The sequence below is a fragment of the Meriones unguiculatus genome, chromosome 4, assembly GCF_030254825.1.
Source record: "Meriones unguiculatus strain TT.TT164.6M chromosome 4, Bangor_MerUng_6.1, whole genome shotgun sequence".
NCBI classification, from domain to species: domain Eukaryota; kingdom Metazoa; phylum Chordata; class Mammalia; order Rodentia; family Muridae; genus Meriones; species Meriones unguiculatus.
Window position 1 is genome coordinate 26,878,942 of NC_083352.1, and position 72,089 is coordinate 26,951,030.

General features: G+C 42.4%; 1 protein-coding gene across 1 annotated transcript; it reads right to left on the bottom strand.

The window, feature by feature from the left end:
- Positions 1 to 26,590: 26,590 nt before the first annotated feature.
- On the bottom strand, positions 26,591 to 47,206 carry Eri1 (exoribonuclease 1). The gene is made up of 7 exons (XM_060381614.1): positions 46,985 to 47,206; positions 43,693 to 43,871; positions 40,529 to 40,739; positions 38,683 to 38,766; positions 36,552 to 36,661; positions 31,559 to 31,673; positions 26,591 to 28,366 (listed from the first exon to the last, which is right to left on the bottom strand). The coding sequence occupies exons 1-7, from the start codon at positions 47,087 to 47,089 to the stop codon at positions 28,124 to 28,126; spliced, it is 1,047 nt and encodes a 348-aa protein (XP_060237597.1). The 5' UTR covers positions 47,090 to 47,206; the 3' UTR covers positions 26,591 to 28,123.
- Positions 47,207 to 72,089: the final 24,883 nt, after the last annotated feature.

Sequence of the window (72,089 nt, forward strand, 5' to 3'; positions counted from 1 at the left end):
AATTAAAACACATGACAAAGAAATATAAATGAAAATAAGAAGCGGTTTTTAAATTTGTTATTGTAAGATTTTTTTTAATTAATTGATTTTTATGGATATGGGTGTTTTGCTTGTGCCATATGCATGCATGCCTGGCACCCATGGAAGCCAGGAGAGGGCATCAGATCCCCTGGAATTGGAGTTACAAAAAGTTGTTAGACTCCATGTGGGTGTTGAGAATCAAACCTCTGGAAGCACAGCCAGCATTTTTTCTTAATCAGTGACCCATCTCTCCAGTTACATAACAAAATATTTGAAATTAATTTCTTATACCCAGGTTCAGAAAAGATGTACATGGCATTCTGACATTTGGAGAAGCAAATTTTTAATTTTTTGTTTTAATTTTTTGTTGTTGTCTAGTCAGTCCTTTACTTTCACCATTTGGGTCCCAAGGATCAAACTCATCAAAGGTCATCAGACTTAGCAGGAAGAGCCTTACCACTAAGCCATCACACAGGCCCATGGTTGCCAAACTTTCTCTTGTAGGGACTGGGCACAACTCTTCTACGAGGCCTACAGTGTATGCCAAGGTAGCAAACATGTGCTTGAACCAATAAGTAAACCTTAACAGGAATGAAGATTGTAGGAGGATAGAAGAAATGCCATAATTGATTGCTTTTATTTGTCACTTCTTAAAAATGGATGAAAGGTCTGCCTTTGCGTGTTGGTTTTGGTATGTGTGTTGTATGTAGCATATGTTGGGGTATGTGCTTGGGCTCTGTCTTTGGGCTTCTACTGGTGTGAAGAGACACCATGAATGACCATAGCAACTCTTAGACAGGACAGCATTAATAGGGGCAGGCCTACAGTTTCAGTGGTTTCGTCCATTATCCCCATGGTGGGAAGCATGGTGGCGTCCAGGCAGGCGTGGTGCTGGAGATGCTGAGGGTTCTATATTTTGACCTGCAGGCAGCAGCAGGAGACTGTGTGACACACTGAGCTTGAGGCCTCAAAGCCCACACCTACAGTTACACCCTTCTTCCAACAGGGCCACACCTCCTAACTGTGGCAGTCCCTATGGGCAAGCATTCAAACACATTCTACGGGCCATTCCTGTTCAAATGACCGCAGGCTTCAACCCAGGGCCTGCACAGCAGCTAAGTTCTCTATCCCTGAGCTACACCCGCAGTCTGATACCCCTTCTGCCTTCTCATGGGTACCGTTGATTCTAATTTTTAAGTCTAGAGACGTTCATAAACACCCATCAGAGACCTTTGTGTATGAGTGAGCCCTGAGATCTTAAGAAGAAACTGATCCTTCCACACCAAGGACAGGTTAACATGGATGGGGAAGGGGCGCTCACCAGGCCTCAAAACCGACAGAAAACTACAGGCAACTAAGGAAGGCTGAGAACAGAAATAGTCCTCCCCAGGGACAAGCATACCAACCAGTTACCCAAATGCCAAGCTGTCATTCCTGGAAACGTACATTTGAGGAGCAACATAGATACTGAGAATGTTCTATATAGACATAATAGATTGAAAGAGAGCAAGAAGGGATATGCAGAAGGGTTTGGAGGAAGGAAAGGGAAGGGGGAGTTGTGTAATTATATAATCTAAAACAAGTTATTAAAATACAATTCAAAACCTGAAAAAAAAAAAAGAAACAAAGAGGAAAAAGAAAGGTAGAAAGGAGGAAAGAAATTGCCCCGAGCCTTCCTCTCTCCTGTCTCACCCACTCGCCCTCCGGAACACTGGGTTTTTTCACTCACCACCTCTAACAGCGAGGGCTGTGAGCATTTGCGGCATTCTGTTTACCCTGTCCACTCTGTGCTTGACCCCTCTGTGCTCTCTCTCCGATGCAGCAGGAGTCTCATTACACCGGAGCTATCTCCACCTCACTTTGAGGAATTCCTACTGTCCCTCCAGGGACCCTACACAGTCACCCATCTGCCCTCTCTGGGAGCAACTCTTCTTCCAGTGTCTGTGTCTGCCACTCTGGCTTCATTCTCTCCCCGCCCCTCAGAAATTTCACCCTGGCCAGTATCTCTGCTGGAACCATCCATCCAGGCCTCACCCGGCACATCTTTCATATCTCTGCTCAAATGTCCTCTTCTCACCAAGAGGCCCTCTGTCCTCCGCATTTAAATCTGCAGCCTCTTTACTCCCTGGGGCCCTCTGGCCTCCTTACTCAGCTCTCGCCTTTCCCTCAAGACCTACATCTCTTAATTTACTAGATCGCAGGCGCACTGTGTTCTCGTTATTCTTCTCCTCACTAGATGGAACGCCTCGTAAAGGGAACATGTTTTGTGTGTTGTTTTTCCTTTTTCCTGAAACAGCACCTAGGACACAGAGGGCCAGTAGGAAGGGATTGTTAAGCGGATGAGTAAAAACAGATGTCAGAAAGCAGCTGACAAGTCTGATTCTCTTCCCACTTCATCCCGTCACTTTTTTTTTTCCTGGCTGTCCTGGAAGTCAATTTGTAGACCAGGCTGACCTCAAACTCACGGAGATCCACCTGCCTCTGCCACCCACAAGTCCTGGGATTAAAGGCATGAGCCACTGAGCCCAGTGACAAGTCTGAACTTTAAGTCTAGATACCAAGTTACTGTATTTCCAACATATATGTAAGGTGTTATGTGACTCTAAGTTTTTTTTCAAATATATTGCTCAGTACAATGTAGGCCTCCTCTGCAGTGAGGAGAGTCAAGAGAATAAAGAAACGTTTCAATGAGGATGTGGGCACAAAGTGCTTCTCTTGGAGAGTGAATCTGTGAAATGGGTGTCAAAGTGGCATGACCTTCAACCATGATGGTAGCAAAGGTTTTACACAATTATAACACTCAATATTGATAAAGGAGCAAAGAAAATTACACAGTCAGCAAATGCAACCCTTCCAGAAAATTACTTCGCCAACAGGTCGAAACCCTTAAAATACTCAAGAATTAATTTGTGGAAATGTACCTTATATGTGAAAAAAAAATAAAAGAAAAAGCTAAATGAACAAACATTTCATCCATTAGTGCTCATAAGAGCAAAACTTGGAGTCAGGGGTGATGTCAAACAAGTGTAATGACAGCACTTCTGAGGCAGAGTTCAAGGCCACCCTTGACTACCTAGGAGGCCAGCCTGGGCTACATGTTCTACAAAAACAAATTCCACAAGACAAACAAACAAACATAGAAGACAGTGCAAGACTTGAGAACAACTTGAGAAATTGACAATAAGAATACAATTAACCAGATGATGCTTCATCAACTTGACCTGTTTAAATGACTCACTGATAGTTTAACAACTTGGAGAGTTTTAATGTGATACTGTATAATAATTCCCTGCCTTTTGCTTAAGGGGGAAGGATGGGAATGAAAACAGACACACCAGGCCAGAGCTGAGACCACACACTCTTAGCTTTCTCACTAAAAGAAGTACATCCCTCTGATGCCAAATCCCCAGCCAGGAACCCCAAGTATAGGTCACTTGAGACCCCAAACTGGACACGTAAGTGACCCTCACTTCAATCACCTAAAACATGAATAGAGACTGGGAGAGAAGGGCAGCCACTTGAAGAAGGGGCGGAGTCATAAGAAGATACCATAGGCATCACAGCAGTGTGTAAAACCCACAACACCCAGGCACCACGACGCCCTGAGCCTAAGCTGGAAGTTGGGCAGACTTGCCAGATGAGCTGCAGCAGAAGCTATCAAAGTCAAGGTCAGGAAAGAGAGCTAAGAGAGCCACGGGAGAAAAGGAAGGCCAGTGAAAGCACCAAGGAAACAACCCACAGCAGATGAGTCCAGCTGGCACACACTGGCTAAGCCACCATGATGTTGTACCATAGAGATCAAGGAAACAGCGGGGGGCGGGGGGAGGCAGTGAGATGGCTCAGTGGCTAAAGGCACTTGCCTTGCACAGCAGGAAACGTGAGTTCAAAAGTCATATAAAGGCGGAAGGAGAAAACCAACTCCACAAGATGTTGTGCTCTGACCTACACACACACACACGCACACACACACTTTGGTTTTAAAAGGAACAGCAAGAATTCTTCCAAAGACTGGTCTGTGACCAAGAAAACCGAAGTACTTTGTCAATGTAAATGACCTAACATATGTCTGCTCTGAGTTCTGATTTAGTGTCTGCCCAGTCAAATTCAGACATGATAATAACAAATAATATAAATAATAAATGCAGGGGCATTTTATGGGTCTCAAAGATCTTCATACGAGTACAAGTCTGTTAAAGCACAAAGCCGGGAAAGCATTTCTCTCCGCGCAGACGTGCAGTCCCCTGCCCCAGCTCTTTCTGTGTACTGAAGTGGAACATGAGGGCTCACACATTGCAAAGCCAGCCATCTACTGCTGGCCGCATGTCACAGTCCAGCCCAATGCACACTTATCAACTCTATGGTAAAACATGTTTCCCTGGCTCCTGAGACTTGTCAAGGAATAAAATCATTCAATTTAAAAATCTTGTAAGCGCACCAAGGCATAGTGTGCGAACATGGAGATTTCAAAACCAACAATGGCCCAAACTCTCAGGTTTCCAGCTAAGTGTTTCCGGGAGGGGAGATGTTGAATCTTTTCATGTATCCCTTTGTAGTCACTTATGCATGTGTGCTTGTTCATGATAGACAGCCCAGGCTGTTCTCACACCGAGGATCTTCTTGCTTCAGTCTTCCGAGTACTCAGCTTACAGGTATGAACCACTGCCCAACCTGTCACATTCTCTTCTTTAAATCAAATAGAACTCCACAGTTTGATCTGTGTTCAGGTGAAGGTTTGGTCTTCGCTGAGTCTAAGAAGATAAAAAGCTTATTTCTGTGTTTTACTTCCATAGCATTTCAGGGAAATAGGGTGACCTGCGTTTTTGGTTATAAAATTGTGGGAAGTTAGCACGGGGGTATCCAACGGGGCTGTCTGTCTTATTTACTTAATAGTTTAAAAATAGAATCACGCAGGCGTCTGCCCTTGGGTCTCTCTAATGAGCTCTGATTTTTTTTTTTCTTGTCTTGACCATCAAGGGGAATTTTCTGGTTTTGTTTTTAACTTTTCAATGGTGAAATCAATCGAGCACACACAGAAGGGAATGTACAGAAGAAAAAGCTCACAGCGTGGTAACGAACTTGGGAAGTTATATAATCATCACAAAGGCCAATAAATAGGAGTTACCAGCCCCCTAAAAGTCTCCTCACCCCCCGAACACCGCACATCTCTTCTCCCTACGATCTCCCGAGCTGTGTGAGTTTCAGACCAGTCACCGCTTTCTTCCCCTACATTATCACTTCCTGGAGTCATCTTCCAAAATCACGGCTTATCATTGATGCCGTTATCGGTGACGTCACTGGAAATGTGTAATGTATAGTCTTTGGTAACTGGTTAGTTTCACAAGAGCACATTTAAGACATGTACAATCCACATGGCTGCCTGTGAAGTTCAAGGGTAATTTCGATAGTTGATCTGTGACTACACTGCACTCTGGCAATTCTTTTCTCCTAGGGTACTGAGGAGGCTTTCTATTTTATTATTTTCTGCATTTAAAAATGTGGTGATGTGTCTTTTCATATACTGTAGGTCATCTAGAAATCTTTTGGAACCTTGTTTTTGTTTTATTTATTTTTGGTTTGTTGCTGTTCTTTAATCTTTAGTTCTTTAATCTTGTTGTTCTTTAGTCTCACTGTGTAGCCCAGGCTATTCTTAAACCCATTAGCCTCCCACTTCTACCTCCCAAGTGCTGGGAACCCATGCTTATGCCAAGCAGAAATATTTTAAAACCATTGGTTTTTCTTTTTCCTTTTTAAAACATAAAGTCTCACTCTATAGCCTGAGTGCTGGAGCTGCACAGCTGTGCCACACCATAACCAACCCAAAATATTCTGAATAGTCTTTAAATCTTTTTGAAATTTTATTTTATTTGTTTTTACTTTGTCTGTATAAGTGTTTTGTCTGCATGTTTCTTTGTGCACCACGTGAAAGCAGTGTCCAAGGAAGCCAGAGCAGAAGAGTTTATCCTCTGGAACTGGAGTTATAGACAGTTGTGAGCCATGCCGTGTAGGTGCTGGGAATTGAATGTGGGTCCTCTAGAAGACAGCCAGTGGTCTTAACAGCTGAGCTGCCTTTCCAGCCCTTAGCCAAGACTCCTAGCAGCACGGATTAAGGAGCCTGAAGTTGCCACCTCCTGTAGCCAGGTAGGACTTCCAGTGGAGGGAAGAGGACAACAACCCACCCATACAACCAAAATTTGTCTTGCCTAGAAGTGCAGGTATAAATATGGAGCAAAGACTGAGGGGATGGAAAACCAATGGCTAGCCCAACTTGAGACCCACTCCAAGGGAGAGAGCTAACCCCTGTCACTATTAATGATACTCTGCTCTGCCTTGCTTGTAGACAGGAACCTGCCATAACTGTCTTCTGAGAGGCTTCATCCAGAAGCTGAAGGAAGCAGATGCAGAGACCCACAGCCAAACAACAGGTCGAACTCAAAGAGTTTTATGGAAGAGTGGGAGGAAGGATAGGGGGAGACAAAAGGGTAAGGACACCACAAGAAGACCTACAGAGTGTAACCTGAGCCCCCCCCTCTCTGCCCCCCCCAAAAAAAAGAAAGAAAAGAAAACTTGTCTGGTTTCTAGGGTCAGACATTTGTTTTGGCTCTTGGGAGACTTCAAATAAAAGATTCACACAGCACCCACCCTGTGCTTGACAAGAACGTCAAACTTAAATTTAAATTTAGGACACCAACTTTGAGCTTCCAACTCACCAAACTTTGAGCTTCCCAAAGGGTCAGCCTTGCAGAGACTACCCCACTACCATGTCACAAAGATCACAGATGAAAAACAAACAAATAAACAAAAAAAAAAAAAACAACCCCATTTTGTTATTTTTGAAATGGTGTCTGTACAACCTACAAACACTAATTTCCAACTCAAAACAGAAATCAGAAGCTGTAGTCTTTGGGCAATGAGATAATGGGTGGTCCTTCATTTCAAAACACGTTTCTGTTTCCCACATTTATCCATTAACATCAGAGTTTCTAAAAGAGAGAGCTTTTCAGAGTAAATCAGTTCAGGAGCATTTTTTTCAACTCCTATTTTATGTCATGTTTTCCAGCTTTCCTGGGGTATAATGAAAACTGCACATATTTAGAGTGTGCAGCGTGATGTTTTCATTTACAGCACAAAGTTGCCAGGACCAAGCTCCTTAGCATATGCCACCTCACATTGCTGCTACTCTCCCTCCGTGTATGTGAACATTCACAATCCGCCCCCACCAAATTTCAAGCGCACATGCAGTTATTAAGGACTGCTACCACGCAATAAGCTGGCTCTGCAAAATGGTCTCCAACTAACACTGCTCATTCTCCCGTCCCCCTGCTCACTCACCATCATCATTCTGCTTCCACGGCTGTGGCTGCTTTAGATTGCACACGGACGTGAGCTTTTGTCTTATACCACGTAGCACAGTAGTTTCCACTCCCATCCATCCTCTTGCAGCTTGTGGATTTTTGTTCCATTGTCTTGTTTTCAATTTGGGAAGGGTCTTGCTATTATCTGAGGCCAGACTGGCCTCAAACTCAAGACCTTAATACTCCAGGTGATGAGCTATGGGCAACAATTTCTTCTTGCCTTTTAAGGATGAACAAGTCCTTTTCTTCTATTAGAACTTTAGATGAAATAATTGTATATTTAATATTTTTTTCAGTTAACAATTTCAAATATGAATTTGTGCAAACTGTGGATAGAATTATGCTCATTTCAATTCTACAGGAGAAACTACAAAAAGGGGATCTTGGACTATTGTTTTGTTTGTTTGTTTGTTTCTTTGTTTGGTGGGTTTTTTCTTTTTTGGGTGGTGGTGTTTGTTTTTTCAAGACAGAGTTTCTCTGTGTAGCCCTGGCTGTTCTAGACTAGTTTTGTAGACCAGGCTGGCTTTGAACTCACAGATATCTGCCTGCCTCTGCCTCCCTGCGTGCTCAGATTAAAAACATGCACCACCACACGTGGCTAGACTATTGTTTTGTAATTGTGAGTTTTTTAGGTTGTTTTATATGGATGAGCATTTTACCTCCATGTTTGTGTGTGCACGTGTGCCTGGTGCTGGCAGAAGTCAGAAGAGGATGTCATATTCTCTGGAACTAGAATTAAGAATGGTTGTAAAACTACCATGTGGGTGCTCTTAACCACTGAGACATCTCTCCAGCTCCTTATCTTGTCACTTGATAAGGAGTAACTAAACTGGGATGAAAGTGTTGCTCCTATAATGCTATATAAGAATAAGCCTTACTTCCAGGTCCAGGACATCAAACTGTTCACAGTAAAAATCAAGGGTAAGGTCCATGGTCCTCTTGTTTATATTCCTGAGAGTCTTTCCACATGGGTCACAATGTCACACACCTCTGACTTATCATCCTGAATCAACGAGCCCTTCAAATCCACATTCTGATGGTGAAGAACTTCACAACCTCCTCTAACTGCTCTGCTAAATAAATACCACTTAGAACTGTCTTTATGGACCTGAGCCTAGGGGTGCTCACTTATAATCCTACCACTCAAAAGGCTGAGGGAGGAAGCTTATTAGTTCAAGGGCAGCCTGGGCTCATGATAAGACCCTGTCTAAAAGTGAGCAAACAAACCAAACAGACTTTTTAAAATGACGGAAGTAGTTATCATTTAATCTTATGAAAATAATTTGTCTTAAATAAATAGCAAAAATAGCTGGACGTTGGTGATACCAATCAAACAGTAACTACGTAATGAAAACTTCACTCTGTGATTTATGGAGTGTGATTGCTGGCCATCCATCACACACTCGGCACTAAACAATGGCAGAGCTGTCTGCAGCAAGAGGAGGGCTGCATGGAGAGAGCAAGAAGGGAGACTCTTTGTATGATGAACCAAGAGGAAAAGACTTCCTGGAAGGGGGCTGTCTATAGTCTTCATCTCCCCATCTGAAAAAGGAAGACAGCATGGCACCAGAAGCCAGACAGAGACAAATCGTTGCCAAGAAGTGTAGTAGCAGTAGTTCAAACCCTTAAGAGACTGTACCCCAGGGAAGCTCCAGGTCTGCTCTCCGGACAGAGGTCAGTTCAGTGAAAACCAGCACTAATGGGGGTTGATGCAGTGGTGAACACATACTGGGTGGTCACTACTCACTAGCCACTGTGTTAAGCCCCTCATAAACATTGATCTTTCATTTCTCATTCTAACCGTATCAGATGAAAGCCATTGCATCCTTATCTAACAGAGGGCCATTTATTTAGTGAGCCTGAACTCTCAATCATTGCAGCATTCTCTCTCTTTTAATTTTATATTAGTTTATTGACATTATATCCTAAGGGTGCCTCCTCCATCCCCTCCTACCAGTCCCCCCACCTCTCTTCCTTCCTCTTTTCCCTCTCCCTTTCCCCCCAGAAAAGGGGACCCCCTCCCCTCATATTAACCTTCCCCAGCACATCAAGTCACATCAGGACTGAGCATATCCCCTGAGGCCAGGTAAGGCAGCCCTGCCAAAAGCAGGCAATAGCATCCATGTTAAAAACAGACCCCGCCGTATCCATTCGTCAGGTGCCCCATGTGAAGACCAAGCAGTCTGTAGGCTACATGTGTGCAGGGGCCTAGGTCCAGATCATGCATGCTCCTTAGTGGATGTCTCAGACTCTGAAAGCCCCTATGGGATTAGGTTAGTTGTCTCTATTGGTCTTCTTGTAGGTTCCTGGTCCTTCCATCTTTCTTCCAGCACTTCCACTGGACCCCCAAAGCTCCACCTCATGCTTGGCTGCAAGTCCCAGAATCTGTCTCGATCAGCTGCTGGCTGGAGCCTCCCAGATGACATTGAAGTTAGGCTCCTGTCTGAAAGCATAGCAGAGTATCATTATTAGTATAAGGGGCTGGCTCTCTACCGTGGTGTGGGTGTCAGGTTGGGCCAATTATTGCTTGGACTTTCCTCATATCTTTGTTCCCTCATTACCCCTGTACGTCTTGTTGGTAGGGTAGTTTTTGGATCACAGGTTTTGTAGGTGGGTTGTTGCTCCCCTCCTTCCACTAGTCCTGCCTGGATAGGAGATGGTCACCTCAGTCTTCATGCCTCCCCCCACCACTAGGAGTCTCAGCTGGAGTCACACCCAAATCCTCCCAGGAGCCTATCCTGTCGAAGGCTTCCAGCTTGACAAAGAGATGCTCTCCTCAGTTTTCCTTCTTGTTCCCAGTCCTCTCACCTCCCCCCTCCATTCTCCCCACATCTGATCTCCACTCTTTTTCCCTCCCTATTCCATCTCCTGCCCAGTTTCCTCTCTTCATCCACTTCTGATGTTTGTTCTATTTCCCCTTCTGAGTGACATTCTGGCACCCTCCCTCGAACCCTTCTTGTCACTTAGCTTCTTTAGATCTGTGGATTGTAGTATGGTTATCCTATATTATAGGTCTAATATCCACTTATAAGTGAGCACATACCATGTGCACCTTTCTGGGTCTGGGATACCTCACTCAGGATGAACTTTTCTAGTTCCATCCGTGATTTCTTTGTTTCTAATTGCTTAGCAGTATTCCATTGTGTAAATGTATCACAATTTCTGTATCCATTCTTCAGTTGAGAAACATCTAGGTTGTTTCCAGTTTCTGACTATTAAGAAAAAAAGCTGCTATGAACATGGTTGAGCATAGTTGTATGGTGAAGAACCTTTTGGGTATATGCCCAGGAGTGGTACAGCTGGGTCTTGAGGTAGAAGTATTCCCAATTTTCTGAGAAAGCGCCAGGTTGATTTTCAGAGAGGTTGTACAAGTTTGCACTCCCACCAGCAATGGAGGAGTGTTCCCCTTTCTCCACATTCTCTCCAAAACTCAAGTCCAAGTGGATCAAAGACCTTGACATAAAACCAAAGACTCTAAGCCTATTAGAAGACAAAGGAGGGCAAAATCTGGAACTCATTGGCATAGAAGACAACTTCCTGAACAGAACATCAACAGCACAGGCTCTGAGACCTACAATTAATAAATGGGATCTCATGACTCTGAGAAGCTCCTGTAAATCAAAGGACACTGTCAATAGAACAAAATGGCAGCTGACAGATTGGGAAAAGATCTTCACCAACCCTGCATCAGACAGAGGGCTGGTATCTAAGATATACAAAGAACTTAAGAAATTAAACACCAACAAATCATATAATCCCATTAAAAAATGGGGCATAAAGCTAAACCTAGAATTCACAACAGAAACATTCTCCCTTTCAATGGCCAGAAAATGACTGTATTCACAGCTGGAATGCTGAGCAATTACAGTTAAAAAAAAAAAAAGGTTGAAAATTCTCATGATTTACTACATCACTCTTGAGAGAAAGAAGTAATCACTCAAACACAGAGCATGTGTGGTTGAACAGAACACTTATGAGAATCTAAATCAGGCATACAGACTGAAGGGCTCTAGGCAGAACTACGGGAGAGGCTTGCCCTAGTCAGTAAGGTCACAGTACTCCCGTTCTCTATGGAAGGCGATACAGTTCACACGACAACCACCATTTAGCTGCACTGTGCACCGAAAGTAACAATTTATCTAGAAATATGTAGTTCCTTACACAGCCCTGGTAGGTGAGAATTAGCTGAAAGCTCTGCCATTCTAAAGCCCCAAGAAAAGAAGCCGCAGCCAAAGATTATTAAAGTGCCGTGCCAGACCCAAGTGAACCAGCCCAGACAGGGAAGTGAGGCCAGTGAAAAATTACACCTTCACCTGCCTCCTATTGCTTTGCACCGCTGCTCTGTAGATCCCAACAGGGAGCCATGACTCTCATTTGAGGAGGGAGAAGCTCAGACGTGGTGAAGGACAATACCTGAACGCACATAGCAACGAGTCCTAGAGCTGAGATTCCAGGCTTCCCTTCCTCCCGGAACTCTGACCTGCTGGAATGGCAATTGCTCATATGTGCTATAAGCAACATAACTGACTGGTTTGCCCTACCCTCTGTGGGGTCACACGTTTTCATGGTCAGGTTCCAAGCACACACAAAACAGACAAGGCTTTTAGAAATTAGAAAGTGTTACAATAGCATGAGAAAAAATACTCAGTCTATAGCATGAATATATATATATATATATATATATATATATTGAGTACTCAGTCTATCCCAGGCATACACAAATCTATACACTTACTTATGTCTTAATTCATTGTCTATTATTTACCAACACAGTATCTATCATCTATTGCTTATCTGTCTTTACCTTTTTATTGTCTGTCTTTACTTCCTGGCTCATTCATCCTTAAAACATCCCTGTGAGGGACACATTGTGAGCTCTATTTTACTAATGAGAACCATGGGAGGTGAAGCAGGTTACCAAGGTAACAGTGAGGGAACCTGTATGAAAGCAGGTCCAGGGCCCACCCCAGCAGCATGAATCAGCCGGCACTGGCATTTCAGAGGCTGTGTTTGGTGACACATGCTGAAGATGGTTACCTCTCTTCCTCTCTTCTCGTGCCAACTCTCAACACCTAGGTTATCTCTCTGTTGAAATCTTCCTTTTGATCCAGGGAATCCAATAGGCCTTTGTGAAGCTTTGGATTCTGCCTCTTTATAAAGGGCTTGCTTTCAGTATTTCAGTATTTCCCTCCTTCAGTTAAGAAGGATCAGCAAACAAACAAATAAAAAAGGTATCTCCTGGGGCTCAGGTAGGGCACAGAATTTAAGAAAAATCAAACATCTTGCTGGCCAAGGTGTGTGTGTGGGGGGGGCTCAGCAGGTAAAGAGACTAGCCACATAGGCCAGACAGCCTGAGTTCCATTCCCAGAGCCCATGGAAAAAGCCAGATGTGGTGGTGCACATCTGCAATTCCAGCAGCACTCCTGCGGCAGGATGGTAGGTAGAGTCAGGAGAATCATCAGGAAGCACGGGAGCCAGCAAGCCTGGAATACGCAGCTCAGCAGCAGAGGCAAGATCCTGCCTCAGCAGGGCAGAGGACAAAGATCTCAGGGTTTAACCACTGACCTCCACTCCCAGGATGTGGTATGTGAGTGCTCTCTTTCTCTCTCCTTCCCTAACTTCCCCCTACCCCCCACCCCACACACATAAGAAAAAGAATATTTCAACAAACTATTTTTAGGAATCAAAAATAGTATGGATGGGCCTGAATTCCATCCATAGTACTGTAAACAAATAAAACAAAAATCCGTCTTGAAAGGTTATGTGCCTTAAAAATGGAGCCCAACCCTACATTTGCACACTTCTCTCCCACTGTGATCCCTGTTCTGATGATGCTAGCCATATTTTAAACTTTTATATATTATTTAACATGTAGATCTCACATCATTTTCCCCAAAACATTATTTGTTTGTCATTGCATTTATTTCTTGAATGTGTATGTGCACATACTTGTGTGTATGTACAAGTGTCATGACATAAAAGTAGCGGTCAGAGGACATCTTGCACGATTAGCTCTCTTCTTCCACTATGTGGGTGCTAGGCCTTGAACTCGGGTTTTTGGGCTTGGCTGTAAAAGCTTTTACTCTCTGAGCCATCTTGCTGGCCCTAATTTCACTTTTCTTAAACTATATCACACATCTGGCTGACCTTAGGCTTGCATCCTCTAACGTTATGTTCAAGGTAGGCCTCACCTTGCCACAGTCCAGATTGGGTATGTGCAGGGCAGAATTGCACACAGTGGGCCTGGTTTAACTGTGCTACTTTTGCATGTCCTGTCCTCCCACCTCCTCTAGTGGACTACTGTTCTGTTCCATCAACCAAAAAGGTGCATGCCAGTTCATAACTGAGTGGCCCTTGACAGGAAGGTAAAAAAAAAAAAAGAACCGTCCTCCACTTCCCATCAGCCATTAGGAGGGAATACTTCTGGAATGCCTTCTTTCTTTCTTTTTTTTTTTTTCTTTCTTTCTTTCTTTTTTTTATTTTTGTTTTTCAAGACAGGGTTTGTGTAGCCTTGGCTGTCCTGGATCTCATGCTAGGCTGGCCTTGAACTCACAGAGAGCCACCTGCCTTTGTCTCCCTGAATGCTGGGATTATAAAGGTATGTGCTACTGATGCCTGCCTATGCTTTTTTTTTTTTCTTAAAGGATTATTTATATACAAACAGTTGGACACTTTGCCAAGAGGGAAATTCCCTAGCATAGAACATCCTGCATTCAGCCCTGATCTGTATTTGCAATTCTTGTGGCTGCTCTTCCAATGCACAGCTTCCCAGAATTCATAGAACAAGCCCCTGTTCCTCCTGGGATCAATAGAACCAACGTTCCTAACAGGTTACATCTGTCCAGGTCACAGCTTCCTGGGTGACTCTAGTGTGCAGGTGAGGCTGAAACAGTCGCTTCTGAGAAAGGCTAACCTTTGTGTTTCCATGCTGGTATCAGTTTCCTTGTGGCCCTTCTTGGAGGACCCTTCCATTTGGTGCCCCAGATCCAAAGGGATCTCAGTTCAATCCCCAGCTGCTTTGTGAGCTTAAAGACCATGCTTGTCTTTGTTTTTTATTTTTTGTTTTTCCTGACTGTGCTGGTGTTGACAACAGACTCTCCTCTTGGACTCATTTGAAGCACACAGCAGGCTTCGAGGTGAACCTGTGCATACACGCACTCATACACCCCCTCCACCACACACCATTTAAACCTCAAGCATCAGTTATTATGAATGTATTCTTCAAACGGAAAGATGAGGAGCCCAGTTATTACACTTTGAAGCCAAATGATGGAGAAAGATACAGACCAACTCCCCTTTCTTTGAGTGTTTTCCAGGACCACCACAGTTCCTGGAGAACAATTTTGAAGACCTGTGACCTGGGATGCAAGGACACGATAAAGCCAACATGGCTGTCAGGGTTGCTTTTTCTGTCTCGGAACTGCTCTGTTCGTTTCCCATCTCTCTTCAGGCATCTGCCAGCCAGCTGTCTGCCTGGGCTCAGGGCCATCATGTTGCCACCGTAACAAGCAAGGCAGGGCTAGTTGATCCAAGTGCTATTTCTGGCCTCCAGGTTGTAAGAGGAATAAGCAGCCACCACCTGTGCTCACCTGGAAGACCGTCGTACAAATTCCCAGCCCTCTGGCTGGATGAGCTTGGGTTTTAGGTGTGTGGCAGTGGCTGGAAGTTTGCACACAGCATGCCTTCTTTCCAAGAGTAGACTATTAAAGTGCCCCGTGCAGGAAGACCCTAGGGCATCCACGTCTGACAAAGATTGCCCTCTATGGGGCAGTGAGTTTCCGGTTTCCACCTGGGAACAGATGTGGTTTATCTTTTCTTATGCAGTGTTGATTGTTTTTGCCATAAGCTAAACCCAACTAATCAAAAACCCCAGCTCAGCTATGAGACCCCTGCCAGGCCCGAGCTGATTTAGAGGGGGCGGCAGCAGGTACATACTGAGATCAGCATGAGTCAAGCTGGCTCTGCCTCTGAACTCATCAGCGCCACAGAACTGGCTCTGTTTGTTTCCTGTGGGAAGGCTGATTTGAGCTTTGCTTATGTGTATGTAGCCTCCATTGCCTCTTTTCATTTCTTCCCAATTCAGCACCTTTAATTCCCTTTTCCACAATGGACCACTCTTTATACCAAGCTAATGAACTACTCAACAGTGGGAGTATTTTGGTTTTGCTTCTCCTGAGCAGGAGCCGTTTCCAGGCTTGTTTGTGAGGAGAGCGGTTATTTCCTACCATGGAGTGTTTAAAGAGTTTGCTGCGACTGCTCTTCGTCTTTAGTAAAGCTTGGAGTAGTCGGGTATTCAACCACAAGTAACAGAAACCAGCTTGTGCTGGTTGTAGCTACGGAGGGGATTTGTCACAGGATAAAGGAACATGTCGTGGAAGCCAGGAGAGGAATATGGCCAACTCTGGGAAGGCACCAGGCCCTGTGTGCTGTCCAGGCCTCTTTGCCACAGCCTGTCTTCTTCCCTTTTGCCCATGCACTGCTTTTTTTTTTTTTTCTCCCTGTGTGTTCACTGGCATTTACTGCCTGTCTGCAAGGAGAAATGTCACTGTCGCTCAGAGAGCAGCACTCATCACTTCCACTCAGGATGTGTTGTGCATGCCTAGAATCTTTCAGTACTGACTGTGGTGGGTGGGGGTGGGGTGGGAATCTGACTGGCTAGATCTTATAAGCAATGGGTAATGGTGGTGGGCAGTGGCTCAGACACAACCCACAAAAAACCACGCATTCCAGATCTGACTCTAAAATTCAGACCTAGTCCCCACCCTGCCTGGAACTCTGAACTACAATTCCACAAGAGGTTCTCATGGTAAACTAGATAAAAGCCACTGAATGGTATCAGTGAATCTTTCCATTAAGACCCAAGAGACTGTCCATTAAGTCGTCCACTGCTTGTAGAGGATACTTATTGTTATAAGGCCATGAATAACTCATTTCATTGCAAATGCGCATTAGTGGGAACCCATTCCTCAGAGCCCTGGCTGTAGAACCAGTCTAGTAGGTGTGTGGGCAGTCAGCTCAGAGTTGGAGCTAAGGTTCTGAACTCAGAAAGGCTTCCTGGTTCAGACTCTGAGGTCAGAGTTCAAGTACAGGTCTCACCGAGTGGATTTGGCCAAGCGGACGATGCAGGTGCGGGTCAGCCTAAGAGTCCTGACAGGTTCAGAATCTCTGCCCTCACATGGAAGAAAGGCAGGCCTCCCCCCGGGAAAATACTGTAATAGAGAAACCGCTGGTGTTCACATTCCCATGTTTCAGTTTGCTCAAAATGCTATTTTAGCCGCATGGTGAATTATTATCTTTTCTTTTTCTAGGGTTTATTGGCTTGGTCTTCAAGATTCCGTTTGTATTTTCACTCAGAAGTTGCCCTGCTGACAACCTGGCCCATGAATCATTGCTTCTATCCCTCTCCTGTCCCCCGAGTACTTAACACCACCACGGCTGCAATCACCTTACCTCAGCAGTGCCACTTGGTGGTGGCTATTTTGCAACTCAATCTGCTTGGAAAGGGGCCAGCAGGGCCTTTGCTTCTGCTGAATAGATAATAGACACAGCAGATGTGTCCGCTAACCCGCCTACTAGCTTCCTTCCTGTCCCTTACCTTCCCCTTATTCTCACAGTCACACTCACGTGGATGTTGACAACAAGCCTGACTCCATTTCGGAATCCAGGATTATCCACTCTCACAGAGAGCTCAGGAAACTCTAGACTCGTAGCCCTGAATCTGGTGTGCCATGCTTCTTGGGACAGCCTTTAGTACTATTGGTGAATTCTGAAGCTGTCTGCTCACGTCCTACTCTGAGATACTCTCGTTCAATCAGCAACCATTCCCTGGGCATGATTCAGATGTTAGCTCACTCAGCTCCCACAATGACCCTATTAAGTTTTGTAGGAAAACTGGGAGTTCAGAGAGATTAAGTAACTTGCTGAGGTCACATTGCTGGTGTCAGAATCAAGATCAAGAGGTAGCCTTGACCCCACCGCCATGCTCTTAACCAGTATGCTGCTCTTTAGTTGCCTCTGGAAACCTGCTTCCATTGCACGCTTTCCTGCCTTACTCTCTCAACTAGAATAAGATATTCACTAAGTATTTTCTAGTTGAATATAAGCAATACAATTATTACTGCATGTTACTGGACTGAATACTGGTAAAGTCAAAAAACAAAACAACAACAAAAAACAACTCCCCCAAAACAACAACTAATCAGAATTTTGCACCCCTTCATATTCAAGATCGCTTAAGAACTAGAAGCCTAGAGAGGTGACTCATACTTGGAGGAACAGGGCAGGAGACTCAGCATGAAGTCACAGTGTGTTTAAGCAAACCTAGGCTACACAGCAAGCCCTTGTTTCAAAAGCAAAAAAAAAAAAAAAAAAAAAAAAACAAAAACAAAAACAAAGAAAAGCATCACACACTACAACAGAAAACAGCACCCAAGCATTTTCCTGCAGACTGGTCGCGATTATGCACCAGGGCAAAGACGAGCCAGCACTCCAGCACAGGATAATTTAAGCAGGTTCGGGTATAGCTCTTGGAAACAAACACTTGCCTTCAGCTTCAGGAGTTAACATGCCTTCATTCTAGGTACAAAGTGGAATCACACTGAGGCTTGAGGCTTCCTGCCCTTACATGTCCACGGTGTGGAAAGGGAAGCACCGGCACTCAAAAAGAGCAGGGACCTGGCAGGTTGGAGCAGGAGTGATGGGAGCCAACCCTGCCTTAGCTCGGCGTGTTGCTGGGGGAAGAGGCTAGAGGGTGAGAGAATAAGCATGAATCGTTCCTTTATGTCCTGGCTGCAAGCTGCTGGTGACACCAGTGAACCAACCGTCCAGGAAACTAATGGAGAAATTTCCAGAACGTCAGAGGCTGGGGCAATGGATTTTAGAAAGCCTTTGCCAAGAGGTGCAAGATCGATCTTGAGAACCACCAGGGGAGAGGAGTAAGGCGAGGACATGAGCTTGTGGAACATCCCGCACACAGGAAGCACTCTGCTTCTCCCTCCGCTGTGGTGATCTCTCTGCCTTGAGAAGGTCCTAGTGCAATAGTTCTCAACCTGTAGGTCACGAGCCCTCTGCGGGGGGTGGGGGTGGGGGGGGGTGAACGACCTTTTCACGGGGCCTAAGACCATTAGAAAGCATGAAAGTTACTCTTCGAGAACAACGACCACAATAGTAGCTTTGGACCATCAAAACTATATTTGGGTGGTTTATTATTTTTATTGTAGTATGGAATATTTTTTTCTAGACTATTAAACTTTTCATGAACTGAATAAAATCTATACAAAAAAATGTTTCTGAATCATACTGTAAAATATTTTCCCTCACTACAAATACCAGTTTATCTTATAAAATCATTATTACCGTCTACTAGCAGAAAACAAATTAGACAGCAGCTGTCAGATCAGTTCACTTTTAGCAGCAAATAGCATCTGATTATATTAGTAAAACTGCTTTTATTTACTTCCTATTTCTACCAACATCTCAGTTCAAAACACGCCGCTTTCAGGGAAAGAAAACTTCTCACTTGGGGCCCTAGGGCCCACCTACTTGCTTACTACAGGACGATTTCATCCAAAGCACCGACTTATTACAACCTAGAGCAACAAAACATTGAATCTTGTCAGGTAAATCTACGTGAGTGTAAATCCTCACTGCTTTGTGTAAATTCATCTTTACATGAAGATTTACATGAAGAAAAAGATTTACCTATTTTACATGAATGAGTGTTTTTCTCTGCATGTGTGTGTGTATCCACAACATGTGCCTGCTACCTTGGGAGGTCAGAAAAGCGCATTGGGGCCCCTGGAACTGGAGTTATGAATAGTTGTGAACCACCACGGGGGTCCTGAGGCTCAAAACCAGATCCTCTGTATCAAGTGCTCTTAGCCACTAGGATATCTTTCCTGCTCCTTTGAATAACCTTTTTATTATAACATATATATTGTTGATGTTTCAGATGCAGCCCATAGACTCAGTCTCTAAGTGGGTTTCCTAGTAAGGGGAACAGGGACTGTCTCTGACATGAACTCAGTGGCTGGCTCTCTGATCACCTCCCCCTGAGTGGGGAGCAACCTTGCCAGGCCACAGAGGAAGACAATGCAACCAGTCCTGATGAGACCTGATAAGCTAAGGTCAAATAGAAAGGGAGGAGGTCCTCCCCTATCAGTGGACTCAGGGAGGAGCATAGGAGAAGAGGGAGGGAGGGTGGGATTGGGAGGAGAAAAGAGAGGGGGCCACAGCCATGATACAAATGGAATAAATTGTAATAAATGATAACAATAAAAAATATCAGTAGGTCCAATGCACTGAAGTCTTGGTAAAAACCCTTTGGATTTGCATTCCCAAATCTGACCCTATATACTTCTAAGTAGCAAATACTTCTAACAGTCATATAATGTACAAGTAATTGTCTTCAACAATAAAAAAAGACCAAGAAAAAAGGAAAGAAAAAAAAAGACCAAGAAGCTAATCATTATTAACTGATGACTTTTTAAAACTCAAGTTTTGAAGATAAGATCACAATAGTAATCTTTGGTGTAGGACTTAGGAGACTGAATAAAACTGTCCTTAAAGTTATTTCCATTCCTCGTCCTCTTTATGTAGGGGCTGTATTCACACTTATATGGATACAAATTTTAAAAAATTAGACATAGAATACTAGATTAGTTTTATGCATGAGACCCTGGGTCCAGTGCCCAGAATCACCCCCAAAAGTACTACTCCACATTTTACATTTCTTTAATATCAAAATTTTTAAGTACTTTTGTGGCTTTCAAGCACAGAAGCATGCAATAAAATGCAAGGACGAAATCAATTGATCCAATGGGAATGATTGCCAGGCTGTGCAGCCACCACCCTCCTCCAACACAGGAGCCGAGCACTGCAGAGAAAGCCACAGGAAAGTGAGTGCCTTGGGTACTTCCTAAGTGGAGGGAATGGTCAATTTTTATATTTCACCGCTTTTACCCTTTGTATGACAGCATGATGTGAAACAAATTTTCCTTCATTTGTGCTAATACAACCCCATATTTCCAGCGATCTTTTGTGTCCAACATTGGCATTTCAGTGGTTTTACTATAATAGACAATCTTGAAAGGGGAGTTGAAAGAATTATGTAATTTAAGAAAAAAGAATTATATAATTTAAGAAAAACTTTAAAAAATTTTTATCTTTTGGTTTTTAAAATTATGTGTACATGTGTGCATGTGAATGCAGCTATTCATGAAGCCCAGAAGAGGGTGTCAGATTCCTTGGGACTGGAGTTACAGGCATTTGTAGGCCACTCAACATGCTTGCTGGTAACTGAATTTGGGTTCTCTTCAAGAGTAGTATATATACTCTTACACACTCAGCCGTTTCTCCAGCCCCTCTCTACGCATTTTCTATGCATACGAATAATAGAATTAATTTCTATAGCATCTAGAATCCATCAGACACAAAGAATGATGACTGTTTTGAAATGTGAGCAGTTATTTGTTTGTTTGTTTGTTTAATTTATTGACAGGGTTTCTCTGTGTAGCCTTGGCTGTCCTGGACTTGCTTTGTAGACCAGGCTGGCCTCAAACTCACAGAGAGCCTCCTGCTTCTGCCTCCCCGAGGGCTGGGATTACAGGTGTGTGCCACCGTGCCCAGCAAATATGAGTATTTATATTCTATCTACTGACAGTGTCAAACTTGGGCAATTTAACATGCTTTAAATGTGCAACAGAACCAGGTGTGGTGGCATATGCCTTTAATCCCATCACTAAAGAGACAGAGGCAGGTGGATGGATTTCCAGAGAGTACAAGGCCAGTCTGATCTACATAACAAGCTCCAGGTCAAGCAGGACTGCATAGCGAGATCCTGTCTCAAAAAACTTGAACAAAAGAAAGCAGAAAAAAAAAAAAAAAGTGCAATTGGGTAAGTTTATTTCTAAAACTTTTGAAAAAGTATTTATGCAAACTGAAAAAGGTTGAAGGATTCTTGCTCTGTTACACAAGGTAAGCAATGAATGTCCTTTCCAAACTCAAAGAATACTTGGAGAGTTTTAAATGCACAGACAGACTAGGAATGATCAGCATTTGTTTGCTTTTTCTGGCACCTAGAGGAAAAACAAGGTATTGATAGGAATTAAATATTTTTTTATTCAGGACTCATAGGAACAAGAAAATAAACTCTCTCTAGGCATTCACTCTTTCTTCAGAGTAATCAGGATTTAAGCCACACACCCTTTCCAGTTCAGGAAGAGAAACAGGCCTTACGGAATGCATTTCACCATGCCTGTTTTCAATTACACATCGTATGTTAGAGTCTGAGGACACAATACACAAGAACCTACATAGAAGAAATAGTGAACATGAACCTTGGCAGCACCAACCAAAGGCCAGGTGGGCACAGAAGACACCATCAGAGTCAGGGAAGGCTCCTGAGGAAGCCAGTTCTTAAAGCTCAAAGCCAGCTCTTAAAAGCCACAAGCAAGAGACCAAGCTTGATGGACTACTTTCTGGGGACAAAAGGAGGAGAGCACTGTGTGACACACGTAAGGTGGGGAGAGCGATTAGCCCAGGGCAGACGCCTGCCATCAAAACTGGAAAATGTCAGAAACTGCACTGGGGCGTTTAAATGCCAGGAGTTTCTTTTGCCTTGAGAGAAATGTAAGCTTCTGAGACAGAAGCGCAAAGCATTCTTTCAGAGACTTAGGAGGAACAGGTAAGGACGGACAGTGTCTCCTAGTTAGCTTCAGCTGTCAGCTTGACATAGCCCAGTTATCTGAGGGAGTGTCAATGGGGAAAATGCCTGCATCAGATTGGCCTGTGGCTGGCTCTGAGGCACTTCCTTGATTGGCAACTGATGGGGGGAGGGTGCAGCCCACTGTGGGTAGTGCTACCACCAAGCAGCTTTCCTCACACTTCCTTGCTTGAGCTCCAAGTTGATTTTGCCCAAGGTATTTGTCACAGCAGCAGAGATACGAAACTAGAACACAGCACTCTGGTTTGAATGTATAGCTCACGTCTCAGGAAACCAAAAATTCCTGTGTTGATGTTGCTGAGCCTTTGGGAGGTAACTGAGGTCAGATGAGGTCATAGGGGTGGCCCTCATGATGGAACTAGTACCTTTTTGGGTAGAGAGACTGAAGCCTGTGTGCTCGTAATTTTTTTGCCACTGTTTTCTCTACATCATGCTAACATTGCAAGAAGGCCCTTACCAAAAGTACCACCTAGGCCTTCTCAGCCGTCAAAATAGGGAGAAGCCAACCTGTTCTTTATAAAGGCCCAGTGTGTGGTATTCTGTGGCAGCATCACAAAGTGGACTAAGGTAGCGACCATTAAATTGACCAATGGTTGAGGATGTGCTAAGGATGCATGGTAGAGCAGGGGAGAAAAGACCAAGAATCCTAACAGCATGTGAAGCTGTCTCACTGACAAAGACAAATCAATGAAGAAAAGAGACCCAAGTTCAAGACCCGGCGCAGGTCAGCAAGAACAGCCCTCTGCTGTGAACAATGTCACACAGCAAGAGTTATAATGTAAGAGTTCTATTGTTCTCCTCATCAAACAGGAAGGAACTTGTATCTAGAATTGTTACTAACAATAGCACATGACTTTGGATTGGTCAGTATTCACCCAACGAACAAAAAGAACCAACAAAACCACCCCCCTAAAGTGACTTAGCTTGAAGACACTCCCCTGCTGATGTAAAAGCGGATATGTAATGCTTCTGAGTCCCCATTTGCTCACCCAAGCCTTGACACACAATCCTGAGAAGTAACTGTTGGTTACTGAATCCAAAGGTCCTGCACCTACAGCCTTAATGAACCAGAGCTAAAACAAGGTTTAAACGGAAATACATCTGTACTGGAGACACGGCTCAGCAACTAAGAATAATGGCTGTTCTTGTAAAGGACTCGGGTTCAGTTCCTAGCACCCACACAGCAACTCACAAGCATCTGTAACTCCAGTTCCAGGTAATCTAATGCCCACCTCTGGCCTGAGGGCACTCCAACACACACATAAAAAAAAAAAACAAACACATCTTTAAGAAAGAAATGTACCTGTGCTGAAGCATTTTCTGCCAACAATACTACGTATAGCTACTTTCATAGCATTCACCTGAGTGTTTAGAAGACATCTAGAGGTAACATTAGAGTATCTGAAAACCACAGGCTCTATGCCACTATGACAGCAGAGCACACAGAACTGTGGCATCATGACAATTAGGTATCCACAGGTGGCAGGCAACACAGTACCCTATCCCCCAATCCCAAGCTTAAGGCTTTTAGCATCATAGTAGACATGTATTAACACTCCTCTCAATACTGAGGAATATTGGTTCCCTGCTGGTTGAGGTTGCAGTCTTGCCTGGCCCAGACATCCATTACAAACTTGAACTCGGTGCTAAAGGCAGAACTCCCTCCCCTAGCTGGGGTTCCCTGATCTCTGCCTGACTTTTTCTGGAAAGTGTCTTTAGACACAGACTCCCCTAGCCACACTTGATATTGGCCTCTAACACAGCTCCCTACTAGCTCTTCCTTCCCTGTGTCTATGTTAAGTACTGGCCTTCTACTTTTATGATAGGAGCGTGCTGTATAATGCAAATCAAGCATACCTGAAGTGGCTAGTTCCAACCAATTATGTTCACCTATTCTTGTAGGCCCCACCCACTCCCCTAGGGGATATATTATTAGCCTTTGTTCTCTGGGATTAAAGTTGAAATAGCCAGCAGCTGTTCCCGGGGTGTGTGATCCCTGTGCAGCGCTCACCCATAGTTGGTGAGGTTTCCAGAGTGCGTATTCACTTCTGCTGCTATAGTACAAAAAACCAAAACCAAAACAAACAAAAAACACAGAACACAGGCAAATCACTGTGAATGGGAGCTTGCCCAAAGCTTTATTTACAAGATCAAAATATTATTTCAGAGAACATCCATGCTACAAGTGGTAGCACTTACCTGTAATCCTAGCACTTAAGAATTTGAAGGCAGTCCAGACTACACACAGACACCCTGTCAAAAGCATATGTGCATGCATACACACACACACACAGAGTGCTCTTTTGATCCTAGCTTGCCACTTGGCTACCAGATCTGGTTTGTGTTTAGTTTGCTGATCCCTGCTCCAGTGTGAGCTTGATGCTGTGTGGGGGCAGGAGTATGGACAAGAAGATACTTAATGGGATCACTTGTTTATCAACACCAAAATCAACTAGGCATGCAAAGCATGTCAACACAGCCCATGATGGCAGAACTCAGTCTTCTCCACAGAACCTCAGAAAGTCTTCTGGAAGACATGACATACTTTCCACAGATTTCATAGAGGTCAGCTCACGTCTGATGTGGGTGACCTTTCTGCTGGTCACTCATGATCCCTCTTACTCCAGAAATCTTACTTCCCTTCTGCTCCAAGTTATTCTTCACATTTATGCTTGTAAGAACTCAAGAGCTAGGCACAGTGGTGCACACCTGTAATCCCAGCACTCAAAGAGGCAGAGGCAGGCGGATCTCTGAGAATCCAGGTCAGCCAAGGCTACACAGGGAAACCCTGTCTAGAAACAAAACAAAACAAAACAAAACAAAACAAAACAAAACGAATTCAGTAAGGATTGAAAAAAAAAAAAAGGAAAAAAATTCAGGAAGATGAACTACATGTTCCTTTACCTTTTAAGAAATTACCATTTAAATATGCAGGTTTTCATCAATTTACTAAAGTAACATGTTAGCATGACTCCCATGGTGTCATGTTCACCCAGCTGAGAAAATCTATCCCTACAGCAAGACAAGCAGGTCTCTACAGGCTAAAGAAAGGAAAAAGCAAGTCAGAAAAAGCTTTCTTTGGGGCTGCAGATGGCTCAGGGTTGACTGACAACTTCTCTTGCATGGATTCAGGTTCCCAACACCCACGTCAGCTGCTACCAACCACCCGTAACTCCAGTTCCAAAGCATCTGACACCCTGCAGCCTCCACAGAAGCCCAAGGCACACAGCGCACATAAACTCACACAGGCACACACATATAAAAGAGATTTTTTTTTTTAAAAAGAGAAAACCACTTCTTCATTCTTTTTCTTGATCCAGTCGAAGGAGGGAGAAGTGGAGAGTAAGAAAATAAAACAACTTCAGAGTCAGTGTCAGTATTTCATACAAACAGGAAAGACAAAATCAGACAAAATATAGCTGAGTATATATACCATTGGTGTGAACTTGAAAATAATACAAGGGAAAAAAAATCTCCATGTGTCCAAGCAAGTAAAAGGAAAGCAAGGAAATGATCATGGCTTCTGGCGACTAAGGTGAAAATTAAGTAACTTAATTAATTATTATTAGTGTAGTGTATTATAGCAGTAACAAGATCAAATATCTTTATATACAATGGCAGCCATTCTTCAGCATTTTCCTTCTAAGAATTACCTGATTCTATAAACATCATCTCACAGAAGACCAAATCAAATCAGGGGGGCCTGGCAGACTCAAAAAGTGACTAAACATAATACTTAATAGAGCCAAAAGAAATCTTAAAAACTTGCATTGTTGAATTTTAAAATTATTTATTTATTTATTATTTTTTTGAGACAGGGTTTCTCTGTGTAGCCTGGCTGTCCTAAGTGCTCTGTAGACCAGGCTGGCCTTAATCTAAAAGTCTGCTTCTGCCTCCCAAATTCTGGAATTAAAGGCTTGTGTCACTACCATCCAGCATTATTATGATTCTTTAAAAAAAAGGGGGGGGGGGGGAAGTACTTGCTTAATTGTCAGGAAGAAATTTAAACATCCTGATTAAAAAACAAAACACACAAAAAAATAAAAAACCAGGAAGGCGTTAGTACTTCCTACTATTCTCCAATTTTCCAACTGTAGTTTCAGCTATTCAGTAGCAACTACGCAATCGGGTGACAAGCAATTATTTTTCCAGGGCATGAACCTGCCCCTATGTCAACACGGCTTATGTGGGAAAATCACCTGAAGAGTAAGCAGTAAGCCTGGTGAGTGGGCCTCCTGGCAGCTGTCACTTACAATGATGTGCTATTTTCCATCCCTCTGCTTCTAAGCAGAAGCTCACTGGCTCAAGAAATCCACAAGCCTGTATGTAGTAAATTCTCATGCCACTTAAGGATATTAACTATCTTTTCTCCCACGCACAGGGTTGGAAAACATTACGAAATCTCGATTAACCACAGAAATAATGTGGCATCACAATCATTATAAAAGGTTAACAAACAAACAACAACAACAAAAAACAAGCAACGTTGATGAAATTAGTTCATGAAAAGCTTGAGAGGGGTTTTAATACAAAAGTCCACACTTTTAGCCTCTAGATAGTTTTGCATCATTATCTCCAAAGTACAGCTTGATTTTAGAAACAGTAAATATTTTCCAATATATTGGTCACTGACTAAGACAAGCCAGGTACTTTACTAACTATAGCACAAAACATTTAACCTCACAGCACCAAACAAATGTCAGTGTTCATTGTGAGCTGTCGGTCAGTTTCAAAGTGGGGCAAATACATTCCCAATGAAGAGCGAAGCCAATGAACAAAACTTCAAAAACACCCACTGACTTGTACATTACAGCCTTCATAATTTCACTCTTACTTTCTACTGACACTTTTTGTCAGGGTGGCTTCAGAGTCACCTTTGCTTTACGCCTAAGTACTGGAATTATTTGTGCCACCAGGCTGGCTCTTGTAATTCGTCAGTCTCATCAGGAACTGGACTTCTAACTAGACCCTATAACTTATGACAAGGTTTCCAGTTACGAGATGAAACTGGCAGATGTGTCCTGGTATACTTTATGATAAATTGCTCACCTGTTGTGGATGCCCATGTGTGTGTATGTGTGGGTGAATTCTAGTGGTGTGCATGCAGAGGGTCGTAGGCTATCCTTGAGTTGATTCTCTCAGTCCAGTAAACTAGACTGTCAAGCTTGGTGGTAGGGACCTTTAGAAACCACTACCTGGCCTGAATGTATGCAGAAATTGTGCCAAAAATACCCGAATTTTGTCAGCGTAGTAGCAAGCACTACGCTGAACGGACCAGAATGTGCGGTGCACAGGACAACTGTCCCTGCCACCGTCTCGGGTCCTTGGTTTGCCTCCAGGTGGTGCTGGCTGAGCAACTTATCCACGTGCTACGTAGTGAGGCCTACTGTAGTTGTGTCTATACCAACTCGTAGACTTTTGCTCTTGTCATTATTCTATAAACAATACAACCATTTGGTTGTAGGTTATACACAAACATGACGCCATTTGAAGTACAGAACTTGAACACTTGTAGAATCTGTTACCTACATGGCATTCCTGGAATACAACCTTCAACCATAACCCCTCACCTTCACCCACAAACTTAAAATATTAAAAGGACCATGTTTTACATAAAGTTCAATGGGAATATAAACACTACCTTTTAACTCTTTCCTCATTTCCAAAGCCAAATTTAATTTAATGGTGGTAATATAAAAACTCATTTCAGATTTCAATTATCAGTAAAGACATGACATTCAAGGAATGAAGCAGTAAGACTTCTCATTTTAAAACCGAAGGAACACAACTTGGACATCTTAAAAAATTCAGTTCTAAGCAGGAATGGTTACTGTGTAACAAATACTGCTCATATCAAAAGTGCTGGTGGCAAAGAATTCCATGTGTCCTCCTACAAAATGTTTGCATATGTACTCATCTAGTTGAAATTGTAGTAAGCTTGCAAATGTTTAAGGTGCTTGAAGGCTCACTAACTCAGAGTCATTCATCTACTTTTTCTTTGTAGCAACTGATCCAGAGAAAAATGCAGTTACTTTCTACTATGTGGCATCTGTGGAGCTGGGGCGCCCTCTATTGGTAAAGAAGAGGACACGCTCATCAACTGTCCTCCATGTAGTCTTTCATTGATTCGGAGATCACATCCATCCTGCAGCATACGAACTGCTATTCTAGCAATGTTCTTAGAGTCATCAAGACCACTGTGAGGCCGCCCATCATAATCCATTCCTAATTTTTCAAGCATTATGGTCAGTTTGGTTTGGCTTCTGGGAACCTGGAAAACAAACAGCCTAGTAAGTAATTTAGCTACTCTGAACATTTAAATTGAAAAAAAAAAAAAAAAATCGTAAGCTGGCACCCCTATTCTAGTTTTCCCTGAGAAAAGCAATTTAGCTAAGACACAAAAGCTTTAAGAGCAATTATGAATATGCTCAAGAACCTTAACAAGGAAATGAGTAAATGGCTGAATGAAGACCAGGAAAACAAACAGTTGAATGATATAATAAAAATAATCCAAGACATCAAAATAGAATCTAATAGAAGAACAGAAATGACCAAAGAAAAGTCAATGTCAGGTGTGGTGGAACATGGACATGAACGCTCTGGAGGCAGAGGCAGGTAGATCTATCTCTGTGAGTTCAAGGCCCGCCTAGTCTACAAAGTGAGTTCCTAGACAGCCAGAGCTATATTAGTAAGATCCTGACTCTAAAAGACCAAAGGAAAAAATACATAAAATTTGAAATGAAAAGCTCAGTAAGTCAAAATAAAAAGCTCAGGGGAAAAGCTGAAGTAGAAGAGAGAATTTCAGGTCATAATGTCATAGTAAAAAGAAAAGCTAATCAAAGAAAATAACAAATTAAAACAGAACAACAAAACAAAAACCCAAAGAAACAAAAAACTCAGACACAAAATATCGAGGAAATTGGGAATGGGAGATTATGAAAAGAGCAAACCTACAAGTAATAGGTGCAAAGAAAGAAGAATAAACGTAGGTCAAAGGCACAGAAAACATTTTAAACAAAATCTCTGAAGATTTTCCTAAGAGATACCCATCAGGTTCAAAAGGCATACAGAACACCAAATACACTGGACCAGAAAAGAAACTCCCCATGGCACTTGAGTAACTGAAACACTTCAGTGTACAGAACAAGGAAAGGATACTGAAAGCTGCAGGGGGAAAGAGCAAGTCACATATGAACGGGTCCACTAGAGTAACATGTGACTTCTCAGTGGAAACTGAGAGCCAGAGCACTCAGACTGATGTACACGCTGACAGAGCACATGCCCAGGACAGACGACCAAACCCTGCGAAACCATCAATGACAATAGCTGGGCAAAGAATCATATTTCATGGACATAAGTGTGGGCCAGCGTGCCCTTAGGCTAGAGAGCTGGATGCCCATCTTCCAGTCCTAACGAAGGTATTGACCAGTGGGGAATGAATTAAAACATGGGTGATGTTGAGTAGGTGTAGTGGAAAAGGAAGAACTTTCCAGCAAGCTTTGCCCAAATCAATTCTCAATGATCTAGGGTGATGAGTTGCTGTTTTCTGATTCAAAATAGTAAAGAAGATGAGTGAGGGCATCACTTAGGCAAGGCTGACTGAATTTACATGGGCTGGAGCTGAGTCATGGCCCACCTTTTGGTTTTGAATTTTCTGTAACGCTAAAAAAAAAAAAAAAGTCTTTTTAATTTCTAAAATGTGACAAGAAAACTAACAAGGCAGAAGAATAGAAGAAGCCCTTTGGAAAACTGTCCTTGTGTTACCTAGCAATGTCAATGATGCACATAGCCCGTGACCATCAGTTCCAACGCCAGGTTTATAGCCCAAGGAAGTGAATACATAAAGGTACCAAAAGACATATTTAAGAGTGTTTATAGCAGCACTGTCCAGAAGAACACTAAACTAGAGCAAATAAACCAACAAATAACACTCCCTGCCTTGCCCTGCGGCTGCCAAATGTATTTTTAATAAAGTGTTTTAAGAAAAAGTACTTAAGAAGAAAATTGAATTACTAGTTAGGCAGGGAGGCACATGCCTGTAATCCCAGCAATTGAAGAGGCAGATGGATCTCTGTAAGTTTGAGGCCAGCCTGGTCTACAAAGTGAGTCCAGGACAGCCAAGGCTACACAGAGAAACCCTGTCTCAAAAAAAAAAAAAAAAAAAATCAAAGTACTTTAGGACACACTTTTCCAAAAGATGTAAAAGGAGAAAGATGATGACACAGATTATGAGACACGATAGAAAGCAAAGAAAACGCTCAAGTTAAAATTGTAAGATTAATGGCTCCAAGACAGTAATCCTGAGAGCCACAGACTATTTGAGTTCTGAGAAGCGTCACGGTTTGACTGGTGAGTAAAGGAGACTTTCTGCCAGCCAGGGGTGGTACACAGGCCTGCAACCTCAGCACTCTGCCAGAGTTCCAGCTCAGCATGAGCTACGTAGGCAGTGAGCTCCTGCCTCCTAATGATACAAAGAGCAATCGATAGAGACAGGTTTTGTGAGTAGTCTCCATGGTCACCAGCCATAAGCATCGAAAAATGATTGACTATAAAGATGCAGAGTGGGATGGGCATTCTGGGACAAGGGTGTTAACAGAGCTGAAGCATCCTTCACTGTAGGAACTCCAGAGGTATGTCACAAGAAAAATTCAAATACGGCATAAGCACGAACAAGCAACTGAAAAAGTACAAAGGTAAATATGTGAAGAAACAGCTTTTTAAAGTTAAAAAAATTATTTTAGAACAAGAACCAGTTCTGATGAGAACTGTGACAGGAAATGTACATTTCTCCACATCTTAAAGTATTACTTTAAAAGTCATACTACTCATGAATGTTAAGTATGGTCAAAATAAAGTTAAAAATGAGTGGAGACAGCTTAGGCATACAGTGCTTGCCCAGCGGACATGAGGCCCTGGGTTCAATTCCTCGTACCATACAAAACCAAAATGAAATAAAATCCCATAGCATTTGTTCCACAAGCAATCTATGTATGCATCTCTGCCCGTTAAAGGTAATGCATTACACGAGAATATAAGACAGGGAGGGGAATGTACTTCTAATCTGAACAAAAGCGAGATTGTAAAACCAAAGAATTAGATGGCTTCTTTCATGTGAAAAACACCTTAAAAAACAAAACAAACCAAACAAAAAAACCTGCCGGGGACAGAGGGATGGCTCAGCTGTTAGGAGCACTTGTTGCTCTTGCACCCAGGATGGGTTCCCAGCACCCATCCTGTGGTAGTCCACAACCATCTCTAATTCCAGTGGATCTGACACCATCTTCTCCTCTATGGGCAGGAGATGTACAGATGCTGCACATAAATACACAGGCAAAACACTGGTTCACATAAAAAAAAATTAAAAACCTAAAAAAATTTAATACCTATACAAAATCACAGCAGAACACATATGCAAAATAGAGGACACATGATAAACAGCATCATAAAAAGTAAAACTTTTTACCTTATAAAAGTTTCCGTATGACTTTCGAATATTGATCCACTTCTTAGCAAAAGGAGGGTACTTGAGTCTGCTGAGTTGGCACTGGATGTTTAAGAACTTACTCATATCCCAGGAACTTAAGAAAAGAGAAAAGTATTAAAAGCAAATGCTACATATTATTACTACAAACAATATTTTAAGTGGTTCTGTTTGTGCTTTACTAACATTAACTTTCTCATATTCACACAAAATACCAAGCTTAGGAAGTTAACCTTGATTGCTAGAAAATACTTTTAAGCGTTAGAAAGAAAAAAAAAAAATTGCAGTGTTTTCTTCACAAACTAACTCTTACTAGGCTTATCTTGATTGCTTTTGTGATTCTGATTCTTGGCCAACCTCCACCTTGCTGAGTTCTTCTGTGTAATTGCTGGGATTACATGTTAGATCAAATTTACCACTGCTCTCACTGTTAAGGTCAGTGCTACAGGGCACACTGCAAGATCCTTAATCCTGCCGCACACAGACCAGCCAAGTGACAAAGTGAGAGCCCTTATCTCAAACTAAAGCCAAACCAGGTTCAGTAGTGTGCAACATGGAGATTGGGTTAATTCGAATGTGGCTTTTCAAAACAGAAGCAACTGGAATCATCAGGGGGAAATTTTACAACTCCTCCCCTCAGTTACTATAAAATGAAAAACAGCTGCCCCCTGGGATCCTACTGTTAGTATTTTGGAACACAACCTGCTCCTGGGTTACCCAGCAACCTATGATGTCATCATGTGTTGCCAGCCAGGTGGCCACACCTGGAAGGCGTGGTTACCTTGCCCCTTAAAGGGCCGACCGGACAAGTGGTCTCTCTCTCTCTCTTACTCTCTCTTACACTCTTACTCCCTTACATTCTCTCTCTCTCTTGGGGTGCCCCCCTTGCCCCTTTCCTTTTCTCTCTCTCTTCCCACGTCCTGCTCCCCCCTCCCTCCTAATAAACTTCTTGCAGAGAATACAGGTTTAACCAGCCTCAGGATTTTTAACTTTGGTGCGTTGGCTTGGTCTTATTCTCCAAAAATGATGTTATTAATCTGTAGTATAGCCTTAGACTATTACAAGCTATAAACTTTTATATACTAAATCATGTAAAAACTCTTGTGCTCTCACTTCAATAAATTATATTCATGACTTTTAAGGTCCTAACTTAGCAAGGACAAAACCTAAAGTCCTAATATTTAATGGTTAACAAATGCAGGTTAATAGTCATTTCATGCATACATTTTTATAGTCCTGCAGATGCAAACATGGTCTCACTGCAATTTTTAATAAACAGCTGAGGATGGTCATTGAGTCACCATATAGGAGTTGGTAAAAATAGTGAGCCACCCCAAAGGGCTCTAGCCCTAGCTGCATTCCGAAGCTGCTGCTGTTCCCGCAAAATAGCAAGAAGTTTGCATAGCCAAAAGTCCGTTTTGCCAGGTGACGTTTTCAAATGCAGCCAAGTGGATGCTGGTCCCGCTGCTGACATGCCAAAGCTGGCTGCTGGCAAACTGGCCTCTGGAAGTCAAAATGCTCCCAAGCAGGCTTGTCCTCTGTGCCCAGCCATGGAAGTTCAACCAGCACAAGAGCTATAGACACTTCCAGCCTTCTAGCTCGTTGGCCTGGCGGAGGATGAATGGCTCCTTGACTTTGCAACCTCCACAGCTCTCGCACAGGTCTGTTTTTGGCCTCAGAATGAGGTCCCATGGTCATATTGCCAACTTCTATGTTGGGAGACTTCAGGTGCCTTCCCAGTTCTCTTCATATGCAGGAGACCAGGCCTTAAGCCTAAGTCCTAGAGCTGCTATTTTCAGGCCTAGACACAGTCCAGACTCAAGAAACAGGCCTAAATGAAACCTTTTACCATCCCTTTAGTTAAAGGACAATAAATGTTCATAGCAGTCTCAACCATGTCTCATGATAAATAACTAAATACAAAGGTCCCTGTCAAAAGACATATTTGAGAGCTGTCTTAAGGTTAATTAATACAAGTTATACGTATTTGAGAGTCTTAAAAAGTGTCTTAAGGTTGGTAAACGTAAGTTATACATGTTTGAGAGTCTAAAAATGTGTCTTAAGGTTGGTAATGCAACTTATAAATGTTTGAGGGTCTAAAAAATGTTTTAAGGATGGTAAATGCAAGTTATAAAGGTTACAAGGTCTAAGGTGATTTAAGGTATCATAAATAGGTAAAAAGGCTTAATATTTCCTCCTGTTGTTATGCTACTGTTGTACTGACTGTCCAGAGTAGGTAAAAAGGCTTAATATTTCCTCCTGTTATGTTACTGTTGTATTGACTGTCCAGAGTTTTGACCTTTATCAACAGGGCTCTAATTTATTAATCTGACTCTGATACAAAAAAACATTCCACTATATCACTATTATATCACTATAGAACTATTATGGTTCTAAGCTCAAGATTGTAAGTCTCCGTAATGTGTATGATTATACTAAAAGTTAAGATCAAGTGAATTTCCCTTTTACTTCATAAAAGGCTTTTGCCTTTTCAGAGCTCACCTTAAAAAATACTTATGCTATTAACACAAATATGTATGTCTACTGCCTTTTTCTACAGTGCACAGTACAATTGTAATACTAACATGCCTAAAGTTTTATCTCCTTCTTAAAACTTAAAAGTAGTTCTTGTAAGCTGCAGAAAGTCCACCTAAATCCACCTCTCAGGTCAACTGGACTCCAGATAAGTACTGTTCCTGTTTGCTCTCCCAAAAGTTTTCAATGTATACCTACAGGATTTTCTCCATAACCTACTCAATTTTATCTTTGCCTATATATGTGTTTCAGTGTCTGGCCAGACAGAGATGTTTACTATACCCACAACAGCGCCAAAGCAGCTACAGGTGTTCAACTCTGACCTCATGGACTCCCAACAAGCTACAGATGTTCAACTCCGACCTCACAGACTTCCAACAAGCTGGACCTGCACCTTCCCTCCCAGCCATGGATGTTCTCACAGACCCTGGAAAGCATCAAAACAGCCTATTCTTCCTGGACTTGGCCAACATTTCAGCCTTTTGACCTCCCTACAGCACCCCCAGTGTCAGCAGGAAGTAGCCAGAAGAGAATCTACCCCTGTTATTCACCTGTTGTTAACAAAAGGCTGAAATGACATGCTTCAGGACTAGGACAAGCAGCTCCAGGTTCTCCCAGAGTTCCGCAGCCCCTACCTGCTGCCTTGCATGGCTGGCAACTCTATTGACAACCCTCTACCCTAAATTTTCCAGGGCAGAGGCTTCCCTTACTCTTAACCTTGCACTCTGACCATTTTGTTGCTATAATTCTCTCTCTCAAACCCTTGCATGACAATTAAGAGCTGCTTCCAATGAGCCTAAATTTATATACTTTAACTTACCTTATAAAAAGCAGCCCAAGATCCCCATTTTTTAATTATAGAAAAAGGGAGGAATGTTAGTTATTTTGGAACACAACCTGCTCCTGGGTTACCCAGCAACCTATGATGTCATCATGTGTTGCCAGCCAGGTGGCCACACATGGAAGGTGTGGTTACCTTGCCCCTTAAAGGGCCGACCCCGACAAGTGGTCTCTCTCTTACACTCTCTTTCTCTCTCTTACACTCTTACTCTCTGTCTCTTACACCCTTACATTCTCTCTCTCTCTCTCTCTCTCCTGGGGCGCCCCCCTCAACCCTTCCCTTTTCTCTCTCTCCCCCCATGTCCTGCTCCCCCTCCCTCCTAATAAACTTCTTGCAGAGAATAACCAGCCGCATGATTTTTAACACCTACTGCTTCTCACCAACTGTGAGCAGACTGCCTCAAGTATTTCTGGAGGCATCAGCTACTAATTTTGCTACTGCTCTAATTAAAAAACAATCAAACAAAAAACAAAAACCATCATACCAATTTTCACAGATCTGTCCCGGACTTTAAGATTCTAAAGAACCACCTCTACGGTGACCTGAAGAAGCGACCGTCAACGTTAGCAGGAGTTCTGCCATGTTTAAAATCAGTAAGATTTCTCGAGAGCCCTGTCAACATTCTTTCAAGTTTCTAAAGCCGATGATGAGCTGGCATGTTCCATGTGCTCCTCCCGTTGTGCGTGCAGACCTCTAACCCTTCTGTATGAGCAGCCCTCTAACATGGGGAACATCACCACAGCATCAGCCACAACACTAGCTGCTTATGGTCTTCCTTCACCTTTAATGCCTCTGTGGCAGAGTGACTATGGAACAATGAACATAATCCTTTTTTCAACCCTTCAGACTTTCCTATGTACACTTTCATTTTTCCTTTTCTTTTTTCAGGGAGAGGGCCTAAGTAGATTTTTGAGAGAAGGTCTCAAAATATAGCCCGGGCTTGCCTCAAATTCACTATGTAGGCTGACCTCGAATCCCTGATCCTTCTGCCTCTAACTCTCAAGTGGGGGATTACAGATGAGTAATCTGTAAATCCAGCTGTATTTCCCTTTTCATTTAACAAGGAAGTCTGGGCTTGGCACTATAGGAAGTGTTACGGAAGACTATGGGGAATAAAATGGGGTAATAAAATGAAAGGAATCCAACTTTCTTACAAAAAGATCACCCATCAGAGAGTTAAGTCAGAACACTGGACACATGGTTACAAGCAAACGCCATAGTGGGCACAAGGTCGCAAGCAAATGCCAAAGTGGACACACAGTCACAAGCAAATACCACGGTGGACACAGGGTCACAAGCAAATGGCATGATGAAAACCGGGATACAGACAAGCTGTTTCAGCACAGCACAGGAGTATGGATCAAATTGGGTCTCTGGTCATAGATTTGATGTGATAGTGGCTTTCCCTCCTTTCTTCTGTCCTGAGAATTCAAACTAACTAGAGAAAGAATGTGAGGAAAAAATAGACACTCTTTCCGGAGGAGTGACTCCTGGGGAGCTTTAGAAAATAATAACAAATACTCAGTAGACATTCTAGAAGTTAAACGAATAAGAGCCTCTTTGTTGTTAAAAAGAATTTTAAAAGTACTTCCTACTCACCCATCTGTTAATATGCAGTATTTGTACTTAGTTCCTAATTCCTTTGACTTCATCCATTCAATTACTTTTCTCAGGACCTGAGGGAAAGCATCAGCTCTGTCTACCTGATCCTGAAGACAGAAAAGGAGAATGAGATTAGGGCAATTACTGCCGGTAGCCCTTCAACACACCCAGACATAAACTGGAGGGAAACAGTGTATGAACTGTTTAACTTTCTGTGATTTCTATGACTTAGATCTACTTGCCCCCTAAATGTTCACCTGAGACAATTAAGAAATCATTTCATAGCCAAGACTTAGGGATGGCTTTCAATGGAGTATACAATTCTCCTAAATTTAAGACATAGGAAAATCCTGGTTTTGTCAATTTGACACAGGTCACCTGGGAAGAATGAACCCCAACTGAGGAATTCCCTGGATCAGACTAGCCTGTGGGGGAAGTGTCTTAACTGCAGATGCAGAACAGCCAGAGCCACTGGGGGCAGAACCATCCCTAGGCAGGTGGCTAGGGACCCTGCTGAGTAAGAAAGCCAGCTGCGCATGAACCAGAGACCAAGTTAGTGAGTGAGGCAGTGAGCAAAATCCCTCCTGAGTCTCTTCCATTCCTGCCCTGCATTCCATCACAATGACGGGCTATCATCTGAAAGTATAAGCTGAAATAAACCCTTTCCTCCCAAGTTGCTTTTGGTTGTGGGGCTTATTATGGCAGTGGAGAGCAAACTAGAGCAAAGATCAACCCCAGTGGCTCTTTGTGGTAAACTGATTCTTTAGACAACAGGCAAATCTTCCATCTAAGCGACAGCTCCTAAGAATGCTCCCCATCTCAAATCTCACACTTCTCCACACTACACTACGCTACAGCAGTGTGTATGGCACAGTATACCACACTGCCATGGGGCTGGACTTTCTAAAATGTCAATCTGACACATTGCATGTCCCTTACACTTGCCCTCAGGAGCATAGAACCCTTTATGATTTGCTTGCTCCTGCCCAGCTCAAACATTCTGAAGAGCCCATAGATTTGAGCCATCCTGAACTACACTGAGCTCTGCCCAGTCCTTCCTTTCACCCATTTTCTTATCAAGATTCAGCCCAAGTTCATCAAAACAACGACGTATCTCTCCTTCTAAGATTAATGTAAGCCCTCTGTAGGAATATCAACACAACCTAATAAAGTACTGACTTGTCACCCTTCTTACCCAAACTGTGACTACTGTCTTATTCTGTTTGGTCTCCTGACTTAGAGACAATGGAAGCAGAAACTGACTAGACCTGACATATACAGTGGGCCCTAAACTTTGTGTGGAGAGAGTGAACAAACTAAAGAAGGAACCAAATAAATTAACAAAGGCCTGTACATTAAAACATAAGCAAAACCCATAGATTAACCAACTGTAAACAGACACATTTTAAAGCCTGTCAGTGAGTATAGCACACGACACTTAGCCTAACGCTCCATTTAAAACTGAGATACTGGTGGCATCATTACAACTTTAGTGGGTAAGTAACAAAAATGTTACCAAGCATAGAGCTAGCTCTTTGGCTTTGACTGTTGTTTCTGAGGTAAGGGTCTACCAGTGCTGCCCAAGCTAACCTCAAACATCTGTGTTCAAGACTGCCTCTCACCTCAGAATTGTGCTTCTACCCCCTTAGCATGCGAGACTATGCACACAGCGCTGCATCAGCTCTAAAGCTTTTTGTTAAAAAAAAAAAAAAAAAGGCTTTACCATTGTTATATTTTATTATGGTTTTTTAAAAAATTCCCTTTTAATTCTATGTGTATGGGTATTTTTGTGTTCATGTGTACTCTGTGTGTGCTCGGTGCCTATAAAGGCCAGAAGAGGGCACTGGATCCTGGGTCTACAGTGAACCTCCATGCGGGTGCTTGTAATCAAACCCACACAGTCTATCAAAACAGCCAGTGCTCTGAACCACTGAACCATCTCTACAGCCCCTTTTGTTGTGGTGGTGGTTTTAATTACAGTATGTTAAGACTTTTACCAAGCAAGGAAAATAGCACATTAAATTGCTTATAAGAATATTTTTTAAACTACCCACAAAGTAAATCAGTGATTTAAGGATTTCCAATTTGAAATAAACAACCACTAAAACTAACAGAAATTAAAACATACCTGAGTAATTCCAGTAAGGCTGATGCAGAAATCTGAAAGCTGCGCATTGACCTCTGGCCTCACATACTGCTGAAACGTATCTTCCTGCAGGGGAAGGAGAGAAGTGAAAGTGCTGTAAGTGAGTGCAGTGACAGACATGCACAACAAATACAGCCACTGCAGAACTATATAGCTGTTCACGGCAGATATTTCAGACTTTTCTAAGGAAAATCCCAACAAAAAGCCCTCTGATATTTAAATGTAAAGACATAGCTTATTTTGAGTCTTAAAAAACAGCAAGTTAGCAGGTGTCTGAAAGCAAACCTTCAAATCAGAGCTTTTTCTTGTCATATAAAATGTTGGTCATCTTGTTTATACTACTTCAAGACCATTAAGCGTACTGACACAGTTTAACTTTACAATAGTGGGTTGCAAAAAACAATACATTCTTTGCAAATAAGGCTTCAGTTGTAGGAAACCAGCTCTTGTTCATTTCATAAAAGCATTCAAGAAAACTAAATACCAAAAGCCAAACTTAATGTGATGTATAGTAATTTAAAAGAACACCAATTGTGTAGCATTTCTTAAGCTTTCATGTTGGTTTTCAAGTTTATGATCCCAACTCTGGGAACTTTATCAGCTTTAAGGAAACTGCTTTTTCCTCCAGTTGAACACTGCTTCCCCAAACCAGGGCCCACTGGAGTTATTTTTGAAAATTAAACCAATTTCAAATCCTCAAGATTTAAAGGTAGCAATTGTTAATCTCAACTAAATATAGATAAAAAGTAAGGAATAATTTTTTGTGGAAAAAAGTTAAAAAAAATCTTATAGTTATTTTTCTTCTATGTGCATGTGTGTAGACAGTGTCTGTGTGCACATAAACACACATAAGTGCAAGTGCCTACAGAAGCCAGAAGAAGGCGTCGGATCTCCTGGAGCTGGAGTTACAATCAGTTGTCAGGTAACTGATAAGGGGCCTAGAAACCAAATGGCAGTAAATACTCTCTCCAGCCCCCAAAAAGTTTAAAAATTAAGAGTGGCAAATGTTCATACTATCCAAGAACAAAATATTTTTCTAAATTGAAGGGAGGGGTACTTTTATATGAGTGTTCTGTCTGCATGTATGCAGAAGAGGGTGCTGGACTCTCTAAAACTAGTTACAGACAGTTGATAGCTGCCTTGTGGATGCTAGGAATAGAACCTGGATCCTCTTGAAGAACAGCCAGTGATCTTAACAACTGAGCCTTCTCTCCAGGAATAAGAACAAATTCTTAGTACACTCCGATCTTACCATGCAACAATCTGTTAAGCAGAAGTTTAATGAAAACTGTAAAAAGAAGAAAAGTAAAAGAACAGCAAAGAACATTTTAATTTCTAAAGTTAAGTGTTCATTTACCAGGTTTTTCCTAATAAGAATTTTAAACACACAAAGTCTATAGAAGTCTGTGAGGTCTCAATATATTGTTTATACCTTAATTATTATTTGGGAGTTTTGTTTTGTTTGGGACAAGGTTTCACTATATAGCCTTGGTTGGCCTAGAGCTCACTATGTAGACCAGGTTAGCTCTACCTGCCTCTGCCTCCAAAGTGCAGGGCCTCTCATAGCTCTAGATTCTTTTCTCTGGGACCAGCACCAGGCACCAGAGCATTTTTTCCCATTTTATTTGTTATGTCCCTAAATATACTCTGCAATTGCTTCATTATGGTTTTTCTATTAATCATGTTGACACAGAGCTCACAGCAACAGGCAAAAATCTCCTTTAATATTCTATTTCTAGCTAAAATGGCAAAAAAGAGCTCCCAGATCAATAATGAAACCAGAACAGTTGCTACTAAGAATAAAATGGAAATACAGCAATTCACTTACGATTTCTAAGGTGTGTGTATTCAAGAGAACAACAGGAAACTCAATAATTTCATGTATGAACTCAGCTGGATTTCCCTCTTCACAAGTAGCTTCAAAGTCAATAATACAAATGTAGTCATAGTAACTGTCCACACAATTGCTTTCTTTCAGCATCAGCTTCTGCTTCTTGTAATAGTTCTTCAGTCGCTTCTTTAGAACATCCTTGACTCCTCTACAAAACATACAATTGGGTAAATGTTACAGTCAAGGTCACAACTCCTGACTGCTGGTGCTGGGTTGCACAGTTGCGGCCACAGCATAACTAACAAATGCTAGCTAAAACAAATGTGAGAAAAGAAAAACTCAAAGCCAAGATAGCAAAGAGCTAATAAAAACAAAACATTTAACACAATAAAATCTTCCTGCAAAGACAAGTGTTTTCTTCACTTGTATTGAAATACCTAGTATTTCAAGCTATATCCTTGCACACACACAGCACTGCCCTATGTGTTAAGACATAGATGATATAAAAACTGAAGCGAACAGGACAAGCTGTAATGCTGGGTAAAAAATTCAGATGAATTGAAAACACTGCACTCTTTCTTCTGGATTAAAGGGTTAGATGACTACAAAAAAAGATCTTAAGGGTATGAAAGCATTATGGCTCTAAAACTGAATGTAGCTACTTAGAAAATAATTGAGAGAACACTACAATACTCAGTAAGAGTCTGATTAAACCTAGGTTGCTCGATTTCTCAGTCATATCGCCAATCAGTGACTTAAAACTTCCATGTTTTAAGTAGTTTTCCTTTCTAAACTACCACTGAAGCATGGAGTAAGAATCCAACCTATGAAAACAATAATCCAAATTATGAAAACGATAATCAACCAGTTGATTGTTTTAAGACAAAATATTTTAGTTTGTTTTCTTTTTTTGTCTCACTATGTAACCCTGGCTGTCCTGGAACTATGTAGACCAGCCTGGCCTTATAAGTGGAGATCCTGTTTCTGCAGCCTCCTGAGTGCTGGAGTATTTTAGTGTTTTCTTTACACATTATCAAAACCTAGAAATGTCCCTCAGTCCCTCAATCCTTTTCATATTAATATACTGAGTCACCTGTGAGATGTGACTACTTTAAATTATTTTTATTCTTTTTTCTCATTTCATTTATTTATTGTTTCACTAAAGAAATGGCAGTGCAAACATGATGGTGGCACAAACACTGAACTAGCTGCCCAGGGTAAAGTCTCTCCCCTCTAACATCAGCCTTGCCCCTCCATATCAAAACACCATGTTTCCCAGCTCTGTCTCCCCAAGCTCTCTGAACCAGGCTGTCCTCAATCTACTACAGCTTCTCTTAGCTTCTTGGACTGTGGCAGAGGCCACCATTATCACAGCCTGAAGTATACACTGCTTTACCTCACTTAACTGAGCATGAAGCCGGGTAGTGGTGGCACACACCTTGAATCCCAGCAAGGCACATGTGAGTATCTGTGGGATTGAAGCCAGCCTGGTTTACAGAGAGAGTTCCAGGACAGCCAGGGTTATGTTGAGAGACTATCTTGAAAAAAGTAAATAAATAAATAAATAAAAATAAAACAAAAAAGATGTGGGCATTAATTCAATCTCTTGTGTAAGTAATCACCAGTAGCTTCCTCTGTCACAAGGTAAAAGCAGACTTCAGCAAAGGGTTCCTTCACTTTGCCTCTACTTATCATTTTGGTATCACTGTCAAACATTGCTTCTCCCCACAGCACACTGAAACACCATAAGCTATGATCATAATTATGTCACTATGTGCCGTAGCCTGAATATGTGGCACGCTTTAAATTCTTTTAAGTGTGATTGTACAATAAAGACAAGAACATATGACCAAAAACAAATAGAACAGAAATTACAAGGTTTTCTTGTTTTGTTTTTTGCCTGAATCTACCTTCCTTTTCCTATTTGGCATAATTTAAATGTCATACTTTTGAATTCCTGGGACAGACAGCTTTGTACCTGACCACTCCAATTGTGACCTTTGTGTGTTTTCACAATAATGAGATTTGCAGAGTGGGGGACTGGGACTGTATTTACCTTTATATAATGTCAATGTCTAGTGTGTTGCTTACGAGTTCAACACAGGCTTGTTGAATAAATGTGTAAACACACATCTAGACCTCTAGCTTGCATGCAAGCAACTGACATTCACACCTGGGAAAAACAAACATTTCTCTCATTCAATCTTCTATAGGCTGCAGGTTGTACTTTAGTAACGGAAAGAATGGAGAGAAAATAAAAACTCTGCATACACACTATGATAGAGACAACCCGGAGGGAAAAACAGGTAGGTGCTCCCTTGAAAAGTAGCACAGTTCTGTCTGAAAACAAGCAGAGGCCATCACTTAGAAGGGATAAGGATTCTGTCTGCCTGGAAATAACGTTTTCAACTATTATGTATAGTCAGGTTTTTCTTGATGTTTATCAAACACTATGCATGTTTTTGGGTGCTAAAAGCCCTGCTTGCCACATACCTCAAACTTCAGAAAAGTAGTGACAGGGCTAGAAAATGGTTTGGAAAACTTAGGTGTGTGTTTCTCAGAAGACAGAAGGGTTCACTGAGCTACGCTTTCTCACTCAATACAGGAAACGTGATGGACACTATCAGTTACTTCAGAAACTAAAACAAAGGGACTGATTGTAAGTGAATGTTAGCTACCTGATCCCAGACAAACCTCCTTTATAAAACTATAAGCAAAAAAAAAAAAAAAAAAAATACCCTCTCCCATGTCAACTAGATGAAGGACTGTAAAGCATGTGAATCAAGCCTGTAATACTGCACCCAGGAGGCAGAGGAGGGCTGTGTCTTCAAGACCAGCTCACACTACACCAGACCTTGTATAAGAAGTAAACACTAAGTAGACATATCTGCTACAGCAGCCATGCCTATACACCTAGACACTGATGGGATATTTCTAAGAGTCACAAACTCTCATTTGGAGATCTCCTTTTGTCATCTAAAGGACAGCACTAGAGCTGCATGCCAAAGAATGTAAATTACAGTTGTGATTTGAATTATCTCATAGAAGCAAATTTTTACTCTATTATCATTTGTTTTTTTTTTTTTTTTTACTACTTCTGTAACTGGAAAGTTATTCTGGAATATGCTTCAAGTAACATGTTACAAGTTAGTTTCAATTACCTTGTTTCAAGCTTAAATTCTGAAAGTTTAGCTCTGAGTTCCTCCTTACTCATTCTGTTAATACAACCATTTGCCAAAGCAATCTCTTTGTAAACTGGGTCACTGAAGTCACTTCCATTGGAGGTAATAAACTTAGATCCATTTGTTTCTTTGCCGTCAAGTCGACATCGCTGCTTTTTCTATGAAAAAGGGAAGAGAAGTAATTTATAATTAGTGCAAAAAAATGTTTAAAGATGCAAACTCCTACGGGATTTCCAGGCTACGTGTACAATGAAAGGTCTCCCCTTGGCGCCAGCAGAGGAGGGCAGAAAGATGATAGATGTGTTTCCAATATAATTGGCTCCACTCTATTCTGAGTCATGAGATTCCTTAGAGGCAATGAAGCTAAGTAAAAAGAGGACAGGTAAAAGAGTCAGAGCAATGACAGTACAGAGCCTCAGCTGACCATTTTACTAGCAGCATGGCCTTGGGTTATTTGCCTCTGATCTGCAGTTTCCTCACCTATGCAAATATAATTGTCCTAGATGATATTTGGTGATGGTAAACAGTATTTAGGTAGCATTTGTTCAAAGGACGAGATTGTGTATACAGGAGGCTAGCTACTAATAAACGGTGATTTTACTTATGATCATCAGATAAAAACAAGCTCTTTAACAAACAATGTCCCCAAACTTAGAAATAGGCCATTTAAGTGACCTTTTACATCATTGTGCATTTATGAATCCATGACTTCCTGAGGACTTCTTAGCCTGGCTTCACTTCACAAAGTTAATAGGACCTGCCCTAAATGAAAACAGATGTTAGTCCAGTACTAAAACTTCCTAGTACTTGAAGCAAACAAACGCATTCTGTTTCAAAGCTCACAATTTAGGCCACATATTATATCCATTATTCAAATCTACCGTGTTGCCTTTTCTGTCACATGACTCCATTCTATTTTCCTCATAGGCAGACCTAAAGCACAAATACACTAATTTCTAAAGAAATGCTACATATATAACCTATGTTTTTAGAACTGTCAAGAAGTTTACTTCTTGACAATCAGGACTGGCGAGATAAGAAACTCATTTTCATAGAACCTGGACATTCTATAATTTTCATGCACCCAATTACGTATATGTGTGGTTTCTATCATTACTAATAAGACATCCTTTTACATTTGGGAAAGGATCATGAACTTCTACATTAATGCTCTATAGCTGAGAAGTGCTTTAGTATGGAACTTAAGGAATGGGTGTGCACACTTTGCTGAACAAAAATATGAGTATCTCAAAAAACTGCTGTTCTTTTTCTATTGAGAAGGGGGTTCTATCTTCATCTTTGAAAGCCTTTTATAAATGAGCACAACTTACTGTTTCCAAGTTTTATAAAGTAACCAGAAAGCAACTATTTCTAAATAGAATCTGTTTCTACCATCTTGTTGTCAAAAACTATGCACTACCTATTTACATAAAGAAAAGCCTTTGCATCTGCATACTGAAACAAAAATGTCCAAACATTTTAATGTGTTTCTTCTTTCCTTCTACTGGTTGACATCAACCACCGAAATTAGATTGACTGAAATTTACTAAAGCCCCTGCTCAGATGTAGCCTATAGGCACCTCAGTCTCCATGTGGGTCCCCAGTAAGGAGATGAGGGGCTGTCTCTGACATGGATTCTGTTGCCTGCTCCTGGGTCACTTCCCCCTGTTGGGGTCGTCTAGTCAGGGCACAGAGGAAGCGGATGCAGCCAGACTTGATAGGCTGGGATCAGTTGGTAGGGGAAAAGGGGGCCCCCTTTCTAAGGACTAGGGGAGGAGAATGGGGGGGGAAGACCTGCATGAGATGAGGGGGCTATCATCAGGATGTAAAAAATGAATAAATTAAAAAAATAAATTTAAAAAAATGTATTAGCTAAATCTCAAAAACAACAAAAAACTTTGTGTGGCTGAAGTCAAGGAAAAAATTATATATATATACGTATATATATGTATATATATATGTGTATATATGTATATATGTATATATATATATATATATATATATATAAAGAGTACTTAACAAAAAGGTTTTAACACAAAATAGCCACTAAAATTAATGTAAACACAGACCCAGGTCTTCAAAGCAGTCTATTTCAAAGTTTCAGGACTTTGAAAGACAATATTGACTTCTCTTATAAAAAGAAGCTTCCCAAAATAGCTGTAAAACAGACTCAAATGATGTTATTGACCAAGATGTTCAATTAGAAGGAACGGGGCATCTTTCCAGGGAGAGCAAGGGAAGCTTCTTCAGGCTTCCTAAGTACCAACTTAACAAAGGGGATAAGATAAAACTAAAAATCCAGAGAAGCATGCTGGGGACAAGGGGAGCACAAGATCCTTAAGGAAGGAAACCCTCCACTATAAAAGGCAGCCAGAGTGGACAGCAAAGATGTGCAGTATGAAATGAGCAAAGGTGGCAGGGGCAACCCGAGGAAGGAACGGAATGAATGGAGCAAACCAGACACACTCAGACTGCTAAAAGATTATCTGGAGACTTGAGAGACAGCTTAGCCATTAAAGCAATTTCTGTTTCTTCCAAGAGGATCCTCAGGATCCTTATCTGACTTCAGGTCTTTGCAGACACGTGCACACACGTGGCATTTATTGACACATTTTTCATTTAAAAAATATTCTAAAGGCTATCCTGGCTACTACACGAAGGTGGACACGGAAAGAACAAAGGCGGGCCCCTTTCGGACATCCACTTTTCTGACAGTTTGGTTTTGAGTCTAGCCTTTCATGGCTAGAGCCATCTCTCTGGCCCTGCGAACACCCCGGATTTCCAGTGCCCAACGCCTATTAGGAAAAAGCTACGGCTCCCAGCATCTCCTTCACCACCCGCGGCGCTAGCCAACGCTAATCCAGCCAAGAGGAGCAAGTCAGTCCTGGGAACCGTCTCACGATCCTGTCGCTGTCTGGAGGATGTGCCAGCGGGGTGCCAAATTACTTAGCGAGCCGGTGGTGGCTGAGTTCTGGGGGAGACTGCAGGGGACGGGCGAGAGGCAGGGCGAGGGTCCCCTCCGTCTGGGAAGGGGAGCACCCCGAGGCGGCTCGGAGCGGCTCCCTGGGGGTGGGGTGGGAGCTGACCCGGCCAATCAGCGCCGCGGGGCTGATGGAACGGCAGCGCGCCCGCGCAGGCCGAATGTTTACGCAGAATTCTCACTTGGAACTTCCCGCCCGCCCTCCTCCCTCGAGCAGAGGCTGCTCGCCCCGACGGGGACGCCGGGGCAGGGGGGTCGGCGGGCGAGGCAGCCCCGCGCGGGCACCCTCACCTCGGCGCTCAGCGGCCGGGACTCCTCGCTCTCCGGCCGCGGGGTCTTCTGCTGAGCCGCGTCGCCGCCGCCGCCGCCGCGCTGCCCGCCCCGCTCGTCCTCCATGCCTCCCCTCGCGCCGGGAGGTGGCCGCAGACGCCCGCCGCCTCTCTTCCCTTCGAAAAACTACCGCGCTCGCGTTCCCGCGGCGGCGGCCACACAAACTCAGCCCGACGCCTCCTACTTCCGGGAGCGTGCGGCGTCGTCACGCCGCGCAGGCGCGGTGCGCGGGAGCGTGCGCGGGCTCAGGAGGGCGGCGGCGGCGGGCAGCGGGCGTGGGCAGCCTGCCGTGTTAGCGGTGCTGTGCCCCCTGGCCCGGGATGCGCGTGGGAAGCCGTCCTAATTAGCGTTTGCTGCGGGTTCTAAGCTCTTCCCCCAGCCCCAGTCGTTAAAAAAGTCCATTAATCTCCTTCTTGTAGCCGAAGCTGCTTTGAAAAGTTCCTCATGTCGTTTAAATCTGCAGGGTTTCCCCCCCCCCCCTTTTGATGCTGTTTGGCATTGGGTGACTTTTTCATTCCTTTCATTTAGGGGAAATTTTATTTGTGTTCACGGGTGTTTTTCCCTGCAGGCATGTCTGCACCGTTTGTCTGCAGTACTCCAGGAGGGCCGAGGAGGGCGTTAGGTCCCCTGGGATTGGAATTAGAACCAGTTGGGAGCTGCAGTGTGGGTGCCGGTGTTACAGATGCTTTTGAGAGGCAAAGGAAGAAACTACCATTCCAGCGGAAGTGTCTGGGCAAGGCAAACTATTCTTGATCAAGCGGGGATGCTCAGAAAAGTGAATACACAAAAGATGGGAAGTGAGTTTGGTGTTTATTCTAACTTAGTGGTTGTGTCTCTTCCTTGAAGTCCCATCTCACAGACTTACTCGGTTGGCTAGTCTGAAAAGAACAGGAAATGGAGAAAGGGGAAGGGTCACTTCGTGAGGCCATCAGATTCTCACAATAAAAGAGCAGTTTTGTGTAAACAAAACATTGTTTTGTATTTTTCTGTATCTGAAGGACTGAAATATTTTCATAAAAGTCTTACAAGGTGGGGAAAGATAAAAAGATTTTAATTCTTTGTCCTAAACACAAGTTTTATAGTATTCATAGATGTGACTCATAGTTGATTATTTCTCACACTGGGGATTGAACCGAGGTCTCTGGAAAAGCTGCTCGTGCATCTGAACAAAAAGAGCCACCAATCCCAAATACTGTTTATTTTTAAAATATGTTATTTATTTTATTCTGTGTGCCCGGGTATTTTGCCTACGTGTCCATCTATGCACACTGGGTATATACAGAATGCCAAAAAAAAAAAAAAAAAAAAAAAAAGCCAAAAAAAGGCGCGAGAACCCTTGAGATTGGGGTCACAGATAGTTGTCAGCTGCTATGTGAGTGCAGGGACCTGAACACTAGTCCTCTGTAAGAGCAGCCAGTGCTCTTAACCTCTAAGCCGTATTTCTAGGCTCTTCATTGGTTCCTGGAGTGTATTGTCCTCTCATTTTTCTCTATCTGGAGTTCACAATAGAGATACTAACATTGTGTTTCTTTCTGCCTTTCATGTCCTTACTTCTTAACCTTTCTGTTCCTCGTGTCTTTATTTTTTTTTTTCTCCAAACTATTAGGTAGCTACGTAGATAACCTGCTTGAAGGCTGTTGAGGGTGGACCCCTCCCCACTTCATAATTAGCAGTTTTTAAGACCAGAAACTGAAACTGTGACTGTGGTTTCTAGTCAGAAGGCCGGAATCTGAGTTGTGTCTCTACATTAACGTCTTCCTGGCTTCAGGTCTTCAGGTAAAGGGAGGGGAAACCCACCCCTTCAGAAAAGCTGTCTGTTCTAGAGACTAGAAATAGGTTAGAACACAAGTTAGCACAGGCGTGGCCTTTGTCCAATCTCACCCAATGACAGTATGTCCTCTATAATGGTTCCTTTGGCGATTGGCCACACCCCTTGAAAGTGCTCCATTTACTCTGTAATAAAATTGAGCTGGAGAAAGGTGCTCAGTGGCTGGGAGCACACATTGCTGTCTCGAAAGATTGGAGTTTGTTTTCAAGCATCCACATTGGATGGCCCAAAAGTACCTGTAGCTCTAGCCGCAGGGGAATCTGACACTAACTGACCTCCTTGGGCGTGTATGTGCATGCAAGCACACGCAAATTGATAATAACTACAGCAACAATAATGGACATCTTTCTGCACGGTACTTTGTTTCCTCTCAGTTCTTTCCACAGAGGTCACAAGGACCGAGAAGCCAAACAGAATCCAGAGGGAGATTTCCTAGGAGACCTCTTAGAAAATTCCTGTAATCTGATTCTACAAATCTGTCACAGGGTTGTTGCTATGGCTCAGTGGGGAACAGGTACCACAAATGTCTACCATGTTACTCAGCTATTTTTGCCTGATGTTTTTCTTATTTCTTATTTCTTTGTGCTATATTATTGAGCCAAACTCAATAAAGTACTTGACTTACTTCAAGTATTTGGTCCCATAAGAAAGGCAATCATGGGACTATATTGAGTGAAAAAGATTAAATGGATGTAAAAGATAGGGGGAAGCCATGGTCTAGAAATAATGATGGGTGTTTGCACACGCGCAAGGGAGGCTGGCTGGGTTGAGTCAGCCCACAGTGCTACCACAGAAGACCGTGTCATTGGTTTGTGATTTTTTTTTGTTCAAGAGCCTGAAGCAAGAGAACCTCAGCCAACATGTCTGTTATGGCTGCCAGTGTCTTTGCAGCAGAACTTCCACCTCATGAGGCCAAATGTGTAACAGAGTCCTCATTTCTTGTAACCCCATTTTCAGTTTTTGTTTGCTTTTGGTTTTGAGACAGGACCCCACTGTGTAGCCCAGGCTGCCTCAGCCTCCCTGGCACTCGGCCTCCCTTTACCTTCACAAGTATAGTCACAGGTATACTCAGTTACCTTTTTCTGCTGCTGTGACAGACAGAGAAAAACAAGCCCTGGTGAAAGCAGTCTCGGGGAGGAAGGGTTTGTTTGGGATGACAGTTCAAGTCTGCAGTCCACTGTGTCAGGACAGTCAAGGGGACAGCCGGAGTTTGAGGCAGCTGGCCCTGCTGCATCCCTAGGAAGAGTGCAATGAAGCAGGTGCTCAACCAGTTTTCTCCTTGCAGAGGAACAAGCCCTCGGAATGACACATTTAGGATGGCTCTTCTACCTTAATTAACGTAAGCTACACCATCCCTCACAGGCATGCCCAGGGAGTCTTCCCCAGGTGATTCTAAGTCAGCAAGCAAAATACAAAACAGCCTACCAAACCATATTCTTCTTTCTGTTTTTTTTGTTTTGTTTTGTTTTTGAAATAAAATATAATTATGTCATTCCCCCCACTTCTTTTCCTTCCCTCCTACTCTTCATATACCACCTTCCTCCATCTTGCACTCTCAAATTATGGCCTTGATTCATTTAGTTTGTGTTGGTGGTGGTGTGTGTATTCATATACATATATGTTTATATGTGTATATACATACATATATATATATGTATGTAAGTATTCAACATCCTCAGTCTGTCTAAAGTTACTTTTTGAATACAATTTCAGGGCTGACCACTCATTAAACAATTAAACAATCTGGGGGCCCTTTGCCTGAGAAGACTATTTTTCATGGCTTCACTGTTCCTTCATTGCCTGTAGTTCTTTGTCTAGAGTTGAGAGTCCATGAGATTTCTTTCTTCCGCGTCACCATGTTTATTTGTCACCATCCTTGTTCGGGTTTTGTTTAGGCAGCGGTGTGTCAGTGAGTCTTCGTGGGTGTGGCCTCTCTGACATTTTTAGGAGTTGAGATCTCACAGCAAACGTCCTGGTCCTATGGTCCCTTCAATCCTTCTGTCCTCTCTTCCACTATGATCCCTCAGCCTTAGGTGCAGGAGTTGTGTTGTAAATGTAGCAGTTAATCTGGGCTCCACACAGCCGCTTGTTCTCTGTGTTTTGATTGGTTGTGGTTTTCTCTGTCTGTTGTAAGAAGACATTTTCTTTTTATAAATAGGTTGTGAGACCTATACCTATCAGTGGGTATAAGAATAAATATTTAGCATGTAGCTAGGAATGGCGCTGACCTAGAAAAGTGGCAGTTGTTGGTTCTCTTCCAAGACCCATGACTTCACTATCCCTGAGTAGTTATCTGGGTTTCCGGTACCAGGCATAATTTCCCTCTTGGTGAATGGGCCTTCAGTCTAGAGAGCTGTTGGATACCACCAAGGTTTGTAGGCCACTCTTGTGCCCTTGGGGATATTGTGCCATGCTGGGTTTTGTTCGTAGGCATCACAGGACTGGATGGTTGCTTCTCTCCCCTGGAAGCTTTCATAGCATCTTCAGGTACCACGATAACTTCCTCGGGGAGGAGGCTTTCTGGCCACATCCAGCTCAAGTCCTCCGGGTCCTGTGTCTGAAGCACACAATGGCTTCAGCAATGGGATTTACCTTCTGCCTCTGGGAGGCAATCAAGGGCTATAGCAATAGCCTGTAGTGTTTGTGTGTGTGTGTGTGGGGGGGGTTGTCTCTTAAACAGCCCTGACCAACAACTCAAAAAGGGGCCTTCTCATGCTTTGTGTTGTAGTCTTTGTTATAGTCTGTGGCTCTTGGTGGATCTCATCATTAAATTGCTGTTTAAGCATTTTATTTTTATGGGAGTTTTGCCTGTATTTAATTCTGTACATCATGTGCATGCAGAGTCTGAGGAGGCCAGAAGAGGGCACTGGATCCCCTGGAACTGGAGTACAGAGGGTTATGAAGAGTGGGTGCTGGGAATTGAACCCAGCTTGCCAGGAACAGCAGTGCTCTTAACCACTGAGCCATCTCTCCAGCCACTCAAGTCCACATGTTTTAGAACCTCTCAGAATCTATGTGTCACAGAAACGGGCAATGAACCACAAAGTTAAACTACTTCAACACGCACAAAGACATACGGTGTATTAACTTACCAGGGACGTTATAACTTGGCGCCTCAGACTGGTTGCTTGTAAGAATGTAAATTTATTTTCTCATTGTTCTAGAAGTTGGAAATAGCAGATCAAATGTCAGCAGAGTTGATTTCTCCCGAGGTTTCTCTCCTTGGCTCCTCAGTGGGCATTTTCCTTGTGTTTTCACATGTCATCCTCTGTGTAACTGTCCCTAAGTTTTCTTGTAAGCATGCCAGTTATATTGAAGTAGACAGCCTAATTTCATTTTAATTCAGCTATTGCTTGAAAGCCCAATCTATAGGTTTGCAAGTGTTCTGAAGTACTGTGAGTTAGGTCTTAAATCTGTTAATAGGAGGGGACAGAAATCAGCTTATAGCATTATGTTCCATTTTGCAGATGTTCTATCTGAATTAGCTTATCCCTCATGGTTTGGCTTCCCTCCCCAGTTGGAATCTTAGGCCTATTAATATTCAGTGTCTTGACAATATCTTAAGCTAAATTTCTGTGAAAAACCCCATTGACAATAAGTCTGTTCCCTTTACCATTTATGCTCTCAGTTCTGAGAGGATAAACATTAGAAAAAGATTGTATTTACAAAACAATTTATATTTGTATTAAACTTCCTAATATATCATACCATGTAAGAAAAATGAACCCTTAGTTTAGTACCTTAAGGAAGTGTAGGCTAATTTTTCCAGGATACATTGTGCTTGAGGTTTTTCCTAGCAGACTTTGAGTGACGTGACTAAGCTTTTCAATTAAGAAACAAAAACTTGCATCATTGGCCCATGAGTGGTAAATAGAGGGAAGTGAACAGGTGAAATCGCAAGAGTGAAGAAGAGGACTTGTTTGTGCTCCATCACTGGAAGATGTCTCGCATTCATTGATTACGTGTAAGAGGTGGACTAGACCAAGGAGATTGGGAAGGAATAGCCAGAGAGAAGGAAGAAAGCAGCAGCAGGCAGGGGAGAGCTGGCGGTGAGGTCATGGAAGTTGGAGAGCTATCTCTGCCCCTCGCTGGCTGCAGCACTCAGCAGAGGCTCACTCAGAGGCCCTGTACCTCACCCGGGCTCTACCTCAGTTGAGCTGACCCTGCTGGTGAAGGTGCTGATGAGCTGACCTCACGACACGAGAACCAGAGAGCTGACCCTGCCCCTTGCCCGGTGCAACACCGGGTGAGCTAGCGGAGGCAGTGCTGGAGAGTGTGCCCTGGTGGTGTGCGTGCAGGAGAGCTGGCAGGCTGACCAACTCGGCAACACTCCAGGCCCAGGCCCAGACTCCATCTATCATCTGCCGGAGCGTGTGAAAGGACAGGTCCTGCAGATCCAAAGCTGAAGGATCTCCATGACACAGGGCAACAACACGGTGTCCGAGAAGAATTCCACTGAGGATTCGGTATTGATAGTGTAGCAGAAGCCAGAGGCCTCCTACCAGACCAATGATTGCAATGAACATTTGAAAGTAAAGATGTGTGGACAAAAGGACATACTGTGTGACCCACTGCAGCTTCCATGACATTATTTATTTATTATTTATTATTCTTTTATTTTGTTGTGCGAGGTTGCAAGGGTAAAGGAAGGATATGAAGGGATGGGGAGATGAGTGGATTGGGGTGCATGATGTGAAATTCACAAAGAATTAATAAAAAGTTTAAGAAAGAGAGAAAGGTTAATTGTATTGAAATTTAACACTACCAGTTAACAGGTTTTTGGGTTCAGGAAGATCATTTTCTGAAGTTCCAGCAGAGGGCAGTAGACCCCAAACTTTGCTCATTTGATGGTTAATAATCCGTTTTCCTCATTTGAAAGTACTGACAGATTTTCAGTTTTAGTTTGAGGTGATAGTAATTGAAAATTGATTTTCTGAGGACTAGGGGAAGAAGGTAGGGTGGAAGAGGGAAGGAAAAAGGGTGGGACTGGGAGAAGATGAGGGAGGAGACTACAATCGGGACGTAAAGTGAGTAAATTACAAAAAAATTTTAAATTAAAAAGAAAAAGAAAATTGATAAGCACACAGTTATAGAACATTTGCATACAAGGAGTTCTAGGTTCAGTCTTCTATAACCACCTCCAAAAAGTATTAGTCAGTAGTTTTATCCAGTGGAAAATGTATATGAAAGTGTTCAGATTTTTAAAAGCCTGATGACTCACTTTGTGTTCTTTCATTAGGTAGCAAATTTATTGTTTCTTTTTACTGTATATTGCCCAGCCATGTCATATAGCAGAACCTTCAGAGGAGTCTCCAGGGTTTTAAGACTGCAGATGAATGGGTGGGGCATCTGAGACAAGGAAGGCTGGGGTGCAAGGGATCTGAAAAGAAACAGGGGTCCCGGACCTTGCTGACCTGGCAGGTGTTTGGGCGCTTATTCTCACAGAAGGGAAGTAAGGCACACACCCCCCACCAGCCCCACCGCCGCTGCAAAGCTCTTACCTAGTTTAGTTCCAAGACTAGGGGAGCTAGGGTGAACCTCAGGTGGAAGATGGAGAGACTCTTCCCTTAGGGCGTCTGGCCAGCGATAAAGAGAATACTCAGGTTGCTTAACTGTTTCAAGAACAGTGTCTGACTGTGTTGTCCAAGCTGGCCAGAAACTCGTAAACCTCCCGCCCCTGTCTTTAAGTGCTGGCATTACAAGTGTGCGCCACCGTGTCCAGCTTGTTCACTGACTCTTGAAGAACTCCTAGAGCCACTATAGGCATCAGTTAGTGGTGCCTACTGAACATTAGACTTGAAGCTAGCCTCTGTAAACCCGCTCAGAACACCTTTATTAACTCACAGCTAGCAAAACCATCTAACGAGAGCCTACTTTATAATTAAGTATTGACTATCTCACATAATTTAGTAATACTGTAGGGAAAATGAATACCCCTTCCCAGTTTAAAAAAAAATAATTGAGGAATGCTGGCACCAAGTTCCCCATTCAGCCTTCTCCACATCACCCTATTCTGAAATACAAGTTTTAGATACAGGAAAGTGCTAGCTAGGTTTTGTCAGCTTGCCACTTAGGAAGAGAGAACCTCAGGTGAAGAAGTACCTCCATCAGATCAGCCTGTGGGCACATCTGTGGGGCATTTTCTTAAAGACTGATGTGAAGGCACAGCCTGCGCTGGGTGGCGCCACCCCCGCGCAGGTGGTCCTGAGCTGCATAAAATAAAAAATAAAGCTGAGCAAGCCATGGAGAGCAAGCAGTAAGCAAGGGTCCTCTCTGCTCTCTACTTTGGTTTTTGCCTCTATGATCCTGACCGAGCTCCTGCCCTGGCGTCCCTCAGTGGTGGGCTGTCATCTGTAAGCCGAAGTACATCAACCCTTTCCTCCAGGTTGCTTTTGGTCATGGTGTGATCACAACAGAAAGCAAACTATGAGCCCATCCCTACCCCAGTTGCTTCTTTTCGGGTAATTTGATCACAGTGACAGGAAAAGCAGCCATCATGCTCTAAGAACAGGAAGGTTAGTGTGCATTTGCTACATTTTCAAATTGAAATGAAACAAGGTTATAGAATCACCTACGTATAAAAATTCTAGGCTTCTAAGAGAACAAAAATTATTATTGGGCATGGAACTAACACCGTTAGTTCCAGCTCTCCGGAGGCAGATGCAGAAGGATGTCTATAGTTAGCCTGGTCTATGTAGAGCTGCTACATAGGTTACATAGTAAGACCCTGTCTTCAAAATAACGAAAGAAGGGCTGTCCTCAGATGTCCCGGAAATACTAATTTTTGACAATCAATGGAGAGTGTTCACAAAATTATACAGGGAAAGTTTACATTCCAAGAATTTTAAACTCAGCCACGTTATCTATTAAGTGTAATTGAAACAGAAGTTATCAAATATTCAAAAGTTCATTAAAATATTCTCAAGTATTTACTCTGAGCAATTAAAAAATGATTTAAGTTGAGGATTTTAAAATTCAGTGTGTTTTGGTTCTGTTCTCGAGACAGTGTGTAACTATTTCGCTCAGGCTGGCCTCAGATTTACTATACAGGCCAAGCTGCCTTCAAACTCATAACCCTTCTCTGTTGACCTCTTGAGACTACAAATGTGCACCACCATGCCTGGCTAGTGTGCATGCATGTGTGTGTGTGTGTGTGTGTGTGTGTGTGTGTGTGTGTGCATGTGTGTGTTTACAGGAAGTTCTTTGATCATCAAAATCTCCAGCCTGGGTAGCATGAAAACCACATGATTGTGGCTTGTACATTTCAGTGTGAATAAACATCATGTAAGAATCTAAGTGTTACTGTAGATTTCTGCTTCTCATTCTAAAATACCTTACTTCACAGACCTGGGGTTGCCATGGAATTTTCATTTTTTTTCTAAGAAATAATCTTTTTAAAGATTGATTCTGTTACTTGGCAGTTTCATGCATGCCTTTAATGTACTTTGATGGCTATGTCCACCTTTTCATATCTACCTCCCATTCCTTCCAACCTCTGCCCCCTCCTGTCAGTCCTTTTTCCAGATTCGTGACCTCTGGTTTTATCCTGTGACTCATTTAGTTTAAGCAGAACCATCTGTGAGGCTATTGGGTTGGCGCTATCTCTCCGTCATCAGTCGCTTCACTGCTGCAGGCAATGAATCTTAATTTTTAATCTCATATTGCAGGATTTCAGACTGGATATGAAGGCTAATCAAATATTGCAGTGGAAATAATACAATAATAAGCTTAGTTTACATAGTTACAAAACAACTGGTATGAGGGTGGGGTTGTGGGTCAATTGGTAAAATGCTTGCCTAGCACTCACAAAGCCCTGGGTTTAATTCTCAACACTGTAAAACTAGACATAGTGGTGCATGCTTTTAATCCCAGCACTCTGGAGGTAGAAGCAAGAAGATCAGACATTCAAAGTCCTCAGACTGTCCAATGAGTTTGAGGTCAGCCCAAGCAGCATGAACCCCTATCTCAAACAACAGAGTAAAATAAAATAAAATGTACTAAGTAAAGGCTGAGAAATTATTAGGATATTTAATATCTGTGATTGAAGAATACAGTATGTATGGGCTTTTAAAATAGATAACATAGATGTGAAATGGTATTATTTAAGTTATTGATATATTGATAGATACAACTTATGTGGATGTTATCTCAAGCATATAGACAAGACACAGAATGTTTCTGAAGACTTCATTCAGCTCTTTCACCCAGACTTTTAATGTACTTAAATCCATAGACACAAGTATCTAAAATGTCCATTGTCCTTTCCAAAACCAAGTACATTTTCTTCACAACCAACACACAGCACTTTTAATCAAGGAATCCAAACTCATACAAACCCATCACCCCACATAACCTACAGACCTCACTCAGGGTTTCCAATTTCTGCAATATCCTTTACTTTTTTGGTTCACAGTTCATTTCACTAGTTGCCAGGCTAGGTTAGCCTCCTTCAGTCTGGAACTGTCCTCAACTGTTCCTGGCCGTCTGCCATCCTGATGGTGTTAACGCCTGCATACCTTCCCCTATGTCCAATGTTCTCAGTCTGCCTCATCAGTTCCTCAGACTCAGATCAGCCATTTCTGACTAAATGATAACATTCCCTCTGGTTTTCTCGACATATAACACCAGGGACAGCATGTAGTCATCCAAGCTCAAGTGACAGCAAGTGGGGCAGTCAGACAAAGTTCCATGAACTGTGTGGCTTAAATAAACTTATGTTTTCACAATTCTGGACCCTTAGGGTCTCTAATCAAGATGCAAATAGACTAGTTTCTTTTCAAACCTCTTTGTGTGGATTGTAAATGACCATCTTCACTCGGTTTTCTTTCTTTGTGTGTGTGGTGGTTTGGATGAGAATGGCCTCCTGCCGGCCCATGTATTTAAATACTCCAGTTGTTGGAACTGTTTGGGCAGGATTAGGAGGTGTCGTCTTCTTGGAGGTTTCACTGGTGGCAGGCTTTGAAGTTTCAAAAGTACCATTTCCACTTAGCTCTCTCTGCTTCATACTTGTGACTCAAATGTAAGTTCTCATCTACTGCTCCAGTGCCGTGCCTGACTACCTGGTGGCCATACATCCCACCATGACACTCATGGACAACCCACCCTCTATAATCGTAAGCCCCAATAAGCTCTTTTATTTTTTAAAAAATAAGTTGCCTTGGTCACAAGACTCCCAAGCAGTAGAAAAGTAATGAAGGCAATATGCTTATATCCAGATTATTTTTCTAGTAAGGATAGCACTCATGCACAAGTCACTTTATAATTTTAACTTCATCTACTCTGGCCTAAGATGTAACTCAGTGGTAGAGCATTCACCTAGCTAGCGCATGCAAAGCCTTGGGTTCTGGTCCCAGTTATGATACTTTCTCCAAAATAGTTAAATTCAGAAGTCGTGAACATTACTGCATCCACATACAAGTTTTGGAGGACCACAGCTTACACCACCGTAGCAACCCATATGGCTTGGTCAAGCTGTTGTTTGTCAGTTTCTGCACTGTAACAGAACTATGCCACTTGAGATCGACAAATACTTAAGAGAGAAGCGGATAGAAACTATGTAAGTGCTTTATCAAATTTCGACCCACAAATTTTAACATCTATTGGCCATTCTTGCCCCAATAGGCTGTCATTATGCTAGCCAGTCAGCAGAGTGCTCCTCCCTTTCCATCATTCCTTCTATAGTCAGCAATCTGCTACAAAGACGAGCCTTCCTACCTCAGTGGTTTGTTTATATCAGTATAGATATGTGACTTAGCACTGTCTCTCCAAAATCATGCTTTGCATGCTCTCCTTTTTTTAAATCATTTCCTTACTTTGTTGTGAAATATGCAAAAATGTTTCAAGCTCAGAATGTGTTTTCCTGACTTACACAGTGTACTCTTACCAGAGAGTGACAGAGCCATTGCCTCTGAGCTCCCTCATGAGCAGAAGGCACGGTCATGCACAGCTAACGCTACCTTCATCAGTAAACTCAACGTTCACACTTGTATTATTGCTCACGATCCCGCATCATAGGTTCCAATCCGTGTTCTCCCACAGTGAAAAAAAAAAGGAAATAAAAATTTAAAACCCTCACTTTCGTTATTCTCAGTGTAATTGTCTGTCTGCTTACTCCATTGTGTCTACCATCCTGACTCAATCTTTATTCTTACTAGAGATCAAATTGATAAAGGCTATATCGCCTTTTGCTCCTCATGCTAAATCATAGGGTACTAAATTGTTAAAATATAGTCATGGTCAAGCTCCTAGAAATATGGCTTTCAGTCCCTAAATAAATTATGATCTCAATGGTTGTAGACACTGGGAAATTTTTGTTCTGTAATATATGTTGATGGAAGAAATTCGGATGTATTTTCCTGAAGTAAATGAAATCACAAGGCTCTGTTCACCTACTTGTCAATATTTGACGGTGTAGCATCTTATATCAAACAGAAACCTCTTGGTTCCTGGATGGTTTTGCCTTCTCTACAATCAAATTCCAAACACAGCAGCATAGCTGATGGCTCTGCTTCACTAATTAGGTATTTTCATTTTTAACATAATATTGTAACCATTTAACTTTCTTTTAATTTTAATAAACTTTATTATAAAAACTTGCAAAAAAAAAGTTACATACCCAAATTAGCCAGATCCAAAGTCTATACAACTCAATTAACTTCTATACAGTTAGAGTTGGTATTTGGAACAGAAGCTGGGAAGCTTCACATTAAATTTTATACTTTCAGTATTGACTATATGTGATGCACTTATCCACCACCAAAAACAACAACAAAAACCATAACAGGATTAGCACTGGAAAAATAATTGGCACTATATCCTCTTTTATAATTCATATCTATCATCTGCTTCAGGTCTTCCTCATCCCATTGTATTCAGCCTTTCTTGCTCTCTTGTCTTCGTGTTATATTGTACTTTCGTAATAAAGTAATGTTGTTGCTATTTTGTACATACTTGTCTGCTGAATTATTTTTAAAATACTTATTTGTGTGTGTGTGTGTGTGTGTGTGTGTATGTCTTGCCTGCATGTCTAGGTGTGCCCCTCATAGCTGCGTCTGAGGAAGCCAGAAAAGCGCATCAGATGGCCTGGACTTGGCTTTATGGAGGATCAGAGCAGACATGGGGACACTGAGAACCAAATGTGGGTCCTCTGCAAGAGTAGTAGGTGCTCTTTAATTGCTGAGTCATTCTTCCAGTCCACCCCTCCAGTTCCAATTCTTTCTTGGCCCTGTGAACTGAGCAAGATGGAGGCTGTGACCCCACTTCAAGAAAAAGGAAGCAAGGCTCTTAGAGGTTCAGGTATGCAGATGGGCTCTTACAGCTGGGAGGGAAATATATTCTCTACAAATTCAGCCAATCTGCCATCTTTCTATGGAAAAGGAAGTGTAAAGAAAGATACTGTAGTTATAAAACAAATCACGTCTATGTCAGTTCACAAAATAGAAAATTCAGCCATGAAAAATTATTCCATGTAGCCAGTCCCCTTCAGTTCCCCTATTACATTTGCTGAAGGAAATGACTTTATGGAGGGTCTATTACCCAGTGGGTCAACGATTAATCTTACTCCATTTCCCCTCCTGTGGAGTGTCTTGATTGTATGCCCTTTCTTGTCCCATAAAGTCTGGAATTGCTGCCCGCCACACCTTTTCACAGCATCACGGAGCCGCAGTGAGGGGTCACAAGTATAGCGCTCTGCTTAAATCCAACCAAGCTAGTCCACTCCAAATAGATGAAAATCTCTCCTACGACGAAAATAGACAGGAAAGATATTCCGCCACGGTGCCACCAGCTACTCTGAACTACTTTCATGTCCTGTGTTTTGTGTCCACCACTGTTAATAGTGAGCACAGCTCCGGGTTCTTTTCATATAGATAAGGTGCAAACATATGACTCCTCTTACAGTTTGATCAAGCGCAGCTTGGAGATAATAGATGTCACATAACAAGTTGAGTTGCACAGCAGTCACCCCAGGGAGCTTAAAAAGTGAGATTTGGTTGGTGGGCTGGAGGTGTTGCTGGTTGGGAGAAAGCTGGCCTAGCATACATATAGCCCTGGTTTTGACCTCCATCACCTCTTTAACTAGGCATGGTAGTACACACCTTCAGTCCTAGCACTGTGGAGGTGGAGGTAGGAGGAGCCATTCAAAGACACCCTCATCCAGGCACGGTGGCACATGCTTTTAGTGCACTCGGGAGGTAGAGAAAGAGGCAGACAGATCTCTGTGAGTTCTAAGCCATCCTGATCTACCTATTGAGTTCCAGGACAGCCAAAGATGCACAGTGAGACCCTGTCTCAAACAAACACAGACACACACAAACAAACAAGCAAACTCATCCTTAACTATGTGATGAGGTCCCAGGCCACCTGGAAAAGAAAGGGGGTGGGAGTTGAGGGAAAGCAAACAAGTCACAGAATCTTCGACTACTTTAGCCAAAGTCAAGTGGGCTCCTGCTTCGCTTTACGATGTAGATGCTTTCTCAGAAATCTGTCCTTCAGCTGTTTAATTATTCTTCAAACATCACAGTCGATACTTACGCAGACTTGGGTGATACAGGCCAGCCATTCCACACGGCCATGTGGCAAACACGAGGTGCATGCAGCAGCTCCCAGCGAAGTAGGAGAACATTCTGCGATAATGATGTGAAGCCACGTATAGTAAACACAAACCAGCAACTGTCATTTAGTTCCACCATCGAGCATTATGTGGTGTACCTAATTATTATATGTGCTATGCTTTTATGTGACTGGTGGCAGTACAGGAGGTTTGTTGACACCACAAACACAGGAGTCATGCAGCACGCATCTCTAGGCAACTGCCTTTTAGCTTCATCATAAACTTAGAAGGTCATGCCTACTGTTGGCAGCAGAGTTTGTATGCCTATAAAATCGCTGAAATAGATACTTTTTTTGGCAGGGGGTGGGGAGGCAGAGAAGGTGTAATTGGAAAGAAAAGCATTAAGGATTCTTTTCTATGTTGGCCACAGTGGGTTGATAGGAATGCTGCCTTCTTTGCTTCAAGCCAAGAAAAGTTTCACTCAGGATTTGGGGGTCTGTGTTCCCTACCCTACCAAAGCACAGTGAGCTATATTTTGTGGATGGGAACTTTAGAGGGCCCAGAAGCGCTTAGCAGTTTCAGAGAGATTTGTTGGTGCTATGAGGCCATCTTCCCGCTCCAAAGCCTATGGAGGCTGACTCCATCCTGACCAGGAGAGAAGAGGTCACTTTAAAAATTCTTGAAACCCCAGCCAGGGGCTTCCTGGGCTGCATCAGAGATGCTGCACAAAGTGGAAATGAACACGCAGGTACGTATGCATGACGTGGGCAGACGTATGGCTGACGGAGTGACAACTATCAGCAAGCAAAGAAAAGCACATAGCTTTTGATACGTCAAATACAGTTAACTCATGGTGGTGAGATGAGATCAAGGGTACCCTTAGATATTTGTCCAGCTCGGAAGCAAGAGGCCTTTTTCCGAAAGAAACAGTTAAGGGAGACTTTTTCCTATTCACTCCCATCTTTACCTTTCCTTTCTGACCACCCCACCCTCAACTTTCCTCTCACTTCAGCTGATAAACTATAAGCACCATGTTAGGAGACCAAGACTGGGGAGATAAAGTAAGAGGAGAGAAGAAAATAGAGGTCTGTCTTTCCATATTGGTTTCTCATCAGAAGATCCCAGCAGTGGGAAACTGAATAAAGTAAAATAAAAAAACTTTTATTTTTATATGAGTCACAGCATTCTAATATCATTTTTTTATATTTAATCTGGCTTTGGATAGAACATTTTATTATTTAGAAGAAACATTAGGGAACCATATGACTTTTTCATCTATGGACAGAGATAGATTTTCTTCCACTGAATACATTTTAAATGGATGAGGAAGAAAATGGGCTTCCTTTCCCATCAATCTTGCTTGTGAGACATTCTGGTGATGTATGGATTATTAGGGCATTTAATCCTCACCAAATGATCTCCTCACACTCTTCTTTTGAGTGTGTGGGAGGACAGAAAGAGAGGAGAGGGAAGGTGTGTTATGTGTTCATGTATGCTTATAGTTTTCTGTGTGTGTGTGTGTGTGTGTGTGCATGCACACACACAAATGAGCGGAAGCCAGAGATTGATGTTGGGTTATTGTCCTCAATCATTTGCTAACTTATTTTTTGAGAAAAATGTCTCTTCCTGAAGAGACTCCCTCTTCTCAGAGGATTTTAGCATGTGTCAAGTTGACATAAAGCTAGCCAGCACCCCGACTCTCATGTGTATGTGCTTGGGTGCACGAGTGTGTATGTGCAAAAGCCCTGGAGCTGGAGTTACAATTAACTGTAAGTCACCTGACCTGGGTTTTGGGAACCAAACTCTCGAAGAGCAGAAAGCACTCTGAACCTTCTCTTCAGCCCCCATGCCTAGCTTTTGTGACAGTTCTGGGAATGGAACTTTGGTGCTTATGTTACTGTGGCAGGTACCGTACTGACTGAAGTGTCTCCCAAGCCCCTGGTAAAGGCCTATTTTCATTCGCATTTTACACTTAAGGAAATGAGTCCAGAGAGACCGAAAGCCAAGTTGACAGGACATGGCAGAAATGAAATCTGATTGCAGAGCTTATACTCTTGATGGCCGCTCCATATGGCTTTATGACTACAGAGAGTAAACATTGTAGAGATGAGGCAATCTGGCCCGGCTTTTCAAATTTGTCTTGATACAGTAAACACACTTTGAAACCTCTCTTTCCATTGTTACTTTTAATAGAGGTCTTCACTATTCTACACGTGTTTCCTGGCATCGTGCTTCTCTTTGTGGGATCACAATACTGTGAAATTAGATGACTTTGTCTTAGTCATAGAGCAAACTAGCCACCACTAGGTAATGGATGCTCATAATACTTCTTCATGATTGAAAAACGGACAGAATGATTATTTCCGTAAGGAATCTTTATCAGTCACTGCACTTTCAGGAAAACTTAAAGCAGAGAGAAAATTAATTTAGGGAGTGTTGAACAAGGTTTTGGAAGATGTAGAAGAATGGAAATAGAGAAAGAAGGGCATTCCCCAGAGGACAAAAGCTGTTACAGTCCCTGGGCCAGAGCCGCTGGGTGTCTGAATACCCTGCTTTCTGAGAGTCTCCGGTGCTGTTGGCCTCCCGTTCTGTGTAGTCACTGGCTCATTAATTTTTTTGGAGTGGGAAGGGAAATGCTTCCTTTTCCTAACCCATCTGTTCATCTTCCTCTGGAGCAAGGCAATGTGAGAGACGATGTGGAGGACAGCAGATAGGACAGTCGAGAGTGGAGAATCAATAGCTCCTTTCTTATGTGGAGTCCGATGCACTCAGTGACTTCTCAGGTAGTCAGGTATGACATTCAGAAATCCCAACGGCCCTCTTTTCTCCTAACACCAGCTACAAGTTAGTAAGTTCTCAAGAACACCGAGCTGACATAGTCACAGATATGGTTTATTATAGACAAAGTACAAAGGAACGCAGACGGAGTCCCCAGCCTTCTATGCAAGACTTTCCCAGTTGAGGTTCAAGTGGCATTGACTCCTTCCAACAGTGTGTGATCATCTGTGTGAGTGTTGTCACCTGGGAAAGCTTGCTGGAGCCTTAGTGACTTGGTAAGAGAACACAGTGTTATAGATATGGTTGTCTACATGCGTAGCTAACCTTAGCTGCCACACCCTTCAGAAATTATCCTGATGACACGTGACTAAATTACATTGCTAGTGTAGATTGTGTGTGGTGGCCCAAAGCCTTCTAGTAAGCAAATAAATGATCAAAAGGCAGGACATACTGCCAGAGTTGAGAACAAAGTCTGGGTCTTTCTTCAGTGAACATTAACACTGCTTCAAACCAGTCTTCTTTTCAAGAGATCACTGCTCTGGTTGCTTATTTGATCCCCAAAGCTATTTTACTAAATAGCCTACAGCATTTGCTTTCTTTCATTGTGACAAAATGCCTAAGAGAAGTGACAGGGGAGAGGAAAATCTTTTTTATTCACGAATTCTGCAGTTTTACCCTTCGGCCAGCTGCTCCATTTGTTATCTGGCCTGTGTGGGTCACAACACCATAGCCAGGATGGTGAAGAGGACCACTCACCCTGTGGCCTTTGGGAATCAAGAGAAGCGGAAAATGGGAGCTGGGTCGCAAGACCCCCTTCAAGAGAACACTGAAAGTGACCTCCCTCCCTTCCATTAAACCTCTCCTTCTAAATACTAAAACAGGGAGTGAATCCTAAACATGGAGCAAGATGGCATGGCAAAATTCATCCTTTCATTAAACCTCACCTTCCTCCAGCTGGGGATCAGGCGCTCTGGGGAGTGTGTAAGACCTAAACAATAAAAAGTCTGAACAATAACACCTAGAAGGCTTCACGGGAACTTTAAAAACTTTATTTATAGGTCATAAAATAAAGTAGTCGTTCCGTATATGAAATGGATTGGTACTCACTTCATTTCATTCAATGTTCACTAATATTTAAAATTGACAGACATTCAGATTTTCCGACTTAATCATAGCTTCTCTCGTTGATCTAAATTAATTATGCAGCAGAAGCATAATTTAGACACAAACTGATTCAAGAATAGTTTATGTAGTAATTTTAAGATTGAACGTTTATTAAGATCTGAATTAAAAGTTAAAACTCATTGTCACAGAGTAAATGAACAGTATGCTGCAGGTTAATGTTTAATTCTTGCCTTTATTGCATTAAAAATGAAATTGAGTCATTATGATATCCAAGTTTTGTTTCTATTATGGATGAAGAATGAATACTTTAAACTTCTAAACACAGGTATTTCCTTTCATAAACATGAGATAAAAGTAGTATTTATGCAACAGCTAAGATTTCAAATGAAATCTTATTTCTTTTAATATCAGATTCTTTTAATAATTCTGCAAGGATTTTGCTAAACTGAATAATACCTTTATTGAAATCAGTGCAAAGCCTGGGTCTCCAACAATCTTCTTGAAGTAAAATTGTGTAAATTTGTTATCGTTCCTCAGTAAGATGGTGGACCCCAGTATGTTGATTCTTTTAATAGAAGCATCCTTTAAAAATAATAAAATAATTTTAAACTGTTTCTGTGGTTAGAAGACTATACTTCTATAACAAAAGGCCACAAAGTGCAGGGCTCACAGAGTCTTCAGAGTATTTCTCTCTTACTTAAGCGTCTTTCAGTATGGGGTTCCATTATGAGTGAGGATTTATTGAGCTCATTGTTCTGAATCTCTACCATCCCCTAAGACAGGGATTTTAAATTTTTATGGGACAGAGCTCTCTGTGACAGTCTAGTAAGACTTATGGACCCTTCTTTCAACTATCTTTTAAATATGGAGATGCATAAGACTACCGAAGATACCACTTATATTGAGGCATATTCACTTACACACACAAAAAGCAAATATGAGAACTACACTATATAGACTAAAATAGAATGATCTAGTAGCTATCTGGATTTTATACTACTGAGAAACATCATGATATTCTGAAGTGTCTTCAACATCTGAAATGTGATACAGGAAGAGAAACACTCTACTGAATTACAAGTACTCTTAAAACTTAATTAATAAATTAATACTCTTTATACTGTGGTCACTCCATTTCCACACTCAAGAAGATGTGCGTGTGTATTTACACATCCAATTGACCACAATGTTTGTTTGTTTGTTTCTCTCTTCCTTTCTCTCTCTCTTTCTCCTTTCCTTCCTTCCTTCCTTCCTTCCTTCCTTCCTTCCCTCCTTCCTTCCTTCCTTCCTTCCTTTGTTTCTTCCTTTCTTTCTTTTTAAAGACAGGGTTTCTCTTTGTAGCCCTGGCTGTCCTAAAACACCATCTGTAGACCACGCTGGCCTCCAGCTGCCTCTGCTGCCTGAGTGCGGGGCACCACCATCTGACCACAGATATTTTTAATTAAAATATTTTATTTCATTTATTTTACATGCATTAGTGTGAGGGTGTCAGATCCCTTGAAATCTGTGTTACAGACAGTTGTGAGCTGCCGTGTGGGTGCTGGGAATTGAAACCAGGTTCTTTGGAAAAGCAGACAGTGTGTTCTTAACCACTGAACCATCTTTTCAGCCCCAACCAAAGATAATTTGATTAGCCTTTTTTATTGTGTGTGTGTGTGTGTGGTGTGTGCATAGGCACACATGTACACACATGAGTTTATGCATACCACATGAGTGCAGGTGCCCATAGAATCTAGAACACATTGGATTTTCTGAAGTTACAGACGACTGACCCCATACTTAGAACCAAGCCCAGGTCTTCTACAAGAGCTACAAATGCTTTAAACCATTGAGCCATTTATCCAGTTCACCCTCTGAACTGTCTCACACCCCCGCCACATACAGCAAAACCATTAAAAACAACACTGCATCCTTGACCCTTAAAAACTTACCTTCATCTCATAATACAGAATGACTTTAGTCTTTCTCTAGGAGTCCACATGACTTTATCAAAAAAGTATTTTTCTTTATTTCTTTTTTTTAAAGGAACTTTTTCAAAAATGATTTATTTATTGTCTTCCTCTGTGGCCTGGTAAGCCTGTCCCCCCACCTCAGGAGGAGGTGATCAAAGAGCAGGCCACTTAGTTTATGTCAGAGACAGCCCATGATCCCCTTACCAGGACACCCACTTGGACAACGAACTGCCATGGGCTACCTCTGTGCAAGTGTTCTAGGTTATCTCCATGCCTGGTACTTGGTTGTAGTTTCAGTCTCAGAAAAGACCCCTGTGCCCAGATTTTTTGGTTCTGTTGCTCTCCTTGTGGAGCTCTTGTCCTCTCCAGGTCTTACGATCTTGCCCTTCATTCTTTCATCTGATTCCCTGTACTCTGCCCAAAGTTTGGCTATGAGTCTTGGCATCTGCTTTGATACACTGCTGGGTAGAGTCTTTCAGAGGCTCTTTGTGGGTAGGCTCCTGTCTTGTTTTTCACTCTCTTTCGATGTCTATCCATCTGCCTTCACATAGAATTTCTTATTCTTATTCTGGAATTGTCAGGATTGTGGGGTTTCCAGTGCAATTTAAGGATTACTTTCCCAGCTTTGCCCAGAACCCTGTCATCTGATCCTTGCTGGGAATCAGTCTATGATACATTACCTGGCCTCAGCAGCTTCCTGGAATCTGCATGCAAACCTCCAGAGCTCCACTGGGATGCTTGCATTTTGATACCTACAAAACCAGTTGTCAAAAAGGACTATGTCAAGTTTTGCTGTCAGCTCGAGGTATAGCCTGTTCCCTTTAAACCACAGTTGAGGTGGCCTCTGGTTGTATTTGTGGATGAACCTGGAAAAACTACTCTCCAAGATAGTCTTTTTACAACAGAAAAATCACTTTTTAAAAATTACGGTTTCTTTGTGTGTGTATGTGTGTGTGTGTGTGTGTATGCATGCTCAGACGTGCATGTGCCTGCATCATCACAGCACACACATGAGAGTCAGAAGACAACTGTGGGAGTCACTTCTCTTTCCACCGTGTAGTCTCCAGGGACTGAGAGCATGTGCATGCTCTCTCCTACGTATTTATCTCCCTCCCCATTTCCACCAGGTCCTCTTCAGACCGCTCTACCCTGTTATCCACCTTTTAGCTATTTTGAAAAATAGAATCATGTTGACGACTGAAATTAACCCTCACAATGCACCACGTGATTGTTGGTCTAACACAGTTGAGACTCTTCATTTTGCATGAAGCCTTACTTTTTGGGCTAGACCCAGCAGAATCATGAACCATAACTGCATATCTAGCATAAAAATTTAAAGTAAACTTTGAAATATAAAGTGTGTATCTATTTTCTAAATATTAAGTCTGAAGTTCAAATTTTCAGAATATATTGAATATTATGTAATTACATACAACACACACACATACCTATTTATATGTGCACATGATACATTTCTTGTATCATGTTTGTGTACAAAAATGCAGCTGTATGAAATTCGAATTTGAATTAAGTATAAATTGCAGATTATTTTCTTCTGGTACACAGAAAAGAATACACTTTCAAATGCTTTGGTATGAGTCAGCATAGTTCAAAACATCACCATGAAAAAACAAGGCCACCAGACAGGCTCTTTGTCAACGCCATTGAGCTTTGTCCTGCCTTCCTAGGCCCCAAATAGAGATGTCAGTTTGTAACTACAGTACCTAGCTTCCTCCAGAAGTTTCAAATCTCTCTCAATCCACTGGAGGCCTCATCTTTTGTCCATATGTCTATAGAACCAGCCTAGCTGGCAGGGAATAGTCCACCCCTAAATAAAAAAACATGCAAGCAGATTGCAGCCTTCCATACTTTAGGCACCAAGGAATGAAAACAATGTGTGTAATTCAAATAGAACAAATCCCAGTGCCCCGAGAGGAAACGTGTGTTTATTTTTAGGCTTTCAGCACCAGATCCAGGCTCCAGCAGTAGCAGATTGAACACCCTGGGTTGTGTGTATGTCGCCTGTCACAGGGCCAGTTTAAGGCAAGAGGATCACATCTCCCTTTGGGGCTGAGAGCTGAGCATAGAGGCATACACCTTACATCACTGCATTCAGGAGGCTGGAGCAGGTAAATCTCTGTGAGTTTGAGGACAGCCTGGATTACATGGTAAGTTCCAGGCCAGCCAAAACTACATAGTAATACCCTGTGTAATAACAAATAACCCCAAAAGAACTCCCGCGCTCTGATATGCATTCCAGGTTACATGTGTGTTTGACTCACCCAACAGGCTAGCATAAGCAAATATCTTAAAATTTTTTATCTATTGAAAGGAGATAGATTTCTAATACTTTATTTATTGTTTTTGCTGTTTTATTTGCTTTTATTTGAACAGGGGAGAAAATTAATTAAGGAATGAGTTGTTCTGTGAGTTTGTGCCTACTGTTTTTTTTGTATGTGTCAAGGATACTTGGCCTATCTAGTAACTGAAATAGCCTGTAATTGTGGTTATAATGCATTTTTTGTTGTTGTTGTTGTTGCTCTTTTCTTTGTTGTATTTTATATATAGCTACTTTGAATTGTCTCATTAACTTTTCACCTTATTTTGATACAGGGTCTCTGACTGAACTTGGAGCCCACTGAGCTGGCTTCCCGGGCAGGAATGTTCCCAACGCTGCCTCCCAGTTCGGGGATCTCATGAATGTGCTGACACACATGCTTTTGAGGTGTGTGCCGGAACTCTTGTATTCGTGTTTGTGTGGCCAGCAGCTCACTGGCTGAGTCTTCCCCAGCCCCCTTATCTTGCTATTCGTGTTGTTTTCACAACCTAGTGAACATCACAGAAGCAGCCTCCACCATCCTTATTGAATTCAGCTGCCATTTATGATGATCATATTTTAACTACCTAATTGTTTTATTCAGTAGTTTAAAAGCGTATTTGTTTTCTTTAAAATTCTGCTCACTTTCCCTTCAGGCTGACAGTGAAATTGCATCAAGGGGTGGCATCTTAGCGGAAAGCATCTCCAGCAATTGACAATTGGTGGGCTTACTCCTCCCCACTTTTCATTTGCAACAGAGAGTAATAAAATCCCGTCATTACTGCCAGAGCCCTCTAGCTGTCTTTCTGCACATACAGATCCTAGCCTCTCAATATTCCATCAAGCAGGTGATCCATGCTGCAATGTTATATTTATGAATTCTTTGTATCTATTGATAAAACATAAACAAGTAAATCTGATGTTTTTTTCTATGGTGAATAGGCTCTATTGCTAAGGAAAAGTAACACACACACACACACACACACCAAAGATAGAAAAAGCTTGCCACCCACCACCTTGGTTGTCAATAGAAAGGGTTGCCAGCTCTCTTCTCCCTGGGTAGGATGGCCCACTGATACTGCTTGTGGGGTTTAAGGGAGAGAGTCACTTGTCCATTCTCAGCAGAAGCAAACCTCATGTCCATTTGCAAAGTCAGAGAGGGAACAGTACCTGCTGTGATTTTAGGCAAATGGGTCCTTTGTGAATTAAAAGCTCAGTCTCCAACCTGGCACAACCTGGACACAGAGGGACTTCAAGGACGTGCAAGCCAGGTGTGGTGGCGCACACCTTTAATCCTAGCACCTGGGAGGCAGAGACAGGTGGGCCCCTGTGAGTTTGCAGCCAGCCTGGTCGACATTGTGAGTTACAGGACAGGAGGAGGAAACTCTAGTGGGAGGCTGTAGGTCACTTTGTCATGCCCTTCTCTCTTCCCCAGGGAAGAGCACAGTCAACGGCCACCCCTGAGAACATTAGCAAACAAATAACATTATACCAACTGAACAGGTTGTATTTGTGTATTTAAGAATACACACACATACACACAAACACACCCCAATTAAGAAAAAGAGTCCATAAATTTAAAAGACAGCAAGGAGGACGTAGTGCTTCTCAACCTTCCTAATGCAGCGACCTTTTAATACAGTTCCTCATGTTGTGGTGAACCCCAATCATGAAATTATTTTTGTTGTCATTTCATAACTGTAATTATTTTGCTACTGGTATGAATTGTAGTGTAACTATTTTTGGAGATAGAAAGTTTGCCAAAGGTTGAGAACCACCGGCCTACAGGGAGGATAAGGATTAAACTGCTGTCATAATCTAAATTAAAAAAACAAACTTTTTTTTTTTTTTTTTAGGAAGAAAACAGTCATCATGTCTATTTCTGGAGCAGAATGGGATCCGCTCAGGCTCATCCTCCTTAGCTTTCTTATGTAAGTCCTCCTCCCAGAAGTTCCTGAAGGTGGCACTTGTATATTGATGCTCTTGCTAGTGTCCCCACTGCCACCCATTCCCACACCAAGGGCTGCACCCTGTCTGTCTACAGCCTTGCTGAAAGCCCTCTGCCACACCCTGTGGTGCGGGCCCCTTTGGTGCTCTCTACGCCATAGCCAATCTGTGTTCCGGGGAGAAATGGAGCGAGGCACCTGTCTCTGGTGCTCAGAGACCAGGATCCAGACACTTCTGTTCTGCTCTAGACTGGATATCATGTTCCCTTGAACACTTACGAAACTTTAATCCTTTAAGTCTATGTTTATGGAATTTTAAAAAGTGGTAACAATACAGATAGGGTCCATACTGAGCACATTGATAGTTTGTGTCTGTGTGTGTGGCACACGATCATGTGTGTATGTAGAAGGTGTGGTCCTGCCTCCACACGAATGCAGATGTTAAGAATACAAGCCTCAGGTGTTGATCTTTACCTTTTTACCTTGTCTTAGAGACAGGGTCTCCTCTTTGTTGCATTAGCCAGGCTAGCTAGCCCATGGACTTCGGAGGTTCTCCTATCTCTGCCGACA

What these genes read in the sequence shown, in the direction of transcription:
- Eri1 (XM_060381614.1), bottom strand. Translation starts at nt 47,089, where the DNA reads ATGGAGGACGAGCGGGGCGGGCAGCGCGGCGGCGGCGGCGGCGACGCG. An exon ending in GAATTTAAGCTTGAAACAAG is followed by an intron (nt 40,740 to 43,692) that starts GTAATTGAAACT and finishes TATGTTTTGTAG; the next exon opens with AGGAGTCAAGGATGTTCTAA. An exon ending in GCCTTACTGGAATTACTCAG is followed by an intron (nt 36,662 to 38,682) that starts GTATGTTTTAAT and finishes TTCTGTCTTCAG; the next exon opens with GATCAGGTAGACAGAGCTGA.